The following is a 72,089-nucleotide window of genomic DNA, read 5'->3' on the forward strand; positions in this document are numbered from 1 at the left end:
CTGATGCAATGTGAATGAACTCGTCTACATTAGATGCCATACTCACAAAGAAATACTAAAAAGAATCTCGCTCTTCCCTTCTGCTGAGCACACCAGACCGGACCACAACAAGAGAAAAGCCAATCACACTGGACACCACAGGAGAGAGATATATATGAGAGATATATAAGGAGCTTCCCCAAATCCTACAATAACTCAACCCTAGTCTTCATGCGGATTCGCGGTGGGTAATTACGCACTGTAGCCCACTGGCATGGGGGAAAATAAAACAGCACGCTGGCGGATTCCACCCAAGCCATGGATGTGCACCCCGAGTCAATTGCTCCGTCCACGGACACCACACAAAAATAACAAACAAAATAACCATGCCCAACGTATTCCAAAGTGGAACACATTGCTAAGCCTAACAGGGGAAAGAAAGGCTAAAGCTCCGGGTAGCAAATAGCACTACCCTACCCAAATCTCCCACTGAGGTACACAGCCGATTGTACTCACCTCCTCGGACCAATGTCCCAACAGCGAGTAGAGCAAGAGTTTCCAGCCTGGGCAGGGGCCTGGAAACTAACCAATGTACTCTCTCCAATGCAGCACACAAAACTATCCACCACAGTGGCTAGTTTAACAAACAAAAGGCAACCAACACTGGGCCTACCAAACATCACAACTCAAAAGTTGTACCAAAATATGCAAACAAAGCACCTAAAGAGTTTATCGAACACTAACTCCACATTTTCTCTCAAACAAAATACTCTAACCAGTTAGCCAAACATGCCTACTGGCATACTTTACCAAGCAATGCACCGTTTGATAACGTCACTGGACAACCAAAATCCCTCTAAGGCACTATACCAAACACTTATAAGACTATGCAGTGAATACCAACCAAAGTGCATCCCAAGTAACATTAACCCATCATAATACAACAAAATACTATACACCAAAATGTCTAGGAACCAACCTTATGATGATGATCCCAGACGAGCCTCCACTTGTCACGAACTGGCTCGCAGCCCTTATCAAATAGGGAGACAACATGGAGATAAGGAATAACAAAATATATCTATTAACTAAAGCAAACTATATAAAATTAACAATGGTGTGTGTAGTCAGTAATCAGTAGTGTGAGTGGATGCGTGCATAGATGTGATAATGAGTGTTGAAAGGTGCCAAAGCAAGCAAGCAAACAAACAATGCAGCCACAACCAAAAACCAACAGTGTCTGCATGGAGAGAGTCTCCACAATGAAAGGGGGAAAGGTATATTTATCCCGGGACACACCCGAGCCCAGGTGTGTTCCATTTCTCTGACGACACTCCCAGCTCCGCCCACCGACATCATATTAAGGAAAACAAGAACAAAGAGAGAATTCGGCAGACAGAGTGGGAGGGTCGTCACACCCGGGCCTTACTGAATACCTCCCGGATGTCCTGGTACTCCGTGGGAATGGGGAGAGGTCCGAGGCAACTTCCAAGCCCCAGGAAGATGTCCCGGGGCAGGCTGCGCTGACTTCAGGCAATGAGCGTGGCATAACGGGCTCCAGCCCATGATGCACCAGTAGACCAGTCAATAAAGGGGTTGTGTCGCTGGAGCCAAGAGAAACCCAATACCACAAGAACCTGAGGAGACTTAATTTGCAGGAATTGGATTGTCTCACTGTGGTTCCCTGATACTTGTAGGTTGATGGGGGTGGTATTGTGGGTGACCCGGCCTACAGAGCGCCCGTCCAGCACTCTAACGTCCATGGGAATGGAGAGGGGCTGAGTGGGGATGCCCAGCTCGGACGCCAGGGTATCGTCCATAAAGCTCTCATCGGCCCCAGAGTCGATGAGTACCCGGAGAGATTGACTGGTTCCCCCACAGCAAGATGGCATGAAAAGGGGTGCGAGTAAGGGGAGAGGAAAAGTTCAACATATGGCCCACCAGAGTACTCGTTCCTACCGGTGAGCCTGGTCTTTTAGTGGACAGGTGGACCCAAAATGACCAATATTCCCGCAATACAGGCAACTCTTCATGTGAAGCCTGTTTTGCCGTTTGGCTGGAGACAGCCTAGCTCTGCCTAGTTGCATCAGCTCGTGAAGAGGTGGATCGGCAGACTTCTGAGACTCTCGTGGGAACTCGAGTAGCCTTGGGTTCTCTCGGCAATGGAGCCGTCGGGGTCTTCCGAGATGCCTCGGAGGTGAGGTGGAATCTGACTTCCTCTCCTTCCTACATTCCCGTAGTCGCCTATCGATCCCAATGGTCAAGGCGATGAGCGAGTTGAGATCCGTCGGTAGTTCCCGGGCTGCAAGCTCGTCCTTTACTTCCTCCGAAACTCCATGCAGGAACGTGTCGAACAGCGCTTCCGTGTTCCAGACACACTCAGCTGCCAACGTGCGGAAATCCACTGCATAGTCTGCCTCACTGCAGGATTCTTGCCAAAGCTGGAGTAACTTCCGGGCAGCCTCTCTCCCGGACAATAGAGCATCGAAAACCTTTACCTCCTGCATGAACTCCTCCAGACTGAAGCATACGGCCGACTGTTGTTCCCACACTGCCATAGCCCAGGCGAGAGCCCTCTCGGACATCAGCGTGATGAGGTACTCTATCTTAGAGCGGTTCGAGGGGAAGGAGGAGGGCTGCAGCTCAATAATGAGCGAACACTGAGCGAGAAATGCCGGACAGGTTCCTGACTCTCCAGCGAAGCGTTCCGGGGAGGTAAGCGGGGTTCTCGGGAAACCGGGGTTGCCGCACTGCTAACAGCCATTACTGAGGGGCTGGGTGGTTATCGTCGTGGTAGGCTGCCTAACAGACAACCCGCGGAATTGCTCCAGCAATGTGTTAAACGCTTGGTCATGGCTTTCGGCCTAGGTTTGGAACCCTTCAATGAGACCACGAAGCAACTCCTCATGCCTTCCAATGGTGGCTCCTTGGGAGGAGATGGCTTTGTGGAGCTGGCCCAAGTCTGCTGTGTCAGTCATGGCCAGTTCGTACGCTCACGTTTCAGGAGAAGACCCAGATGCAGACAGTGTCGAAGTAACAAAAGTTTATTACAAAAACAGGGGGAAGGCAAACAACAGGTCAAGGGTAGGCAGAGGTCAGTAATCCAGGGTGGTGTGACAAGGTACAGAACGACAAGCAGGCTCAGGGTCAGGGCAGGCAGAATGGTCATAACCGGGAAAACAGGAACTTGAAAAAGACAGGCGCAAGGGGAAAAATGCTGGTAGGCTTGATCAAACAAAATGAACTGGCAACAGACAAACAGAGAACACAGGTATAAATACACTGGGGATAATTGGGAAGATGGGCGACACCTGGAAGGGGGTGGAGACAATCACAAAGACAGGTGAAACAGATCAGGGTGTGAGAGCATCCAGACAAACAACAACACTGCCTGTTAAATCTGAAAGAAACAAATTAGAATAACAAATCAAAATAGAATTACAACTCTTGATAACTCCATAAGGAAATAATTGTATCCCATTGGTAATGCTAAAATAGGCTAGAGACAGGTGTCCCTCATTCAGGGGCAGCGCTCTCTCTGTCCTTCTTGTGGTCCAAATCACACATAGGACTATTGATAAATGATAAACTTCTTCTAATTATTAGTGTTTACATAGCCAATTTAAATCTCACCAAATGTCTCCAGTCTTTCTAGTGAGGATGATCAGGCCAGAACAGAAGTCAGAGGTCAGTCAGCCCTATTAAGTGAGTGTTTGTTTTCCTGTACATCAGACATTATTTAAAGATATTTTGTGTATCGGGTTTACATTGGGTTTTTCAGTACATTTCTTCTAATCAAGAGAATTTACGTGTGCACCCAAAACTCTGAAAATAGAAACTTTCATTTTTGTACAGAAAACCCCCCACAAAAAAACACTAACAAATATTCATTCATGAGTGTATTCAAACAAAATGGCCAGGACTTACTTAATTTGGGAACTCCCTTGACAGCTGGATCCAGGTACCTTTAACTGCTCTCCTAAGGCACTTGCCTTAGGAAGCCTTTCAAAGGAAGAGATACAGAATAATTGATAAACATTTAAAAAACTTGGTAGCGGACATTCCGTCAGTCGTACACAGTATTATACTTCAGACACATCAGATGATACAGTATCTCGTCAAGATGAATAGGCACCTTCCAAAGTAAACATTCCCAGAGCTCCTCTCTTGTAATCATTGTCATTTTGACCTGTTACATGTTCTGTACAAACTGTCCCTGGGCTATAAACTAGTCAAAATATGAAACCTGTTGTTTAACAAATCTGTTAAGACCTTCAAAAAGTTGGTGCTGGCTTATCAGCTCAATATTCGGTACTTAAAACATTTACTTGGATCTACTTCATTCTGGACACAATTCCACGTAATGGAAACTTATTGTTGTTTTAGATGACATTACCTTCTTACTTAAATCCCTGGTGCTACCCAAACTATAGAATTGAGAAATAGTAATTGGAAATGGTCAAAAACGTGTCTTATTCAATTATTCATACCTCTGTCCCAAATTTCCCCACTGTCTCTCTTACAGCCTGTTTGAGTTCAGTGCGTACTGGCAGCTGTCTATTTTTCCACAGTTAGCTTATCTCTTAACCCAAACACCAGATGGCTTAAACACGAGAGCAGTGGACCAGGCCTTGAAGAGTGAGCGGCCTCTAATTTAAGTCGCAATGCTCAATCCCTCTGTCTTATTTCTTGAAATTACTAAGATATTGCATTATTGGGCTATCTGAAAGCCAATTACCAGTCAATTGTTACTTTCACTAGTCTCCATATAGGTTTCCCTCAACTTGGACTTCCTTCCCAATAGCAAGACATCAATCACTACTGCTTAAACACATGGATCACTCTCAAACAACATTCTGCTTTTCACCCTATTGCAAGGTTTAAAACAAAACAAACATGGTAACTTTCTCCATATTGGAAGGCATTGTCTTCATCTTGGTATACCTTTAAAGGTTACTCTATAGTTATTTCAAATGGCTGTTGGATATTCACTTTCTGCTTCAAAATTTATTAAATTTTTATTATTTTAAGATTAATATTTCATGCTTTGGAGGGATCAACATGCATTAACTGGGTTGCACTGTCTATCAGTCCCCTGTAGATGGCATGCTCTGTCCATAATAAGTATCTATACTCTCAACAGTATCTATAGTCTCCGTGTCATACTGGCCCTCCTGTAGCTCAGTTGGTAGAGCATGGTGCTTGCAACGCCAGGGTTTTGGGTTTGATTCCCACGCGGGGCCAGTTTGAAAAATGTATGCACTCACTAATTGTAAGTCGCTCTGGATAAGAGCGTCTGCTAAACGACCCAAAAAAAAATAGTCTCAGTAGTATATGTTACGTTCCCCAGTTTCTGTGTTGTAGGTTGTGTATTTTCATGTATGTATTTCAGGAAATGGGTTCCTGAAATTCCCCAACAAGCAGCTGATTGGTCAAAACATTGATGATTGGAGAGCTGACACCGCATCCTCGTCAGGACGCAGCTGTCTCCAATTTACCAACTCCTCCTGAAGCTATATAAGCCCCAGTTGCTCAGAAAAGGCAGGAAAGAGGGGAACCAGAATTGCTGAGAGTTATAGCATGTTGGTTATTGCTAAGACATTTGGTATGTACTGTGTAGTTGTTGCTGTGAGAGCTGATTGAAATGTTTTGTGTTAGTTTGTTGCTCAGAGAGTATCTTTAATGTCCTGAGTTAGTTTTTTTTCTCAGGTTTTGTTGTGAACCAGTTTGTATTATTCTGTTTCATTTGTTCCCAAGGGGGGAAGGGGAATGCACCTAGGGAGTGCTTAGGCAAGAGGCCCGCGGGCATACATTACCTGTAGAAGTTGACTGTCTATGCACACTAGGAAAGACCTGGGCGGACCATCCCTTGTATTTTGGTTAGTGCACCAGGTGGTGCTAGTTAAGTAAGTAGTGGGTAGGCAGGTAAGGTAGGAGAGGGGGCTTTGATATTTACTTTCTTTGCTTTGGTTCCGTCCAGCCCCTTTTCCCCAAACTTACCGTGCGAAGGAATAAATTCCCTGTTAACGGTATTCTCTGCCTTTTGTCATCCTTACTCACACCTATAGTCCCATACCTCTTTCACACCACGGAGAGTTGAGTTGTAGCAGGGTGTTGCGTTCCCTCTTCCGAGAGGCGTGCGTAACATAATTGGAGCTCGTCCGGGATTTCATTAAACCCACCGGACCCTGCTGCACTGAGCTCTCTGAGTTGTGATTGAGGTGTGATGGTAGGTTGTGAGTTTGGGTGACTTGTTTAGTTTGTGTCTATTCAGGAGGCTGCTGTATACAAGATGGCTGCCTCAGCCATCTCCAAGTTCATTGAAGCGCCCTCTGTTGATAGTTTGGTGAGGTTTCGGAAAACAGATATTTTCGCTATTGCTCACCATTATGGAATTGTTGTCCCTGAGAAAGCCCTAAAGGCGGAGCTTTTGGTGCTAGTCAGGGAGGGTTTAATGAGAGAGCGAATTCTCTCATTTCAAGATGAGGAGCGGGAGGCTTCAGGAGAGGAGACGGGTAGACCTTCCGATGCCAAGTCGGAGGACAGGACGGAGGAAGGGGTTGCTCGTACCCCCTTTACATTGCCCCGATTCGATCCTTTATCTTCTGCTTCAGGTCGTTCAAGCGGGACCGCTAGGCTTAAGGTGAGGCTGGCCCGGTTAGAAATGGAGCAAAAAGATAAAGAGAGACAAATGCAGTTTGAACTTGAAATAAGGAAAATGGAAATTGAAAAGGAAAAGGAGGTGAGAATCAGACTGTCTTTGGTGCGCCTCATTTTGAAGACCGAACGATTAAATCATCAGTGCCTCGTTCAGGTCACTTTTCCTCTGACAACCCTAAGCCTTTTCATGAAAACCGTGAATGTTTTTACTGTCACCAAAAGGGTCATGTGATTGCGGACTGCCCGGTTTTGAAAAATAAACCGAAACAGTCCCGGTCACCGACCCCCAAAAATGAAAAGTATGGGTTTAGTCAAGTCTTTGGCTCGTCCGTTGGACCGAGTTATTGATTCAGCATTTGAGAAACCGGATCCTGTCTATGCTCTGTTTATATTTGCCGGTTGTGTTTCCTTAACTGGAGAACAAGCTGATCAAAAGCCCATTCAAATCTTGCGAGACACCGGGGCGGCACAGTCAGTAATGGTTACTGATGCTTTACCCTGGTCTCATGAAACATATTGTGGCTCGCATGTCATATTACAGGGGATCGAGACAAAAACAGTACATGTACCATTACACTGGGTCCACTTAGTGTCAGACTTGGTATCAGGATGTTTCCGAGTTGGTGTAGTGTCTACACTGCCAGTAAAAGGAGTTACATTGTTACTAGGGAATTATATTGCTGGTGGTAACGTCACTCCTGTGTTAGAGGTAGTAGACAACCCAGAAATCAGAATTGCAGATGATAAGCTGGTTCAAGCATTTCCACATGTTTTTCCAGCTTGTGTGTTAACGAGGGCACAATCTCGCATGCTAGGAGATGTGGTGGATTTGGCTAGTTCCATTTTTGAGAAGGTTGAGGTAGAAGACAATGCACTGAGTATTCCTTCTGCTATGCTGACAGTTTCTACTCCCGTAAAAACTAAGGCAGGGGAAAGTGAAATCGTGCCCCAATTACATGACATTCTTTTGTCTGCCACCCCTGAGAAGGTGATTGAATGTCAAAAGAGAGACACCAGTCTTCGCAAGTGTTTTACTTCGGTAATGTCCATTAAGGAAGCTAAAACTAAGGAGACTGCCTACTTTATGGAAGCAGGAGTTTTGATACGTAAATGGGCAGCTCATGACACCGTTAGTGACTGGAGTGAAGTGTGTCAAGTGGTTGTTCCTACACCATTCCGACCGCAGGTGCTGTCACTCGCCCATGACCAGGCTTGGTCCGGACACTTGGGGATCACGAAGACTTATAACCGAGTCCTTCAAAAAAATGTTTGGCCAGGTTTGAAGTCTGACGTTGTCCAATATTGTAAAACATGTCACGTATGTCAACTCACTGGGAAAGCGAATCAAACAGTTCCTCGTGCGTCACTCTGCCCGATTCCTGTGGTGGGGGAACCGTTTGAAAAAGTGATAATTGATTGTGTAGGTCCGTTGCCGACAACCAGGTCAGGTAACCAGTTCTTACTAACAATAATGTGCAGTGCTACTCGATACCCAGAGGCTATTCCTCTCCGTACAATAACGGCTAAGACTGTTGTGAAGGCACTGGTAAAGTTCTTCTCTACGTTTGTACTCCCTAAAGTAATCCAAACTGATCAGGGATCCAATTTTATGTCAAAGCTGTTCTCAAATGTGTTGAAGATGCTGTGTATTTCCCATCAGGTCTCCAGTCCGTATCATCCGGAGAGTCAAGGGGCTCTCGAACGCTGGCATCAGACGCTGAAGGCAATGCTACGCAAGTATTGCATGGATACCAGTACCGATTGGGATGAGGGGGTGCCCTTTGTCCTATTTGCTAGTAGGGAAGCAATACAAGAGTCCTTAGGGTTCAGCCCTGCTGACCTTGTGTTTGGACACACCCCACGGGGTCCGCTGAAAGTGTTGAAGGAGCATATCTTATCTCCTACACCCAGTAGTGCCCCTAGAAATGTGTTGGATTATGTCAGTAAGATGCGGGAGAGACTGCACACTGCATGTGCGTTAGCCCAAAAGTCTCTCTCCTCTACTCAAAAACGCATGAAGTTGCATTATGACAAAAAGGCTGTTGGCCGTTCTTTTGCACCAGGGGATCAAGTTTTAGTTTTGTTGCCAATCCCTGGATCATCTCTGTCAGCACATTTTTCTGGACCATATCTAGTGGAAAAGAAACTGAGTGACACCAATGATGTAATAAAGACCCCAGATCGGAGGCGTTCTTCCCGAGTGTGTCATGTTAACATGCTGAAAGCATATTATGTGCGTGATTTTCCCAACAGTTCCTCAGGTAAGCCGGTCCAGGCCACCGTCTCCAGTGTGGCTGCGGTTGTGCTAAAGCCTGGCTTGGACCTAGAGGAGGATAAAGAGGATGGGTTGGAGTTGCGCCATACGTTACAGCAGTGTGAACGCTTATGTAATTCAGAGATCTTGAAAAAGTTACCCTCTCAAATGGAACATTTTGATAACGAGCAAACTAAGCATCTTATCCTATTGATAAACAGTTTTCTCAATGTGTTTCAGGACGTTCCAAGTCGCACGTCTATCTTGGAACATGACGTGGATGTGGGGAACGCAGCTCCCATAAGACAGCATCCGTACTGAGTTAATGCAAAGAAAAGGGAGGTAATGAAAAGTGAAGTAGCTTATTTATTACAGAATGACATGGCAAAACCCAGTTACAGCTCCTGGAGTTCTCCGTGTATTCTTGTTCCTAAGCCTGACGGTATGTCTCGCTTATGTACGGACTATCGTCGAGTAAATGCCGTTACAAAGTCTGATTATTTTCCTCTACCTCGCTTAGAAGACTGCATTGATAGAATTGGCTCTGCTGCTTATGTTAGCAAGTTAGATTTGCTAAAAGGTTATTGGCAGGTGCCTCTGACCTCTCGAGCTTCTGACATCTCGGCTTTCATTACGCCAGATAACTTCGTACAATACATTGTGATGCCCTTTGGAATGTGTAATGCACCTGCTACCTTTCAGCGGCTAGTTAACATTGTGTTCGCCGATGTGCCAAATTGTACTGCTTACCTTGATGATGTGGTGATTCATTCGTCTACTTGGTCTGATCATCTCGCCACCTTGAAAAGTGTGTTTCAGCGGTTGGAGAATGCTTCTTTAACCCTCAATTTGGCCAAGTGTGAGTTTGGGAAGGCTACTGTGACTTACTTAGGGAAACAACTCGGACGAGGTCAAGTGCGCCCAGTAACTGGCAAAGTGGAAGCAATTGTTGCTTTTCCTGCTCCCACCAATCGCCGCCAGTTGCGCAGATTCCTGGGGATGGTAGGGTACTATCGTACATTCTGTAAGAATTTCTCGACGGTAGTAGCTCCCCTTACATCTCTGCTTAGTCCTAAGGTACCATTTATGTGGTCCCAGGACTATAACTATGCTTTTGAGTCCGCTAAAGCGCTACTTTGTAGTGCCCCAGTGCTTGCCGCCCCCAACTTTGACAAACCTTTTAAGTTGGAGGTAGACGCTAGTATAGTGGGGGTGGGTGCGGTTCTCTTGCAGGAAGATGAAGATGGAGTGGATCGACCCGTCAGTTTCTTCTCCCGTAAGTTCAACTCGTGTCAGTCAAGGTACTCCACAATTGAACAGGAGACGCTGGCTTTATTGCTAGCCTTACAGATCTTTGAGGTATATGTGGGCTCCAGTGCCTTGCCTGTTATGGTCTTCACGGACCATAATCCGTTAGTGTTCTTAAAGCAAATGTACAATCAGAACCGCCGCCTTATGCGGTGGGCTCTGATTGTACAAGGATATAATGTACAGATAGCCTATGTGAAGGGCTCGGCAAATGTGGTTGCCGACGCCCTATCACGGGTTTAATAACTGGGGATGCGTTGGTTTTTGTTATTACAAACTGTCTATTTGCATTTTTTTGTGGTGGGCGTGTTACGTTACCCAGTTTCTGTGTTGTAGGTTGTGTATTTTCATGTATGTATTTCAGGAAATGGGTTCCTGAAATTCCCCAACAAGCAGCTGATTGGTCAAAACATTGATGATTGGAGAGCTGACACCGCGCCCTCGTCAGGACGCAGCTGTCTCCAATTTACCAACTCCTCCTGAAGCTATATAAGCCCCAGTTGCTCAGAAAAGAGGGGAGCCAGAATTGCTGAGAGTTATAGCATGTTGGTTGTTGCTAAGACATTTGGTATGTACTGTGTAGTTGTTGCTGTGAGAGCTGATTGAAATGTTTTGTTAGTCTGTTGCTCAGAGAGTATCTTTAATGTCCTGAGTTAGTTTTTTTTCTCAGGTTTTGTTGTGAACCAGTTTGTATTATTCTGTTTAATTTGTTCCCAAGGGGGGAAGGGGAAGGCACCTAGGGAGTGCTTAGGCAAGAGGCCCGCGGGCATACATTACCCGTAGAAGTTGACTGTCTATGCACACTAGGAAAGACCTGGGCGGACCATCCCTTGTATTTTGGTTAGTGCACCAGGTGGTGCTAGTTAAGTAAGTAGTGGGTAGGCAGGTAAGGTAGGAGAGGGGGCTTTGGTTCCGTCCAGCCCCTTTTCCCCAAACTTACTGTGCGAAGGAATAAATTCCCTGTTAACGGTATTCTCTGCCTTTTGTCATCCTTACTCACACCTACAGTCCCATACCTCTTTCACACCACGGAGAGTTGAGTTGTAGCAGGGTGTTGCGTTCCCTCTTCCGAGAGGCGTGCGTAACAGTATATATAATCATAAATGCTATGGTCTCTATAGTCTTGCCGCTTCCCATACATGTAAATAACACCCTGTCGTAATGTGACTTTCCTTAATATGATGACTGTTATTTATCGAATCAACTAAATATGTTTAATTGTCACTCAATTAAATTAATAATGTAACAATTAACTCATTAGGATTTTGGGGCACCACGGAATAAGTTGTTTAACGAGTTCCCATCTCCCGAATTAAACTCTTAGAAGATATATAGACATACACTACTGGTCAAAAGTTTTAGAACATCTACTCATTCAAGGATTTTTCTTTATTTTTTACTATTTTCTACATTGTAGAATAATAGTGAAGACATCAAAACTATGAAATAACACATATCTAATCATGTAGTAACCATGTGTTAAACAAATCAAAATATATTTGAGATTCTTCAAAGTAGCCAGCCTTTGCCTTGATGACAGCCTTGGACACTCTTTGCATTCTCTCAGCCAGATTCACCTGGAATGCTTTTCCAACAGTTTTGAAGGAGTTCCCACATATGCTGAGCACTTGTTGGCTGCTTTTCCTTCACTCTGCGGTTCTACAAAGGGAATACTTGCATATGGTGTGTTTGAGTGTGCAGTGAGGTGTTTGGAGTCGAATTTCACTTGGCGGTGTGCACTAGCATTCAATCGGTCACATCATGTCACAGCAAGCTTCTGCCTCCAAAATGGACCCAGCAGAGATTGACCATATCAAGAACGCTATAACCCGCAATGGAGCACTGCTGGGGCGGCAGCAAGAACAACTCTCCCAAATATCAGACACTCTCCGGGCACTTACCGACTCCCTCCAACCACTGCACACCCCCAACCCAGGAGGAGCCACTGCCCAAGTCTCAGCGCCCAGTGCTCAAGTTGTCGCTGTAGATCCCCCAGGAACCTGTACCGTGAATCCAAGATCCCAGCCCCCGAGCGGTTTGACGGCCACTTGGGAAGATGTAAAGGGTTCCACAATCAGTGCTCTCAGGTGTTCGAGCTACAGCCCTCCTCGTTCCACACCAATAAGGCCAAGATCGCCTACATCATCTCTCTACTCTCGGGCAAAGCCCTGGCGTGAGCAACGGCGGTGTGAGAACAGCAGCCACCATCCTGCAGTTCCATATCGGCCTTCACTTCTGAGTTGCAACGAGTCTTCGACCACCAAGTCGAAGGACGAGAAGCGTCGAGCCAGCTATTCTACCTCCGCCAAGGGACAAGACCAGTGGTCGACTTTGCCATTGAGTTCAGCACCCTTGCCACCGAGAGTGGGTGGAATACTGAGGTACTGGTCACCGCCTTCCACCAGGGTCTGTCTAACTCTGTCAAGGATTAATTGGCCTCTCGGGAACTGGGAGAGGACCTCGAGTCCCTGATAACGCTGGAAATCAAGATCGACAACCGCATCCGAGAACGAGTGAGACAGCACCCCTTTGACACCACCCCAGTATCCCGGATCCCCGAGCACCCCAAGCCCCCAGAGCCCAGCACTCAGGAGCCCATGCAGCTGTGACGCACACGTCTTAGCTCACAGGAACGCGAAGGCTGCTGCCTCTACTGCGGAGGTCTCGGCCATCTCCGTTCTACATGCCCAGAGCTGACGGGAAACGCTGGGGCTCGCCAGGACAAGGAGAGGCCCTGATGAGCTGTGCAGTGACCCCCAGGCTACTCAGTCACCGTCTGTCACTACCCACAACCCTCCACTGGGACAACTGTCAGCACCATATTCAAGCCTTTGTGGACTCTGGGGCCGCGGATAATTTCATCGATCAGGACCTCGCCAGAGAATTACAAATCCCCTGCGTGAAATGCCCCATCCCTCTGCAGATTCAAGCCCTCAGTGAACGCTCCATCAGCTCCTGCCAGGTGGAATACCAGACCAAGCCCATTCTACAGCAGATCGGGGGGGACCACTCAGAGACTCTTAGCTTTCTTTTGATCACTGCCCCCGAATCACATAACCGAATACGAGTACAGACCAGAGGGTGTAATAAAGGCAGCGATTTCATGTGCCCTACTCATCAGTGGCACCTGCCAATAGCCCTTTAACAGGTCAACCTTGCTCACAAACTTAGCTGCTCCGACCTGATCAACGCAGTCCTCCATCCGAGGAAGAGGAAATGAATCTGGCTTAGTGACACTGTTTACCTTACGGTAATCCGTACAAAATCTGGTTGTCCTATCCGGTTTACTGACCAAGATACAGGGAGAAGCCCAGCTTGAGAAAGAAGGTTATGCAAAATCACTCTCCAGCATGTACCTTATCTCAGCATCCAGACAACGCCGTTTCTCTGAAGAAACTCTATAGAATCGCTGACGGATGGGGTCAGCATCCCCAACGTCAATATCGTGTTCTATTAAGTTTGTACGAGTAGGTGTATCAGAAAACAAAACTGGAAAACGCTGAATCAGACCAACCAACTCGTCTCTCCTATCAGCAGGTAGATGAGTGAGAAGGCTATCCCCCCCAAAAATGTCTATCTACCCTGCAGTACATAATCGTTGGGACCAGGGACATCCTCCTCACCATGCATGGACTTAGCATGACAAAAAGAAGAACCCAGCGATGTAACAATACTGGCCAAAAGAACAGGTTTACCGTCCTCTGCGTACTCACTCTTCGGCCCCAGAGGAACATGTGTAATTGGGTTTTAGCAGATTTACATGGCACAGTTGATGCGCTTTCCGCCATTACGGAGTGGCAATTAGATCGTTTTGCTCAGTGCACTGGTGCACAACCGTATATGGACCTTGAAACTTGCCGTGAAAAGGAGAACCAACAATTGGCAGCAGAGCAAGAACCTGGACTAAAGTGACGAGGCTCAGCTCGCCGATCAAATATGCCTTTCATCTCTTTAGCCATCTCACCAGCAGCGTACAGGCGTCACCGGAAATCAAATACATAAGATAAGAGACTGAGGTGGCTCAGGATACTTCCAGTCATCCTGGAGCACCGCTAGAAGTCCACGAACACTATGTCTGAACACTAGGTCATTTGGACTGAAACCTGTGCTCTCCTGTGAAACCTCCCTGGCGGCTAACAGTAACTAAAGCAGCCCCTCCTCCCAATCCTTATCCATCTCTGTACATTAAGCTCTCAACAAAAACTTAAGTGTTTGATGGAAATGTTCCAGTTCTCCTTGACTCTGCGCGTGATAGGCGCTAGCCAAATTATGTTTAATATGGACCTGTTCCAGAACCTGACCAAAGAGATTAGAGGTGAAATTAGAACCTTGATCACTCTGAATGACCCGTTAATTGACAGGTGTGACAGGTTTTGATGAACGCAGAAACATCCCTCTTTAACCTAGGCCAAAAGAAATGTCTCAGTATGCGATTGTAGGTGTTCTTCACACCCAATGTCCAGCAACATTGTTGTGGGAAGTTTTCTGCACCAACTCACAAAGCTTAACTGGTACCACAACCTGACTAATTGCCTCCCCCACAAAACTACTACCATGAGGCACCCATTTTCTCATCAGGCCATCATCCTGGAGAAAATAGCCATGGACGACATCTCCCAACTGTTCCACAGGCACGATTTTGTCACGCAACTCTTCTAATGTAGGGTCAGCCCGTTGATCTTTGATTAGATCAGAGCGAGGCACACATAATGGGAAAACAGGGAAAGTAATGACAGATTTCTTTGTACCATCATCATTAGCCGGCGCTGTGACCAGGTCACCACGGCTCATGGAACACGTCACTACACACGCAGAGAACACCTCTGGGAAACTCTGCGCGCAAACATCAGGAATCCCTACAAATGACGGCTTACAGGAAACCACTAGAGATAGACACGACAGGCCATGCACGTTCACCAGCCAAGTTATTCCCAAGGATAACGTCGATACCCTCAATAGGCAACGAAGGATGCACCTCTACAACAACCTCACCTTTCACCAGTTCAGAATCCAGCATCAGTTTATGCAATGGAACGGACAGTGTTCAAACCGATTCCCCTAATTAAAACACTATTCCCTGAATCAGTCTCAGCAGAGAAGGCACCTATGTCCCTTATGATCTTCACTGGCACTAGGTCATTACTTCCTAACATAGACACAAAACCGTCCATAATGAAAGGTAAATAATCTGGGTCAATTGGGACTTTCACATGCACCTGGGCATGAGACGGAGTGACAGGAGTGAACTGATGTGGGACAGGTGCTGCTAACGCCTTAGGCCTAGGTTTAACGTTAGCACGATTATTAAATGTACTCTTATCCTTAAGAACAGGACATTCATTTTTCCAATGACCTGAACCCTGACAGTAGTGACACATTTGACCGAAGTCAGCTTTACCACGGGAGCCAGGCTCAACTCTAGAATAATGAAACTCTGCCCATGAACCAGAGTATCTCGGTGGGCGAGATCCAAATCTTTCCGAACATCCCCACACACTCTGAATACAGGAATCTGCAAAGCCAGTTTTGTGAGTCAAAACATACTCGTCCGCCAAAACCACAGCTTCAGAGACAGTCTTCACTTTTCGTTCATTAATGTACGTGGCTATTCGATCAGGGATTGTGTCCTTAAATTTCTCTAGCATAATCAGATCACACAGCCCTGGAAAGTTGTAACCGCAGAGGCAGAACACCAGTGATTAAACTGTGAAGATAACTCTCGCGCAAACTCAACATGAGTCTGTCGGCCCTTTTTAAAGTTCTATATCATTGGCGGTAAGCCTCAGGAACCAATTCGTAAATCTGTAACACAGCCATTTTAACCTTATCATAGCTGACACTGTCGGCTACAGCAAGAGATGAATATGCTTCCTGCGCTTTACCAATCAACACACAGTGCCACATTAAAGTGCGATCAGAGTCAGGCTAATTCCAAGCATCAGCAACATGCTCAAACAACGAAAATAACATCTCAGGGTCCTTCTCATTCAAGTTTGGCAACAGCCGTAAGTTTCCAACAATATCAAATGTGTCCGGGGTACGACCGAGGGAGGAGCGACCCCTAGGTAAATCAGGGTCACCTTCCCAGAGCAAACTCTCCCCCAAGAGCATTCCTTCCCTAACCAATTCTAACCGCTCTTGTTGCAGCTTGATTTTAGCACGCTCCAAATCCTGTTTAAATTCCAATTCCTTTTCATACTTAACACGATCATGCTCTAGCTTAACACGATCATGCTCTAGCTGTAACAGAAGCAGTTATTTCTGCTGTTCAAAATAAACACAACTAGGGCTAACAGACGGAGCGGCCATTGTAAAAAAACGGGGAGACGACGAGTCCTCGCCAGAGGCTGCCCCAGTGGTAACTTCCAGTATACCACTCTCCATCAGATTGGCCTTCAATATCAACTTAACAGAATTTTAGACGTTTATCACCCATTTCAACCCTGTAGTGTTCAGCGATCTTCAACAGCTGTTCTTTAGTACATAATTCTAACAGTTCCTCTGATGCAATGTGAATGATCTCGTCTACATTAGATGCCATAGTCACAAAGAAATACTAAAAAGAATCTCGCTCTTCCCTTCTGCTTAGCACACCAGACCGGACCACAACAAGAGAAAAGCCAATCACACTGGACACCACAGGAGAGAGATATATATGAGAGATATATAAGGAGCTTCCCCAAATCCTACAATAACTCAACCCTAGTCTTCATGCGGATTCGCGGTGGGTAATTACGCACTGTAGCCCGCTGGTATGGGAGAAAAAAAAACAGCACACTGGCGGATTCCACCCAAGCCATGGATGTGCCCCCGAGACAATTGCTCCGTCCACGGACACCACACAAAAATAACAAACAAAATAACCATGCCCAACGTATTCCAAAGTGGAACACATTGCTAAGCCTAACAGGGGAAAGAAAGGCTAAAGCTCCGGGTAGCAAATAGCACTACCCTACCCAAATCTCCCACTGAGGTACACAGCCGATTGTACTCACCTCCTCGGACCAATGTCCCAACAGCGAGTAGAGCAAGAGTTTCCAGCCTGGGCAGGGGCCTGGAAACTAACCAATGTACTCTCTCCAATGCAGCACACAAAACTATCCACCACAGTGGCTAGTTTAACAAACAAAAGGCAACCAACACTGGGCCTACCAAACATCACAACTCAAAAGTTGTACCAAAATATGCAAACAAAGCACCTAAAGAGTTTATCGAACACTAACTCCACATTTTCTCTCAAACAAAATACTAGTAGCCAAACATTAGTATTAGGCCTACTGGCATACTTTACCAAGCAATGCACCGTTTGATAACGTCACCGGACAACCAAAATCCCTCTAAGGCACTATACCAAACACTTATAAGACTATGCAGTGAATAGCAACCAAAGTGCATCCCAAGTAACATTAACCCATCATAATACAACAAAATACTATACACCAAAATGTCTAGGAACCAACCTTATGATGATGATCCCAGACGAGCCTCCACTTGTCACGAACTGGCTCGCAGCCCTTATCAAATAGGGAGACAACATGGAGATAAGGAATAACAAAATATATCTATTAACTAAAGCAAACTATATAAAATTAACAATGGTGTGTGTAGTCAGTAATCAGTAGTGTGAGTGGATGCGTGCATAGATGTGATAATGACTGTTGAAAGGTACCAAAGCAAGCAAACAAACAATGCAGCCACAACCAAAATCCAACAGTGTCTGCATGGAGAGAGTCTCCACAATGAAAGGGGGAAAGGTATATTTATCCCGGGACACACCCGAGCCCAGGTGTGTCCCATTTCTCTGATGACACTCCCAGCTCCGCCCACCGACATCCTATTAAGGAAAACAAGAACAAAGAGAGAATTTGGCAGACAGAGTGGGAGGGTCGTCACACCCGGGCCTTACTGAATACCTCCCGGATGTCCTGGTACTCCGTGGGAATGGCGGAGAGGTCCGAGGCAACTTCCGAGCCCCACGAAAATGTCCCGGGGCAGGCTGCGCTGACTTCAGGCAATGAGCGTGGCATAACGGGCTCCAGCCCATGATGCACCAGTAGACCAGTCAATAAAGGGGTTGTGTCGCTGGAGCCAAGAGAAACCCAATACCAAGGGAACCTGACGAGACTTAATTTGCAGGGATTGGATTGTCTCACTGTGGTTCCCTGATACTTGTAGGTTGATGGGGGTGGTATTGTGGGTGACCCGGCCTACAGAGCGCCCGTCCAGCACTCTAACGTCCATGGGAATGGAGAGGGGCTGAGTGGGGATGCCCAGCTCGGACGCCAGGGTATCGTCCATAAAGCTCTCATCGGCCCCAGAGTCGATGAGTACCCGGAGAAATTGCCTGGTTCCCCCACAGCAAGATGGCATGAAAAGGGGTGCGAGTAAGGGGAGAGGGAAAGTTCACCATATGGCCCACCAGAGTACTCGTTCCTACCGGTGAGCCTGGTCTTTTAGTGGACAGGTGGACCCAAAATGACCAATATTCCCGCAATACAGGCAACTCTTCGTGTGAAGCCTGTATTGCCGTTTGGCTGGAGACAGCCTAGCTCTGCCTAGTTGCATCAGCTCGTGAAGAGGTGGATCGTCAGACTTCTGAGACTCTCGGGGGAACTCGAGTAGCCTTGGGTTCTCTCGGCAATGGAGCCGTCGGGGTCTTCCGGGATGCCTCGGAGGTGAGGTGGAATCGGACTTCCTCTCCTTCCTACATTCCCGTAGTTGCCTATCGATCCGAATGTTCAAGGCGATGAGCGAGTTGAGATCCGTCGGTAGTTCCCGGGCTGCAAGCTCGTCCTTTACTTCCTCCGAAACTCCATGTAGGAACGTGTCGAACAGCGCTTCCGGGTTCCAGACACACTCAGCTGCCAACGTGCGGAAATCCAATGCATAGTCTGCCTCACTGCGGTATTCTTGCCAAAGCTGGAGTAACATCTGGGCAGCCTCTCTCCCGGACAATGGAGCATCGAAAACCTTTACCTCCTGCATGAACTCCTCCAGACTGAAGCATACGGCCGACTGTTGTTCCCACACTGCCATAGCCCAGGCGAGAGCCCTCTCGGACATCAGCGTAATGAGGTACTCTATCTTAGAGCGGTTCGAGGGGAAGGAGGAGGGCTGCAGCTCGATAATGAGCGAACACTGAGCAAGAAATGCCAGACAGGTTCCTGACTCTCCAGCGAAGCGTTCCGGGGAGGTAAGCGGGGTTCTCGGGAAACCGGGGTTGCCGCGCTGCTAACAGCCATTACTGAGGGGCTGGGTGGTTATCGTCGTGGTAGGCTGCCTAACAGACAACCCACGGAATTGCTCCAGCAATGTGTTAAACACTTGGTCATGGCTTTCGGCCTAGGTCTGGAACCCTTCAATGAGACCACGAAGCAACTCCTCATGCCTTCCAATGGTGGCTCCTTGGGAGGAGATGGCTTTGTGGAATGGCCCAAGTCTGCTGGGTCAATCATGGCCAGTTCGTACGCTAACGTTTCAGGAGAAGACCCAGATGCAGACAGTGTCGAAGTAACAAAAGTTTATTACAAAAACAGGGGGAAGGCAAACAACAGGTCAAGGGCAGGCAGAGGTCAGTAATCCAGATCAGAGTCCAAAAGGTACAGAATGGCAGGCAGACTCGGGGTCAGGGCAGGCAGAGGTCAATAATCCAGGGTGGTGTGACAAGGTACAGAACGACAAGCAGGCTCAGGGTCAGGGCAGGCAGAATGGTCATAACCGGGAAAACAGGAACTTGAAAAAGACAGGAGCAAGGGGAAAAATGCTGGTAGGCTTGATGAAACAAAATGAACTGGCAACAGACAAACAGAGAACACAGGTATAAATACACTGGGGATAATGGGGAAGATGGGCGACACCTGGTAGGGGGTGGAGACAATCACAAAGACAGGTGAAACAGATCAGGGTGTGACAGCATCCAGACAAACAACAACACTGCCTGTTCAATCTGAAAGAAACTAATTAGAATAACAAATCAAAATAGAATTACAACTCTTGATAACTGAATAACTCCATATGGAAATAATTGTATCCCATAGGTAATGCTAAAATAGGCTAGAGACAGGTGTCCCTCATTCAGGGGCAGCGATGTCTCTGTCCTTCTCTTGGTCCGAATCACACATAGGACTATTGATAAATGATAAACTTCTTCTAATTATTAGTGTTTACATAGCCAATTTAAATCTCACCCAATGTCTCCAGTCTTTCTAGTGAGGATGATCAGGCCAGAACAGAAGTCAGAGGTCAGTCAGCCCTATTAAGTGAGTGTTTGTTTTCCTGTACATCAGACATTATTTAAAGATATTTTGTGTATCGGGTTTACATTGGGTTTTTCAGTACATTTCTTCTAATCAAGAGAATTTACGTGTGCACCCAAAACTCTGAAAATAGAAACTTTCATTTTTGTACAGCATCCTTTCTAACGTGAAAAACCCACAAAAAAACACTAACAAATATTCATTCATGTGTGTATTCAAACAAAATGGCCAGGACTTACTTGATTTGGGAACTCCCTTGACAGCTGGATCCAGGTACCTTTAACTGCTCTCCTAAGGCACTTGCCTTAGGAAGCCTTTCAAAGGAAGAGATACAGAATAATTGATATACATAAAAAAAAAACTTGGTAGCGGACATTCCATCAGTCGTACACAGAATTATACTTCAAACACACCAGATGATACAGTATCTCGTCAAGATGAATAGGCACCTTCCAAAGTAAACATTCCCAGAGCTCCTCTCTTGTAATCATTGTCATTTTGACCTGTTGCATGTTCTGTACAAACTGTCCCTGGGCTATAAACTAGTCAAAATATGAAACCTGTTGTTTAACAAATCTGTTAGGACCTTCAAAAAGTTGGTGCTGGCTTATCAGCTCAATATTCGGTACTTAAAACATTTACTTGGATCTACTTCATTCTGGACACAATTCCACATAATGGAAACATATTATTGTTTTAGATTACATTACCTTCTTACTTAAATCCCTGGTGCTACCCAAACTATAGAATTGAGAAATAGTAATTGGAAATTGTCAAAAACGTGTCTTATTCAATTATTCATACCTCTGGCCCAAATTTCCCCACTGTCTCTCTTACAGCCTGTTTGAGTTCAGTGTGTACTGGCAGCTGTCTATTTTTACACAGTTAGCTTATCTCTTAACCCAAACACCAGATGGCTTAAACACGAGAGCAGTGGACCAGGCCTTGAAGAGTGAGCGGCCTCTAATTTAAGTCGCAATGCTCAATCCCTCTGTCTTATTTCTTGAAATTACTAAGATATTGCATTATTGGGCTATCTGAAAGCCAATTACCACTCAATTTGTTACTTTCACTAGTCTCCATATCTGTTTCCCTCAACTTGGACTTCCTTCCCAATAGCAAGACATCAATCACTACTGCTTAAACACATGGATCACTCTCAAACAACATTCTGCTTTTCCCCATATTGCAAGGTTTAAAACAAAACAAACATGGTAACTTTCTCCATATTGGAAGGCATTGTCTTCATCTTGGTATACCTTTAAAGGTTACTCTATAGTTATTTCAAATTTTCACTTTCTGCTTCAAAATTTAGTAAATTTTTATTATTTTAAGATTCATATTTAATGCTTTGGAGGGATCAACATGCATTAACTGGGTTGCACTGTCTATCAGTCCCCTGTAGATGGCATGCTCTGTCCATAATAAGTATCTATACTCTCTACAGTATCTATAGTCTCCGTGTCATACTGGCCCTCCTGTAGCTCAGTTGGTAGAGCATGGTGCTTGCAACGCCAGGGTTTTGGGTTTGATTCCCACGGGGGGCCAGTTTGAAAAATGTAGGTTGAACGCTCGCCAGGCTAGGTGGGCTCTGCTTTTTAACAGGTTAAACTTCACACTAGCCTATCGCCCGGGATCCAAGAACCAGAAAGCAGACACCCTGCTCCGACAACACAATGTCTCTAATGAGGACAAGGACCCCGAGCCCATCATCCCCAGTTCCCGCATTGTTCCCACGTTCCGACAAGCCCAGACCTGAGAACCTGACCCCAGTGGGGGTCCCACTAAGACTTTATGTTCCACACTCAGCCTGTTCTCAAGTACTACAATGGGGAAACTCCTCTAAATTAACTGGGCATCCAGGGGTTAATCAGACACTGGAGTTCCTGATGCGGAAATTCTAGTGGCCCAACATGATTCAGGATGTGAGATCCTTCATAACGGCCTGCTCCACCTGTGCCCAAAGCAAGTCCTCATGACAGCAACCGGCTGGGTTGCTCCAACCTCTGTCCATCCCCAGCCGGCCTTGGTCCCACCTGTCCCTGGACTTTATCACAGGGTTACCTCCATCCCAAGGGCTTACCACTATCCTGGTGGTCGTCGATTGGTTCTCGAAGGCAACCCATTTCATCGCCCTACCCAAGTTCCCTTGGCCAAGGAAACAGCCGATCTCATGATTAACCATGTCTTCAAGTATACGGACTCCCCCAGGACATTGTCTCGGACCGTGGCCCCCAGTTCGTCGCGCGATATTGAAAGCCTTCTGATCCCTGTTGGGGGCATAGGTGAGTCTCTCCTCTGGGTTCCACCCACAGTTGAATGGGCGGGTCAACCAGGAGCTGGAGAAGGTCCTCCGCTGTTTTGCCTGCCCTCAGGCTACTAACAGGAGCAAGTTCCTCGTCTGGGCCGAATATGCTCACAACACACTGCCGAACTCGTCCACTGGACTGTCACCGTTCAAGTGTCAGTTCGGGAGACGGAAGCAAAGCTGTTACAGTACACATGGTCAGAGGGACATTCTTAAATAAAGAGAGTAGTTTGGTAGGATAGTGCAGCACATTAGAAGAATACATATCTTTAATGTTATGTTGACCATCTAGCCTGGTAGTCTACACTGTAGAAAAGGTATGCGACATCACCAATGGGCTGGGCAGGCAACGTTATCAGATCTCTCAATAACATTTTAGCAGGAATTTGTGTGCTATGTATCGTGCACCATGTACAATAAAGCATTAGTTCAGTCAAACCAATCCAAAGCCTCTGACAAAGGGACGCTTGCCTGGACCCATATTGAGTCTACTTCTGGACATTTTAGTCCAGAAATAGACTCAATCTGGGTTCCAGGCAACCATCCCTTTGACAGGGAATGGAGATTCTCCATTGAGAATATTTTTTTTCTAGGACCAGTCTTCATCTGGGTCCTGTAATCCTTCCCTTAGTCCTTGTTCCCGACAACTGTAGGCAGGTATCTGAGGACTGTTGAGGGGCTACCTTGCTAGCTTCAGTCTGAATGAGGGTGCAACACAACAGTCTGAGGAGAGGTCATCGTTGGTAGCCTGGCCCCAGATCTGTTTGTGCTATCATTCTAACTCCTTGTCATGTTTGGCATGACAAGGTGTGGAATAATAGCACAAACAGACTGGTACCCATGCTACATAGTTAGGGCACTGTAGTTTTTCCTGACCATATGATCTAACCAGGGAAAACAGATAATAACTCTGGACCCTGAGTCCTAGCTATAGTCTAAAACTAGGCCCAGAGCTTTTCCTGCTCAGGTAAAAGTGAGGACCCTTATTATCACTCTGGGCTTCCCTGGGCCTACTGTACACTTTCAGGGCCTACCCTCCCAGAGGGGATAACAGGAGGTGTGTGTCCCAAATGGCACCCTACAACTTGTTTTCATACTTTTTACAGGATGGATGGAATACATTGACCAATGTGTCTTATACATACATCATGACCCTTACTGGATTATTTGGGTCAAACATATCTCACACAGTGACCCTGGACAAACAAGATGCCTTATCTCAAGAAAGGAATCTGTCAGATAGCTGGCACACAGATATCATGTTACATTGAACAGTTGACCCTCAGAAAAACATGACATGCATCCAGATTCTAGACAGATTGTGGGAGCTGATTTGCTGGACTTCAGTGCGGCTTTTGACATTATCGATCATAGTATGCTGCTGGAAAAACGTACATGTTATGGCTTTACATCACTTGCTATATTGTGGATTGAGAGTTAACTGTCTAACAGAACACAGAGGGTGTTCTTTAATGGTAGCCTCTCCAACATAATCCAGGTAGAATCAGGCATTCCCCAGGCCCCTTCCTTTTTACAATCTTTACTAATGACCTGCCACTAACTCTGTATGCGGATGACTCAACACTATACACGTCAGCTACTACAGCGAGTGAAATCACTGCAACACTTAACAAAGAGATGCAGTCAGTTTCAGAATGGGTGGCAAGAAATAAGTTAGTCCTAAATATTTCAAAAACTAAAATCATTGTATTTCGGACAAATCACTCACTAAACCCTAAACATAAACTAAATATTCTAATGAATCATGTGGAAATTGAGCAAGTTGATGAGACTAAACTGCTTGGAGTAACCCTGGATTGTAAACTATTATGGTCAAAACATATTGATGCAACAGTAGCTAAGATCAGGAGAGGTCTGTCCATCATAAAGCGCTGTTCTGCATTCTTAACAACAATATCAACAAAGCAGGTCCTACAGGCCATAGTTTTGTCGCTCCTGGACTACTGCCCAGTCGTGTGGTCAGGTATCACAAAGAGGGACTTGGGAAAATTACAACTGGTCCTGAACACAGCAGCACGGCTGGCCCTTAAATGTACATGTAGAGCTAACATTAATAATATACATGCCAATCTCTCATGGCTCAAAGTAGAGGAGAGATTGACTTCATCACTACTTGCTTTTGTAAGAAGTATTGACATGTTGAATGAACCGAGCTGTCTGTTTAAACGACTAGCACACAGCTCGGACACCCATGCATACCCCACAAGTCATGCCACCCGAGGTAAAAATACACCTTATGGAAGAGCGAGGACTGTGAAGAGTCATACACACAGGTACAAACACACACACAAACACACATAACATACACACTATACAAACACGTACACCTGGATTGTGTGTTGTAGTAGAGTAGTGGCTGGAGGGCACACACTTAATGTATTGTGAAATCTGTTGTAAAATATATTTTAATGTTTAAAAATTGTATTATAATGCATATTACTGCCTTAATTTTTGCTTGACCCCAGGAAGAGTAGCTGCTGTCTTGGCAGCAGCTAATGGGGATCCATAATAAATACAAATACAAAACTGTAGAGTCCATAGATGTTATTAACTGTCATGTCTGAAGGTGAACAGGCAAGTTTCACTACCAGGTAGTTGTCACAATACACCTTTGTCTATTACATTTCCACACAATTGCAAACTAATACTTAAAGACAGCATTATGAGGAATTTTGCAAAAGAGTAAAACCATATTACACAAATACACACCCTGTTAGGTGTCATGATGACGTTATACTGTAGTGGATAACATAAAGCAAGGTACCTGTTGTAGGACATGGCTGCTAAATTACTGAATTCAAGAGATCCATATGTGTATATGGAAAAGATCTGTAGGTAACAGTATACAGTGGAAACTGCATAGACATCTGAAACCAAATGAGTCATAAGAGCAGGAAACAAAGCAGTGCTACCATACAACTCATTCACAAACAAACTGCACAGAAACAGATACACTACATGGCCAACAGTATGTGGACACCTGCTCATCAAACATCTTATTCCAAAATCATGGACATTAATATGGAATTGGTCCTTTTCTGCTATAACAGCCTCCACTTTTCTGGAAAGGCTTTCCACTAGATGTTGGAACATTTCTTCAGGGACTTGCTTCCATTCAGCCACAAATGCATTTGTAAGGTTGGGCACTGATGTTGGGCGATTAGGCCTGGCTAGCAGTAGGCATTCCAATTCATCCCAAAGGTGTTCATTCGATGGGGTTGAGACCAGTGCTCTGTGCAGGCCAGTCAAGTTCTTTCACACTGATTTCGACAAACCATTTCTGTATTGACCTCGCTTTGTGCACTGGGGCTTTGTCATGCTGAAACATGAAAGGGCCTTCCCCAAACTGTTGCCACAAAGTTGGAAGCACAGAATCATCTAGAATGTCATTGTATGCTGTAACGTTAAGATTTCCTTTCACTGGAACTTGCCTGAACCATGAAAAACAGCCCCTGACCATTATTCCTCCTCCAGCAAACTTTACAGTTGGCACTATGCATTCGGGAAGGTAGTGTTCTCCTGGCATCCGCCAGACTGCCAGACGGTGAAGCGTGATTCATCACTCCAGAGAACACGTTTCCATTGCTCCAGATTCCAATGGCGGCAAGCTTTACACCACTCCAGCCAACGCTTGGCATTGCACATGGTGATCTTAGGGTTGCTCATTTCATGAAGCTTCGGTGACGAACAGTTGTGTGCGGCTGCTCGGTGACGTTGCTTACAGAGGCAGTTTGGAACTCGGTAGTGAGTGTTGCAACAGAGGACCGCCAAATTTTATGCGCTACGCGCTTCAGCACTCGGCGGCCCCATTCTGTGAGCTTGTGTGGCCTACCACTTCGCAGCTGAGCCGTTGTTGCTCATAGACGTTTCCACTTCACAATAACAGCACTTACAGTTGACTGGGCCAGCTCTAGCAGGGCAGAAATTTGATGAACTGACTTGTTGGAAAGGTGGCATCCTACGACGGTGCCACATTGAAAGTCACTGAGCTCTTCAGTAAGGCCATTCTACTGCCAATGTTTGTCTATGGAGCAGTTGCCATACCAGGCAGTGATGCAACCATTCAGGATGCTCTCAATGGTGCAGCTGTAGAACCTTTTTAGGATATGACCCATGCCAAATCTTTTCAGTGTCCTTATGGGGAATATGTTTTGTCGTGCCCTCTTCATGACTGTCTTGGTGTGCTTGGACCATGTTAGTTTGTTGGTGATGTGGACACCAAGGAAATTGAAGCTCTCAACCTGCTCCACTACAGCCCCGTCAATGAGAATGGGGGCGTGCTCGGTCCTCTTCTTTTTCCTGTAGTCCACAATCATCTCCTTTGTTTTGATCACGTTGAGGGAGAGGTGGTTATCCTGGCACCACACGGCCAGGTCTCTGTCCTCCTCCCTATAGGCTGTCCCGTCGAGCTTTGTACGCGTGTCTGTGTGTGGAGTAAAGGTACTCTAGAGTTTTCTTCCCTCTAGTTGCACATTTAAGATGCTGGTAGAAATGAGGTAAAACGGATTTAAGTTTCCCTGCATTAAAGTCCCCGGCCACTAGGAGCGCCGCCTCTGGATGAGCGTTTTCCTGTTTGCTTGTGGCCGTATACAGTTCATTGAGTGCGGTCTTAGTGCCAGCATCGGTTTGTGGTGGTAAATAGCCAGCTACGAAGAATATAGATGAAAACTCTCTTGGTAGATAGTGTGGTCTACAGCTTATCATGAGACTTCCTTAGATATCGTGCACCAGCTATTATTTACAAATATACAGTTGACGTCGGAAGTTTACATACACCTTAGCCAAATACATTTAAATTCAGTTTTTCACAATTCCTGACATTTAATCCTAGTAAAAATTCCCTGTCTTAGGTCACTTTATTTTAAGAATGTGAAATATAAGAATAATAGGAGAGAGAATGATTTATTTAAGCTTTTATTTCATTCATCACATTCCCAGTGGGTCAGAAGTTTACATACACTCAATTAGTATTTGGTAGCATTGCCTTTAAATTGTTTAACTTGGGTCAAACGTTTCGGGTAGCCTTCCACAAGCTTCCCACAATAATTTGGGTGTATTTTGGCTCATTCCTTCTGACAGAGCTGGTGTAACTGAGTCAGGTTTGTAGGCCTCCTTGCTCGCACACGCCTTTTCAGTTCTGCCCACAAATTTTCTATAGGATTGAGGTCAGGGCTTTGTGATGGCCACTCCAATACCTTGACTTTGTTGTCCTTAAGCCATTTGCCACAACTTTGGAAGTATGCTTGGGGTCATTGTCCATTTGGAAGATCCATTTGCGACCAAGCTTTAACTTCCTGACTGATGTCTTGAGATGTTGCTTCAATATATCCACACCATTTTCCTTCTTCATGATGCCATCTATTTTGTGAAGTGCACCAGTCCCTCCTTCAGCAAAGCACCCCCACAGCATGATGCTGCCACCCCTGTGCTTCACGGATGGGATGGTGTTCTTGGGCTTGCAAGAACCCCCTTTTTCCTCCAAACATAACGATGGTCATTATGGCCAAACAGTTCTATTTTGTTTCATCAGACTAAAAAGTATGATCTTTGTCCCCATGTGCGAACCGTAGTCTGGCTTTTTATGGCGGTTTTGGAGTAGTGGCTTCTTCCTTGCTGAGCGGCCTTTCAGGTTATGTCGATATAGGACTCGTTTTACTGTGGATATAGATACTTTTGTACCTGTTTCCTCCAGCATCTTCACAAGATCCTTTGCTGTTGTTCTGGGATTGATTTGCACTTTTCGGACCAATGTATGTTCATCTGTAGGAGACAGAACGTGTCTCCTTCCTGAGCGATATGATGGCTGCGTGATTCCATGGTGTTTATACTTGTGTACTATTGTTTGTACAGATGAACATGGTACCTTCAGGCGTTTGGAAATTGCTCCTAAGGATGAACCAGACTTGTGGAGGTCTACAATTATTTTGGCTGATTTCTTTTGATTTTCCCTTGTTGTCAAGCAAAGAGGCACTAAGTTTGAAGGTAGGCCTTGAAATACATCCACAGGTACACTTCCAACTGACTCAAATGATGTCAATTAGCCTTTCAGAAGCTTCTAAAGCTATGAAATCATTTTCTGGAACTTTCCAATGTCACGCCCTGGCTCTGGGGACTCTGAAATGTTGAGCCAGGGTGTGTAGTTTTTGTGTTATATTTTCTATGTTGATGTTCTAGATCATTTAGTTCTATGTTGGCCAGGGTGGTTCCCAATCAGAGGCAGCTGTATCTCGTTGTCTCTGATTGGGGATCATACTTAGGCAGCCTGTTTGGCACTAGTCGGTGTGGGATCTTGTTCCGTTAAGGTTTGTTTTGTGTAACCTAGGACTTCACGTTTCGTTTGTTTGTTGTTTTGTCTTGAGTTAAGTACTAAATAAAATGTACGCTTATCACGCTGTGCCTTGGTTCCACGAGTCATTAAACGATCGTGACAGAAGATCCCACCAAAAGAGGACCAAGCAGCGTGTCCAGGAACAGACAGCCTGGACCTGGGAGGAGATCCTGGACGGGAAGGGATCCTGGACTTGGGAGGAGATTCAGGCCGGAATGGATCGCCGTCCTTGGGAGGAGACTGTGGAGGCGCGCTATAGAGAGGAGCAGCGGCAACGCAGAGGGTACCGGCCGAGGAGGAAGCCCGAGAGACAGCCCCAAGAAAGTTTTGGGGGGGGGCTAAAAGGGTGGTTGGCGGAGCCTAGGGTTAGAGCAGAGCCAACTCCCCGTACTCAGGCTAGGAAGCGTGTGACTGGGCAGGCTCCGTGTTATGCGGAGCCACGAACTGTGCCGCGAGTGTTCCGGCACAGTCCTGTACGTCCTGTGCTAGCACCACGCACGTGTCATGCAAAGATGGGCATTCAGCCAGTACGGGGTGTGCCGGCTCAACGCTCGTGGTCTCCACTACGCCTCCTCGGTCCCGTATATCCTGCCCCAGTGCCACGTGCTGTAGCACCAGTACGAGTGCACAGCCCCGTACGTCCTGTGCTGATGCCTCACACGTATTGTGTGGAAGTAGGCATTCAGCCAGGATGGGTTGTGTCAGCTCTTCGCTCCAGACCTCCAGTCCGCCTCCACAGTCCGGCCCGGCCCGTTGCGGCTCCTCGCACCAAGCCAGTGGTGCGTGTTCCCAGTCCAGCCCGGCCTGTTCCTGCTCCCCGCACCAAGCCAGTGGTGCGTGTTACCAGTCCAGCCCGGCCTGTTCCTGTCCCTCGCACCAAGCCAGTGGTGCGCATCGTCAGCCCGGTGCGGCCCGTTCCTGCTCCACGCACCAAGCCAGTGGTGCGCGTCGCCAGCCCGGTCCGGCCTGTTCCTGCCCCTCGCACCAAGCCAGTGGTGCGCGTCGCCAGCCCGGTCTGGCCCGTTCCTGCCCCTCGCACCAAGCCAGTGGTGCGCGTCGCCAGCCCGGTCCGGCCCGTTCCTGTACCTCGCACCAAGCCAGTGGTTCGCGTCGCCAGCCCGGTCCGGCCCGTTCCTGCCCCTCGCACCAAGCCAGTGGTGCGCGTCGCCAGCCCGGTCCGGCCCGTTCCTGCTCCCCGCACCAAGCCAGTGGTGCGCGTCGTCAGCCCGGTCCGGCCCTTACCTGCTCCCCGTACCAAGCCAGTGGTGCGCGTCGTCAGCCCGGTCCGGCCCGTTCCTGCTCCCCGCACCAAGCCAGTGGTGCGCGTCGACAGCCCGGTCCGGCCCGTTCCTGCTCCCCGCACCAAGCCAGTGGTGCACGTCGCCAGCCCAGTCCGGCCCGTTCCTGCTCCCCGCACCAAGCCAGTGGTGCGCGTCGTCAGCCCGGTCCGGCCCGTTCCTGCTCCCCACACCAAGCCAGTGGTGCGCGTCATCAGCCCGGTCCGGCCCGTTCCTGCTCCCCGCACCAAGCCAGTGGTGCGCGTCGACAGCCCGGTCCGGCCCGTTCCTGCTCCCCGCACCAAGCCAGTGGTGCACGTCGCCAGCCCAGTCCGGCCCGTTCCTGCTCCCCGCACCAAGCCAGTGGTGCGCGTCGTCAGCCCGGTCCGGCCCGTTCCTGCTCCCCACACCAAGCCAGTGGTGCGCGTCGTCAGCCCGGTCCGGCCCGTTCCTGCTCCCCGCACCAAGCCAGTGGTGCGTGTGTCCAGTCCGGCACGGCCCGTGCCTGTTCCGGCACCGGTCAGCTGCTCCACTCCGGAGCCAGAGCAATCCGCTCCACCGGGATCCGGTCCAACTCCAGTCAGCGGATCCACTCCGGAGCCAGAGTAATCCGCTCCACCGGTGTCCAGTCCAGCTCCGGCCAGCGGCTCCAGTCCGGAGCCTGTACGGTTTGATCCACCGTCGTCGGGTCCAGCTCCAGTCAGCGGTGCCAGACCAGATCAGGGGCGCAACGGGGAGGTGGAGAGAAAGTGATGGTCACGCCCGGAGCCGGATCCGCCTCTGAGGCGGAATGCCCACCCGGCCCCTACCCTGTTGTGTTTGTGTGGCGCGGTCACAGTCCGCGCCTTTGGGGGGACAGCTGACACTCATTGCCTCTGATTGAGAACCACCCCGGCCAACATAGAAACACATGAGCTAGATAAAGAACCTAGAACACAAACACATAGAAACTACACACCCTGGCTCAACATAACAGAGTCCCAGAGCCAGGGCGTGACAGTACCCCCCTCCCCCCAAAGGCGCGGACTGCGACCGCGCCAAACATAAACCGAACAGGGGAGGGCCGGGTGGGCATTCCTCCTCGGAGGCGGTTCCGGCTCCGGGCTTGACCCCCACTCTCCAACAATCCCCCCGTAGCGCCCCTGCTCCGGTCTGGCCTCACTGGCTGGAGCTGGACTGGACATCGGTGGAGCGGATTGCTTAGGCTCCGTTGTGGAGCAGCTGACCGGTACCTGACCAGGCACCGGTGACCCAGGCACGGGCTGTGCCGGACTGACGACGCGCACCACAGGCTTGGTGCGGGGAGCAGGAACGGGCCGGACCGGGCTGACGACGCGCACCACAGGCTTGGTGCGGGGAGCAGGGACGGGCCGAACCGGGCTGACAAAGCGCACCACAGGCTTGGTGCGAGGGACAGGAACAGGCCGGACCGCACTGGGAACACACACCACTGGCCTTACCCGGGGATCAGGAACGGGCCGGACCGGACTGGCAACACACCTCAGTACCTCTCGCCATGCCTCTACATTTTCCTTCCCTCTACTCGCCAATGGCTCCCGTAACCCGGTGGCCTTCTCTCCTCGTCCACTAACTCGCCCCTTATCTGCCTCCAGCAGCCCCGTCGTCCACGGTGTGAGCCCCCCCCCTAAAAATGTATTGGGTTTGTCTCTCCCCCGTGGATATGGCCTCCATGGCTCTCGCCAGACTCTCCATCCTCTGCTCCCAGGTCCAACAAGTGCTTCCTCTATGTCTCTCCAAGAAGCTGCAATAGAATCATTCTCAAGGATTTTATTTGGAAAGACCAGTAATAGAATTTGTAATCTGGAAGAACCGTTCCCTTTAACCGTGTAAGAGTATCATATCGAATGCATGGCTTTTTATCATTCCAAATAAACTTTGAGGTCATTGACTTTAATTCCTCAAAGTATTTTGGCGGAGGAGGTATAGGCAGCATAGAGAAAATAAAATGTAGTCGACCGAGTGCGTTCATTTTTACTATAGCAATCCTACCTTGTAATGGGATTTTAAGAGAGGACCTTCTCTGAAATTCAGAGGTGATCTCCTCTTTTAGTTTGACATAGTTTCTTCTGCAAACTTGGGAAAATTTGGTGGGTATGCATATGCCCAAATAAATAAAGTCTGACTCATGCCACTGCACTGGAGATGCAGAAGGCAAAGTAAGCAATTTCACAGGGCTTTTTGGGGGCACCAGTATAGATTTTTCCAGTTTATTTTATATCCAGAGAATGAAACGAAAAGAGTAAAACATTTCAGAATCTGTGTAAGGGAAATTGAGATGTCTGAGAAATACAATAAGATGTAATCAGAGTATACTTTATGCTGCATACCTTTAATATTGATGGGTGAAATAAGTGGGTCCAATCTAATCGCTTGAGCAAGGGGCTCCAAAGACAGGGAGTTTTTAAACTTTGTTTCCATTGAACATCCCATACAAAATAAAGGCATTTTAATTAATTATATGAAGAGTGCCTTGGTCCTCCTTTCTTTTTGATTTACAGGGCAAAGAGCGTTGGTGATAATGGACATCCTTGTTCTGTGGAATATTGTAAACAGAAAGTCTTGGATAGAATGTTTCCCGTCTGCACAACTGCTTGGGATGCAGAATACAATGTTTTTAACATGGAGATAAATCCTTTACCAAAACCAAAGGACTCCAAAACACACCATAAATAGTTCCATTCTAGCCTATCAAAGGCTTTTTCTGCATCCAAACTAAAAAAGTGCAGTAGGGACTAGGTCGTTTTCGGACTCATTTATGACATGGAAAGTCGTCTAATATTGTCTGAGGCTAAACAACCCTTTATAAACCCAGTTTGATCATCGCTAATTAGATTTCCTACAAGCAGTTCCAATCTGATGGCAAGTATATTTGCAAACAGCTTGAACTCTGTTGTAATAAGGTTTAAGGGCCTATAACTTTTACAGTCTAGGGGAGATTTGCCCTTTTTTAACAAAGCTATAATTAGTAAGGTGTTTTGGTCTCTATGGAATTCTCCATGTTTTAATGCATGATTGATAGAACCAATAATTAATTAGTGGCCCGACAATATCCCATATTTCAAGAAACAGCTCAGGAGGGAAACCATCAAGTCATGGTGATTTGCCTCTTTTCATAGATGTTAATGCACTCCTGAGTTCTTCAAGAGTAAGTGGGGAGTCAAGGAACCCAGATTGCTCTCTGTCAAGTTTGGGAAGGTCCAATGATGATAAGAAGTGTGTCATCTTATTATGATCAGGGTCCGCCTCTGACGTATATAATTGGGAATAATAAAACTGTGGGGGGGGTTCATCGACAAAACAGGGGAAATGAGAGTAAGAGAGAGCGAGGGGTTTTTAGCTGTTGACGTCAGGCTTGCAGCTGCACTCTCTGTCCGTCTGATGGTTTGTTGGTTTGTATGTCAAAGTTTCGCAACAATGTTGCTACTAATCCATGTGATCAATGACCGGTGCAGTCCCAAAAATGTACAACCACGACCTAGAGCGGTAACGGCGATCGAGTTAATCACTTTACAAACTAAGTACGCTTGAAAATAAACAAGACTTCTGCAGAATTGCACACACCATCAAACTGCCGCGCCAACCGAGAGCTCTCCACAGAGAGCCGGAAGAGCTATCTTTATCACCTCCTCCCTGATTGCTGATGCGCTCTTAAAATGGCAGCATACGTTGAAGGCTCCGTGCAGGATTTCACCATACTCCTCCCCCCATGAAAAAACAAAGCCTGTAGAAACAGAGATGATGTAGGCTTTGGCAGGTTCATGTTACTGCTACACAAAACCAGGGATGTCCTCATCATCCGAGTCCTCCAAGAAGAGTTCCTGCAGGTGTTGCTTTTGCCTGCGATCCAGCTCTTCTGCCGTAGGGTAGCAGGGCTTTAGGTCAACAACATGCCTGACATCTTCCTCAGTGTCCTCCAAACAGACCAAGTAGTTAACTGCTGCACCACACAGTATGGACCTTTCCATCTCGAAGCTAGCTTGGCAGTGAACTGCTTGGACGCCTTTGACAGATGATGAGAACATACCCAGACCCGAGACAGGGGTGGGAAACACACGTCTCGTCTATTTTTGTCATAGTTTCTGAGCTGCCATTGTTTGGCTTTGATTCTGCTGGTATCCACTCTAGCAAGGTGTTGGACTGCATCAAACGCTGGGCAGTCAGGTGAAACATTGGTACTTTGCAAGACTCTGTCCATCTGACCTTTTAGTGGTCTTCCCAGGTGGAGTTCGGCGGGAGTGACCCCAGAAGTCTCCTGGACTGCAGAGTTCAGTGCAAAGTGAAACTCAGGAAGATGCTGATCCCACCTTGTGTGCAGATCCCCCACGAATAAAGCAATCATCCCCTTCAGGTTGAGGTTTACCCTCTCGGTCAAGTTGGTCTGAGGATGGTAGGCCAGTAGGTACAGAGCTCTTTGTAGATTCCTGAGATGAACTGCAGACCTCTGTCAGAGAGAATTTGGTCTGGAATCCCGAATCTGGTAAAGACCTCCCTTCACAGAAGTAGAGCAATGGCGGATGCAGTGGCTTTGCGGAGGGGAAACAACTCCACCCAGTGTGTGTAATGGTCCACTACCACCAATAAAAATTCATTCCGGGTCCCCCGGCTGGGTGGAAAAGGACCCATGAGGTCAATTCCCAGCATTTCATTAGGATGGTTCACCACGGTCTGCTGCAGTTTCCCGGCAGGTCTGCCAATGTCTGGTTTGTATTTCTGGCAGACTTCACACTGCTGTACAAACTTCTTAATATCAATCCACATGCCTGGCCAGTACGCCACCTCCTGTAATCTTCGGTAGGTCTCCAAGATGGCCACTCATGGAGTTGGCATGATAAGCTTGGATCATCTGGTCAATCAATGTAGAGGGAATGAAGACACAGTAATGAATGCTGTGTGTTCCATCTTCTCTTGGAGTTTTTCGATACACTTTATCCTGAATTATGCTGAATTTCTCATTGAAGCGGCTCTTCGAGTCATGTGGATCGCCATGATGGTAGCATCATTCTGCTGTGCTCTCCACACACTCTCATCATTCAGAGGGAAATAATCATCCAGAAACTTAGCGGTAGTGTAAGTGCTGCACAATGGAGGACAGACATTGGCGGTCTCTGTAATCAGAGAAAGGGCATCCAGTACAATATTCAGTTTTCCTTTGCAATACTCAATGATGAAGTCAATCCTCTGAATTCTGATACACCAGCGAATAAGTCTTGCCTGATGCCAGAACCCACTGCTGTCACGATCGTCATAAACAGGAGTGGACCAATGCGCAGCGTGATGAGTGAACATACTTATTTATTAAAGAACAAAACAACAACACGATAACGTGACATCCTTGGTTACAAACACTAACCATACATGGAACAAGATCCCACAACACACTGTGGAAAACAGGCTGCCTAAGTATGGTTCCCAATCAGAGACAACAAGCAACGTTGCCTCTGATTGAGAACCACACCGGCCAACATAGAAACAAATGAACTAGATAAACAACCTAGAACACAAAACACATAGAAACAACACACCCTGGCTCAACATAACAGAGTCCCAGAGCCAGGGCGTGACAGTACCCCCCCCCCCCCCCCCCCCCCAAAGGCGCGGACTGCGACCGCGGCAAACATAAACCGAACAGGGGAGGGCCGGGTGGGAATTCCTCCTCGGAGGCGGTTCCGGCTCCGGGCTTGACCCCCACCCTCCAACAAACCCCCCATAGCGCCCCTGGTCCGGTCTGGCCCTGCTGGCTGGATCTGGACTGGACATCGGTGGAGCGGATCGCTCAGGCTCCGATGTGGAGCAGCTAACCGGTACCTGACCAGGCACCGGTGACCCAGGCACGGGCTGTGCCGGACTGACGACGCGCACCACAGACTTGGTGCGGGGAGCAGGGATGGGCCGAACCGGGCTGACGAAGCGCACCACAGGCTTGGTGCGGGGAGCAGGGACGGGCCGAATTGGGCTGACGACGCGCACCACAGGCTTGGTGCGGGGAGCAGGAACGGGCCGGACCGGGCTGACGACATGCACCACAGGCTTGGTGCGGGGAGCAGGGACGGGCCGAACCGGGCTGACGAAGCGCAACACAGGCTTGGTGCGGGGAGCAGGGACGGGCCGGACTGGGCTGACAATGCGCACCACAGGCTTGGTGCGGGGAGCAGGAACAGGCCGAGCCGGGCTGGCGACGCGCACCGTAGGCTTGGTGCGAGTGGCAGGAACAGGCCGGGCCGAGCTGGCGACGCGCACCACAGGCTTGGTGCGAGGGACAGGAACAGGCCGGACCGCACTGGGAACACACACCACTGGCCTTACATGGGGATCAGGAACGGGCCGGACCGGACTGGCAACACACCTCAGTACCTCTCGCCGTGCCTCTACATTTTCCTTCCCTCTACTCGCCAATGGCTCCCGTAACCCGGTGGCCTTCTCTCCTCGTCCACTGACTCGCCCCTTATCTGCCTCCAGCAGCCCCGTCGTCCATGGTGTGAGCCCCCCCCTAAAAATGTCTTGGGTTTGTCTCTCCCCTGTGGCTATGGCCTCCATGGCTCTCGCCAGACTCTCCCTCTTCTGCTCCCAAGTCCAACCTCTCTCCTCCTCCCGCGGCTTGACCCAGTCGAGGTTGATATCCTTTAGAGCCCTCTCTGGCGTTGGCTCCTGGACACGCTGCTTGGTCCAGTTATGGTGGGATCTTCTGTCACGATCGTCATAAACAGGAGTGGACCAATGCGCAGCGTGATGAGTGAACATACTTATTTATTAAAGAACAAAACAACAACACGATAACGTGACGTCCTTGGTTACAAACACTAACCATACACGGAACAAGATCCCACAACACACTGTGGAAAACAGGCTGCCTAAGTATGGTTCCCAATCAGAGACAACAAGCAACAGCTGATTCACGTTGCCTCTTATTGAGAACCACACCGGCCAACATAGAAACAAATGAACTAGATAAACAACCTAGAACACAAAACACATAGAAACAACACACCCTGGCTCAACATTACAGAGTCCCAGAGCCAGGGCGTGACAACTGCAGAGCAGGGTGGTCTGTGTAATAGCTCAATTTCTCCAAAACCCAGACCACAGCGAGGAACTCCCGTTAAGTCGTTGAATAATTCCTCTCTGCGGAATTAAGAGTGCGACTTGCATAGGCAAGAACATCTTCTGATCCAGGTCGTGTTTTAATGCTGTTTAACTCTTCCCCTTTTGCTCTGTAAATGTTTGTTTCTGCTCATTTTCAACAAGATGAATCTGTTTTTCTAGGTTTACTACTTTTTTACTGCGAGTTGAATTAAGATGTGAGGCAAACGAGGTACAGTTTCCCCTCAAAAAACATTTGTCACCTCCCAAAGTGACTCAGGGGATGTGGCTGTATCAGTATTCAACAATACAAATTATTTCAACTTTGTTGAAAGATGTGTAAAAAAGCCTTATTCTGCAGCAAAGTTGTGTTAAAGTGCCATCTTCTGGCACCTTTCTGTTTGGAGCTGTCAAGTAAGATACTATACAGGACAGCTCCATGGTCAGAAATTACTATGGGGAGCAGCTCGGTTGTCTGAATACATCTGTTTATATAGGGAGATACAAATATGTAGTCTATCCGTGAAAATGTATTATGTTTTGAAGAAAATAAAGTATAATCTTTGACAGTCAAATTCCTTAGACGCCAAGCATCTAAAATATTAAGCTCTGCAGCAAATGAGATGAGATCACCAGAGGCCTGATCAGTTTGAGAGTGAGATGAAACATGAGACCTATCTGAGAATTACATACCTGATTAAAATCACCTCCAACAACAAGTTTGTATTCTGAAAGATCTAATAGTATTTTAGAGATAGAACTAAGGAAATTAGAATCAGGAATGTTTGGACAGTAGATTGAGATGAAACACATCTTAGTGTGATTAATAACTGTAGTTACAAATACAAAACGTCCTGAATCATCATTATCATAACCATTAACCTGAACACGTGGTTTTCTATCAAATAATATGAAAACACCTTTCGTTTTGTTAGTGGCTGAGGAGTGAGCAAAACATTTATAGTATCTGTTTTGGAATCTATAGACATCATAGTGTTTTAGGTGGGTTTCTTGTATGAAGGCGATATCAACCTTTTTTGCGTCTGATGTATTCTAAGCATTTGGTACGCTTGATAGCGGAATTCAAACCATGGGAATTTTACGACATTACGATGAGCTCACGGTTCATTTAAAACCTTTGTCATATAGAATGTATTGATAAGTGTATGACAAAAATGAACAAGAAATTAAATAAAAAACACCTACTTCAATATAAACAGGAATAAATGTTGTGCACCATTATACCTATTTGTGAACAAACTCTGACCGCTGGGTTTTAACAATAATAAAAACAAAAACAGTAACCACCTGCAAGAGAGGAAGTCTATAGCTTAAACCCCTCTCTTTGGCTGGTACATCAGGAGGCTCCCAAACAGCGACGCACGTCCCAAGTCCAGTCTGCATTCCAAACACTTAAAAGACACACCGGCTGCAGTCCAAACACGCTATTTTTACCCCCTCAGCCCTTGTGCTAGCCACTTTCCCTCGGGGGAATTCTGGTCGAAGCCGGATGCAGTTTGATTGCCATCTTAAGCAGAGGTCCAATTCACTTAAGTTGCCCCCTCGGCCCTCGATGTAGCTCGAGGGAGCGAGTGAACAACTTTGGTCACTTGCGGGGTTGATATGACCCATAATTCAATGCAAACTGTAGTCACATGTCAAACTCTGGTGGCCGTGAAGTGTCAAATTTAATCAACAAGGCTGCATTTTTGGCATGTCAGAGAAAAGTATGTTAGCTTGTTAAAAAATGTATATAGATATTGATTTTAGCGTTGGCACATTGGCTTAGTTTCGTAGATAGGAACCTATAAAACATAGTTAGATTCATAAACATATTTTTGAGAATTCTGAAATGTATTTGAATAAATGAACAAGCTATAAAACTAGCTAGCCAGCTATGGGTAATTGTAGCTAGCTACCTGACAGGAGTGTTAGCTAGATACGTTAGCTTACTAGGTACAGTACCAGTCAAAACTTTGGACACACCTACTCATTCAAGGGTTTTTCGTTATTTTTACTATTTTCTACATTGTAGAATAATAGTGAACACATAAAAACCATGAAATAACACAAAAAAGCAACCAAAAAAGTGTTAAACAAATCAAAATATATTTTATATTTTAGACTCTTCAAAGTAGCCACCCTTTGCCTTGATGACAGCTTTGCATACGCTTGGCATTCTCTCAACCAGCTTCACCTGGAATGCTTTTTCAACAGTTTTGAAGGAGTTCCCACATATGCTGAGCGGTCCAACTCATCCCAAACCATCTCAATTGGGTTGAGGTCGGGTGATTGTGGAGGCCAGATCATCTGATGCAGTACTACATCACTCTCCTTCTTGGTCAAATAGCCCTTACACAGCCTGGAGGTTTGTTGGGTCATCTTGTTGAAAAACAAATGATAGTCCCACTAAGCGCAAACCAGATGGGATGGCTGCAGAATGCTGTGGTAGCCATGCTGATTAAGTGTGCCTTGAATTCAAAATAAATCACTGACAGTGTCACCAGCAAAGCACCCCCACACCATCACACCTCCTCCTCCATGCTTCACGGTGGGAACCACACATGCGGAGATAATCTGTTCACCTACTCTGCGTCTCACAAAGACATAGTTGTTGGAACCAAAAAGGACAGATTTCCACCAGTCTAATGTCCATTGCTCGTGTTTCTTGGCCCAATCAAGTCTCTTGTTCTTATTGGTGTCCTTTAGTAGTGGTTTCTTTGCAGCAATTCAACCATGAAGGCCTGATTCACGCAGTCTCCTCTGAACAGTTGATGTTGAGATGTGTCTGTTACTTGAACTCTGTGAAGCATTTATTTGGGCTGCAATTTCTGAGGCTGGTAACTCTAATGAACTCTAGGTCTTCCTTTCCTGTGGCGGACCTCATGAGAGCCAGTTTCATCATAGCGCTTGATGGTTATTGCGACTGCACTTGAAGAAACTTTCAAAGTTCTTGAAATGTTCCATATTGACTGACCTTCATGTCTTAAAGTAATGATGGACTGTCCTTTCTCTTTGCTTATTTGAGCTGTCTTGCCATAATATGGACTTGGTCTTTTACCAAATAGGGCTATCTTCTATATAACTTGTCCCAACACAACTGATTGGCTCAAATGCATTAAGAAGGAAAGAAATTCCACAAATTAATTTTTAACAAGGCACACCTGTTAATTGAAATGCATTCCAGGTGACTACCTCATGAAGCTGGTTGAGAGAATGTCAAGAGTGTGCAAAGCTGGCATCAAGGCAATGGGTGGCTACTTTTAAGAATCTCAAATATAACATACAGTGAGGGAAAAAAGTATTTGATCCCCTGCTGATTTTGTACGTTTGCCCACTGACAAAGAAATGATCAGTCTATAATTTTAATGGTAGGTTTATTTGAACAGTGAGAGACAGAATAACAACAAAAAAATCCAGAAAAACAGATGTCAAAAATGTTATAAATTGATTTGCATTTTAATGAGGGAAATAAGTATTTGACCCCTCTGCAAAACATGATTTAGTACTTGGTGGCAAAACCCTTGTTGGCAATCACAGAGGTCAGATGTTTCTTGTAGTTTGCCACCAGGTTTGCACACATCTCAGGAGGGATTTTGTCCCACTCCTCTTTGCAGATCTTCTCCAAGTCATTAAGGTTTCGAGGCTGACGTTTGGCAACTCGAACCTTCAGCTCCCTCCACAGATTTTCTATGGGATTAAGGTCTGGAGACTGGCTAGGCCAATCCAGGACCTTAATGTGCTTCTTCTTGAGCCACTCCTTTGTTGCCTTGGCCGTGTGTTTTGGGTCATTGTCATGCTGGAATACCCATCCACGACCCATTTTCAATGCCCTGGCTGAGGGAAGGAGGTTCTCACCCAAGTTTTGACGGTACATGGCCCCGTCCATTGTCCCTTTGATGCGGTGAAGTTGTCCTGTCCCCTTAGCAGCAAAACACCCCCAAAGCATAATGTTTCCACCTCCATGTTTGACGGTGGGGATGGTGTTCTTGGGGTCATAGGCAGCATTCCTCCTCCTCCATACACGGCAAGTTGAGTTGATGCCAAAGAGCTTGATTTTGGTCTCATCTGACCACAACACTTTCACCCAGTTCTCCTCTGAATCATTCAGATGTTCATTGGCAAACTTCAGACGGCCCTGTATATGTGCTTTCTTGAGCAGGGGGACCTTGCGGGCGTTGCAGGATTTCAGTCCTTCACGGCGCAGTGTTTTACCAATTGTTTTCTTGGTGACTATGGTCCCAGCTGTCTTGAGATCATTGACAAGATCCTCCCGTGTAGTTCTGGGCTGATTCCTCACCGTTCTCATGATCATTGCAACTCCACGAGGTGAGATCTTGCATGGAGCCCCAGGCCGAGGGAGATTGACAGTTCTTATGTGTTTCTTCCATTTGCTAATAATCGCACCAACTGTTGTCACCTTCTCACCAAGCTGCTTGGCGATGGTCTTGTAGCCCATTCCAGCCTTGTGTAGGTCTATAATCTTGTCCCTGACATCCTGGGAGAGCTCTTTGGTCTTGGCCATGGTGGAGAGTTTGGAATCTGAATGATTGATTGCTTCTGTGGACAGGTGTCTTTTATACAGGTAACAAGCTGAGATTAGGAGCACTCCCTTTAAGAGTGTGCTCCTAATCTCAGCTCGTTACCTGTATAAAAGACACCTGGGAGCCAGAAATCTTTCTGATCGAGAGGGGGTCAAATACATATTTCCCTCATTAAAATGCAAATAAATTTATAACATTTTTGACATGCGTTTATCTGGATGTTTTTGTTGTTATTCTGTCTCTCAGTGTTCAAATAAACCTACCATTAAAATTATAGACTGATAATTTCTTTGTCAGTGGGCAAACGTACAAAATCAGTAGGGGATCAAATACTTTATTCCCTCACTGTATATTTTGATTTGTTTAACACTTTTTGGTTACTACCTGATTCCATATGTGTTATTTCATAGTTTTATTTCATAGTTTTTTATTCTACAATGTAGAAAATAATAAAAATAAAGAAAAACCCTTGAATGAGTAGGTGTGTCCAATCTTTTGACTGGTATTGTACATTAACAGCTTTAGGTTGGTTGTTTTTAAACTCACCTTCCAGATTTCCACCAAGGACGTTGCCTCTCCGATTATCACTCTCCCTCGCTTGGGCAAGGGACATTTAACGTACCCTCGGATATGACGATGTAAAACGTAATTCAAGGGCTGAGGGTTTAGGGCAGAGGGCTGTCTACTTTGAGTTTGAAACGCAGCCCCTCTCTCCCCTCAACCGTCAAATTAAGTGGACACTTCTAATGACGTATCATGACGTCTGACGAGTTGACACTTGCAGGGCAAGGGGTGAGGGGAAAAATTAATGAATTTTAAATGGACCGCTCTTGCCCGGAAATGTGTCACTCATTCCTCCCACGGTAGTGTTTTCAGTCATCATGGAACCACCAGTAGCTGTTGTGTGTGCATTATATGCGCTACAGTCAATTATGATTGCATTTCGTATCTTGGCTAGAAGACAATGCATCCGCAGACATCGAATGTTAGCCATCCGACTATATCATGTTAAATCGAAAATTACAATGCGTAACATTTTAGTCATTTAGCAGACACTCTTATCCAGAGCGACTTACAGTTAATGAGTGCATACATTATTATTTTTCATATTTTTTATACTGGCCCCCCGTGGGAATCGAACCCACAACCCTGGCGTTGCAAACGCCATGCTCTACCAACTGAGCTACATCCCTGCCAGACATTCCCTCCCCTACCCTGGATGACGCTGGGCCAATTGTGCACCGCCCCATGGGTATCCTGGTCGCGGCCGGCTATGAAAGAGCCTGGATTCGAACAAGAATCTCTAGTGGCACAGCTAGCACTGCGATGCAGTGCCTTAGACCACTGCGCCACTCAGGAGGTTATAAGTGTGATGTAACGGTAAATTGTATGCGCAAGCTAACGTTTCCAAAAGCTAACCAAACAAAAACATAATTACTTTCATGATTTGTTTTGAGCCATCATGTACATTAGTAGCACAATTTCTAACTTATTTACATTCATTTTTACTTACACTTGTATGATGACTTCTCCATATTAATGTTGGTTTTAGGTTTTGGCTTACTTTCTTAGCGGATGTACAATCATAGCGAATTGAATGATGGGGCGTTTCAGGCCCCGGAGTGAACATAATTGTACACTCGCAAACTTGATATAAAATTAGGGCTGAGGGGCTTACCTTGCCAACTTCCCTTGCTTGGCTAATAATTTGGACCGACGACAAAGATGGCCACAGGGATTCTCCCAAGGACATAAGGCGAGGGTAAGTGGAGGAGGGTGTGTATTTTATGTGTTTGAAAATCAGCCCCAGACTGCGTTTCAAACTCAAAGTAGATAGCCCTCGGCCCTATCCCTCAGCCCTTGAATGACGTTTTACATCGTCACATTCGAGTGTACCTTAAACGCCCCTTGCCCAAGCTAGGGAGAGTGATGATCGGAGAGGCAACGGTGGAAATCTGGAAGTTGAGCTTAAAACAACCAACCTAAAGATATGTACCTAGTAAGCTAACGTATCTAGCTAGCACTCCTTTCAGATAGGTAGCTACAGTTACCCATAGCTGGCTAGCAAGTTTTATAGTTTGTTCATTTATTCCAATACATTTCAGAATTCTCAAAAATATGTTGCAGTTTTGAAGCATTTTATTTTTGCAATTCTACACATTTTGCCATGTCTTATGTGTATTCATGTGATATTTGAGTGACAAAAAAATAACAACAATATCTATGGGCTAAAAAACTTAAATACAAAAAGATTAGCTGACGGGCTAGTTGATCTGGACATTTCTGACATGTTATAAATAGCTCTCTAAGGTACGCAATGACTAACATGACAAGAGGAACTGATGATGCACTACCCAATTTCAAAATTGCACCTTGTGTATTCTACAATTACAACTTTCAAGAGTAAATGGGGAGGGCAATGAATTCCGCCAATGAATTCTACTCATGAGCAAACATTCCATAACTGCAGGTGGCAGTAAATCACCAACCTTGGTTTTATACCTGTTCAAACAACACTCTCCAGGTGGCAGTATGCACCCTTCCAGTTTGTTTGCCAGCTCATAGAAGTAGTAGAAAAAAATGGACTACTTCAAAATGGAGATGGCCTCAATGGCGCGTCCAGTGCTCTCAAAAATGTCATAATGGGGTAGATACACTGATGCAATGTTTATCTAAGTCTACGTTTGTAACACAAACTGAGGTGTCTTTAGGTGAAGTGTAGTTGAGTGGGGAATTGGGCTGATCTTCGCCATTGTACATGAAGCTCCAAAATGCATTGGAATGATTTGAATTTACATATACAATAAATAATGCAATGTTTTATTTATTGTTGCATGACTAAATAAATAAACAGCTGTTTGATCAACCAAATGGATTCATCCCTTTTATTTTACAGGAAATTATTTGTGTATTTTACTAGGACAAGACACAAAATCCAACAGTTTTCTAATTGACATTTCCTCAGTATTTCTAAAAGATCTGCTAGATCCTTCACTACTAGAGGAATAGTTTATTGCCCATTTGTGGAAACAGAATTTAATGGATCCTTACATCCTTTTGCTCTTTCCCCAACCCCCCTGAAACAGAAATACATGTCCATTGACATGCTTGAAGAACATAGGGTCAGTGACACAGCAGCATCCCTGATTTGACTTTACTACAGTGCTTTACAGTAGTATGACAGTAAAATACATTTAACGGAAATGCATAAGAATTTGCAGAAATAAAATGCAATACAAACGATCAGGTTGATGATTAAAACAAATGTACAGTATTAGCATTCAGTTCTGCCAGCATAGGGTGCAACAGTGGTGGGAACTGAACATAACCAGGGAAGTAGGGGAGCTGAGGGTGATGCAGCACCCCCTGAAAAGTCAGAATTAATCAAAATATCAATATTTTTGGAAGACTTTTTTTCTCACAAAAGTAGTGCACTGGGCCTTTACTAGTCCTGCATTAGTGGACCGATATAGCCTTCTGTAGTGCGGGCATAGTGTTTTTTTCCCCGCGGCTCTGGATTAGAATGAACTGCACTGATATGAATACATTAACCTCTCTGGTTGCTGTGCTGTGCCTGTTGTAAATAACAGAAAAAATGGTGGCTGCAGAGAAGTTGATGAAAGTGATCAAGTGGGGAGCACACGTATTAAAAGCCTTCTTTTGTGACTCCTTATAGGCTTTTAAGCAAACAAGTAATATGTTGACATATGAGAGCACAACTAACACAAAAGGTAAAACCACTAGACTTGCTATAATACATATACCATACAGGTTGCTCAGTGCACTTTCAACACAGGAGAGTTTAACAACTGCTAAGTGAGAGAAAATGGTTATGGGAATAAAATACAAATGGCTTACAAATGGAGACAAACCTGTCATAAGCCATCACTGCTAGAATAACGTAAGCACACGTTACATATACATTGCAGAAAAAACCTGCAATATACAACCTTCGTGAGAGATTCCCTTTATTTCTGACTCATGGCAAAATGTGTAGAACTGCAGGAAATTAAATTGAAAACGGCAACAACATAAACAAATATTCAAGACGACAGACATTTTAGGAAGATGGGCAGGGACACAGCTGTCCTAACGTTAGGTGGGCCAATAGACCAGAGGTGGCAGAATGGGTTGGGGTGTAGTACGGTCGTCCCAAAGATCCCACTTAGCATCTGTTTGAGCATAGCCTGAATGTAGGGAGAGCAGTTCCCTTTGATGCTCCGTAGTTATGCAGTTAATTAGCTAACATGACACAAAACATTATCAGTTACAATACATAATAAACTTGCTGCAATTTATTAAATAATCTTTGGGCTACAGAGAAATTATGCCAAAATGACACTTATTTGTACAGTCAATTATAGCAACTATTAGTAACAAAACACATCATTCAATATTACAAAAATAAACAATCAGGTAATTTTTTAGGGTTAAGGCCTAGTACCTTTATACAAGCCTGTCTGATTTTAACCATCCTTACTCCATACATAAAAGGATTGAAAAGTGGTGGACATATGAGAAAATAAACTAATAAAATAGTTTGAAGTATAGGTGGAAGATGTGCAGAATCATATCTGCCTTGTATAATCACAAATAAACAGCCAAAGAAGAAGTTCAGTAAAGAGGCTATATGTGGCGTACAAGTATTAAATGCTTTCTGTTTCGTCTCTTTTGAAGACTTTAAACATATTTGTAGAATTCTTACATATGAGTATATGGTAGGAAATGTAGTACAAGAAAATTGAAGCACAGTGACAAGAAGACCCAATATGTTATTCAGTGTAGTATTTGAACATGCAAGCCTGACTACGGAGTAGTTGTCACAATACACTCTGTCTAGAACGTTACCACAAAATTGCAGTCGCAAACTGAGGGAGATAATGATGGCGTTGGTGAAAAAAGAATACACCCAGGGCAGTAGAATTAAGCCACAAATTATTTTAGGTGTCATAATATTGTTATACTCTAGAGGATAACAAATAGAAATGTACCTGTCATAGGACATAACTGCTATATTAGTAAATTCTGTTAAACCGTATGTGTACAATACATAAATCTGGAGACAACAATAAAGAAGGGAAATATCACGTGTGTCAGAGAGCAAGTAAAACATGAGAGCAGGAAACAAACCAGTGCTCCCATACAACTGATTAACAAACAAAGCACATAGAAACAGATACATGGGTTCATGAAGGCTTCTTTCAATGCAGATAACTCCATTAAGGAAAGCATTGGCAAGAATTATGACAAAATATAATACAGTTACTACAGCAAAGTAGAAATACTTCAATTGTCCGATATCACCGTATGCAGCAAGCCTAAAGATCTTGAAGTGAGTAGAGTTCTCCATGGTCCTGGGAGTTAGTAAAGATGTGCTGTCAATGTTTGAAGAAGAGGAGAAAATCCACCTTCTGTAGCTTACATATAAGTTAAAACAATGAAATCACAAAGAACAGAAAACCTAAATGGATAATTCCTTGACTTGTTGATTCATTGATAGTTTTGCCCACATCAACAGTATACTCACCAATATAGACAGCTTTACATTGTCCTGATAACAAAATTCATAGCCTAAATCAAACAATATTACAATTTGTATCCTGCACGCATTAAAATTATTACATTAAAATTCAAAATAATACATTGATTACATGTATTCTAAATCCAAAATGAAGACAGATCATTTGCAATCCACGATGACCTCCTAAACTCAGCTCCTCACTTGATTCTTATACTTGTGAGATTTACAAAAAAAAATCGCCTGCCATGGTGTGACATGAAAATGGTCACCAACACCTAGGGAAAATTAGATATTTTCAGCGTCAAGGAAACCGTATAGAGAAAAACAGATACCATTTTGTAACATAGGCCCTCCAGGGTGTTCAAAGCCTTTCTTAGAAAATCCACCCAAAACCACTCATTCCTATAATTTACAGTGTTAAATAACACTAATATGTGAGAACAATAGTTTTTTTTAAACTAATGTTTCATTTTGGCATTATTATAAGGTTGGTAGCATCATGTGAAAATTGTTGTGGAAATCTGTTTCAGCTCAAGTCGACTACAAAATCCACAATGCAATGCTCTCTCTATGGGCTGGGTGTAAAATTGCCTAAACAAACTGCACTATTTTAGGAGTCTACAATCTCACTATGTTCAACCTTTAGATCGATTTGCCTCACATTAGAGTCTGACATTCGCAACGGCACCATGCAATGCACCCTGGACTGAAGAGGCAGAAAAATAGGAGACATGTGGTAGACCCTCTGTTAAAATACAAATGTATTTAGGTAGGAATATCGGTCTCGCTTTAAATGACAAATGCAGCTTATAAAGACTTCATAAAGCCTTCATAAACACTACATAAGTGTTACAAATCATCTATAATGTCATGCTTTATAACGGGTTCATAAATGTGGCATAACTGTGTGACATAGCCCAATATGTCAAATATGACATAAACCTGTGCTTTATAAAGGGTGGCATAAGCACCGATTACTAAAGGCCTTACATCATATTCAATTGAGGCATCACAAATGTACAACCCTGCCATGCATCTTGGTAGAGCATTGCAACACCAGGATAGTAGGTTCAATTCCCAGGGCCACCCACACGTAAAAATGTATTCACACGTGACTAAGTTGCTTTAGATAAAAGTGTCTGATAAATTTGATATATTATATTACTCTAAAACGTATTTCCCTCTTGGGTGCATATTGGACCTGACCTCAACTTTCTCCAAAATGCTGTGCTGCAGCCTTCCCTCCGTAAGGCAATCAAACAGGCAAAACGTCAGTACAGAGACAAAGTGGAGTCACAATTCAACGGCTCAGACACGTGGCAGGGTCTACAGACAATCACGGATTACAAAGGGAAAACCAGCCACGTCGCGGACACCGACGTCTTGCTCCGGGTTTAGCAGAACACCTTCTTCACCCGCTTTGAGGATAACACAGTGCCACCGACGTGGCCCGCTCTCAAGGACTGTGGGCTCTCGTTCTCTGTGGCCGACGTGAGCAAGACATTTAAGCGTGTTAACCCTCGCAAGGCTGCCGGCCCAGAAGGCATTCCTAGCCGCGTCCTAAGAGCATGCGCAGACCAGCTGGCTGGAGTGTTTAAGGACATATTCAATCTCTCCCTATCCTAGTCTGCTGTCCCCACTTGCTTCAAGATGTCAACCATTGTTCCTGTACCCCAAGAAAGCAAAGGTTACTGAACTAAATGACTATCACCCCGTAGCACTCCCTTCTGTCCTCATGAAGTGCTTTGAGAGGCTAGTTATTGATCATATCACCTCTACCTTACCTGTCACCCTAGACCCACTTCAATTTGCATACCGCCCCAATAGATCCACAGACGATGCAATCGCCATCACACTGCACACTGTCCTATCCCATCTGGACAAGAGGAATACCTATGTAAGAATGCTGTTCATTAACCATAGATCAGCCTTCAACACCATAGTACCCTCCAAGCTCATCATTAAGCTCCGGGCCCTGGATCTAAACCCCGCCCTGTGCAACTGGGTCCTGGACTTCTTGACGGGCCACCCCCAGGTGGTGAAGGTAGGAAACAACACCTCCACTTTGCTGATCCTCAACACAGGGGACCCACAAGGGTGCGAGCTCAGCCCCCTCCAGTACTCCCTGTTCACCCATGACTGCGTGGCCACGCACGCCTCCAACTCAATCATCAAGTTTGCAGACGACACAACAGTAGTAGGCCTGATTACCAACAATGACGAGACAGCCTACAGGGAGGAGGTGAGGGCCCTGGCGGAGTGGTGCCAGGAAAATAACCTTGTGGACTTCAGGAAACAGCAGAGGGAGCACGCCTCTATCCACATCAACGGCTACGCAGTGGAGAAGGTGGAAAGCTTCAAGTTCCTCGGATTACACATCACTGACAATCTGAAATGGTCCACCCACACAGACTGTGTGGTGAAGAAGGCGCAACAGCGCCTTTTCAACCTTAGGAGGCTGAAGAAATTTGTCTTGGCCCCTAAGACAGTCACAAACTTTTACAGATAGACAATTGAGAGCATCCTCTCGGGCTGTATCACTGTCTGGTACGGCAAGACAAAGGAGCTGATCGGGGACTACAGGAAAAGGCGGGCCAAACAGGCCCCCATTAACATCGATGGGGCTGTAGTGGAGTGGGTCGACGGTTTCAAGTTCCTTGGTGTCCATATCACCAACAAACTATCATGGTACAAACACACCAAGACAGTCGTGAAGATGGCTCCCCTCAGGAGACTGAAAAGATTTGGCATGGGTCCCCAGATCCTCAAACGGTTCTACAGCTGCACCATCGAGAGCATCCTGACCGGTTGCATAATAACCTGGTATGGCAACTGCTCGGCATCTGACCGTAAGGCGCTACAGAGGGTAGTGCATACGGTCCAGTATATCACTGGGGCCAAGCTTCCTGCCATCCAGGACAAATATACTTGGCGGTGTCAGAGGTAAGCCCAAAAAATTGTCAAAGACTCCAGTCACCCAAGTCATAGACTGTTCTCTCTGCTACCGCACTGCAAACGGTACCGGAGCGCCAACTCTAGGACCAAAAGGCTCCTTAACAGCTTCTACCTCCTAGCCATAAGACTGCTGAACAATTAATAAAATGGCACCCGGACTATTTACATTGACAACCCCCCCCCCCCACACACATTTGTTTTTACACTGCTGCTACCCGCTGTCTATTATCTATGTACAGTCACTTTACCCCTGCCTACGTGTACAAATTATCTCGACGAACCTGTACCCCCGCACATTGACTCGGTACCGGTACCCCCTGTATATAGCCTCGTTATTGTTATTTTTATTATTTTTGGTAAATATTTTCTTAACTCTTTATTGAACTGTATTGTTGGTTAAGGGCTTGTAAGTAAGCATTTCACGGTAAGGTCTACACCTGTTGTATTCGGCGCATGTGACAAATAAAGTTTGATTTGATTTGATTTGAACTGCACCGCTCGCAACCGCAGGGTTCTCCAGAGGGCTCTCCAGAGGGTGTTGTAGTCTGCCCAACGCATCACCGGGGGCACACTGCCTGCCCTCCAGGACATCAACCATCCGAACCACGGCCTGTTCACCCCGCTACCATCCAGAAGGCGAGGTCAGTACAGGTGCATCAAAGCTGGGACCGAGAGACTGAAAAACTGCTTCTATCTCAAGGCCATCAGACTGTTAAATAGCCATCACTAGCCGGCTACCACCCTGTTACTCAACCCTGCACCATAGAGGCTGCTTTGTCATTATGGGCTATTGTGTGTAGATTGATGCGGGGAAAAAAACCAATGTAATCAATTTTAGAATAAGGCTGTAACCTAACAAAATGTCGAAAAGTCAATGGGTCTGAATACTTCCCGAAGGTACTTTACATAGACATGGAATCACTGGTCACTTTAATAATGGAACACTAGTCACTTTAATAATGTTTACATACTGCTTTACTCATTTCATATGTATATACTGTATTCTATTCTACTGTATTTTAGTCAATGCCACTCCGACATGGCTCGTCCCAATATTTATATATTTCTTAATTTCATTATTTTAGATTTCAAATCAAATCAAATTTTATTTGCCACATGCACCGAATACAACAGGTGTAGACATTACCGTGAAATGCTTACTTACAGCCCTTAACCAACAATGTATTTTTTTCTTAATAAAAAAGTAAAATAAAACAACATCAACAAAAAAGTGTTGAGAAAAAAAGAGCAGAAGTAAAATAAAATAACAGTAGGGAGGCTATATACAGGGGGGTACCGGTGCAGAGTCAATGTGCGGGGGCACCGGCTAGTTGAGGTAGTTGAGGTAATATATACATGTGGGTAGAGTTAAAGTGACTATGCATAAATAATTAACAGAGTAGCAGCAGCGTAAAAAAATGGGGTGGGGGTGCAAATAGTCCAGGTAGCCATGATTAGCTGTTCAGGAGTCTTATGGCTTGGGGGTAGAAGCTGTTGAGAAGCCTTTTGGACCTAGACTTGGCGCTCCGGTACCGCTTGCCATGCGGTAGCAGAGAGAACAGTCTATGTAAGGGTGGCTGGAGTCTTTGACAATTTTGAGGGCCTTCCTCTGACACCGCCTGGTATAGAGGTCCTAGATTTGTGTGTATTGTTGTGAATTGTTAGATACTACTGCACTGTTGGAGCTAGGAACACAAGCATTTCGCTACATTCGCAATAACATCTGCTAAATATGTGTATGTGACCAATAAAATTTGATTTGATTTGAGTTGCTGACGAGATGCTGATAATGTGATGAGTTCGCAAATCAAATGCCCAATTGTGGTGCCATCTCGACAGCGAAAAACAAGTAAGTTAACCTTTATTTATTGGAATTTAAATTAGTTTGTAGTAGTTAAGTGTTGAGTTAGATTACATACTGTAGCTACCTCAGTCGTTATTTCAAATAATTTCGGTGACTTTACAACAATTGCTAACTAGCCGAAATGTAGCTAGCTATCTAGCAGGCTCAGCTAAATAAAAATCCCCTTAGATACATCCATGTCTTATAGTCAAATCACGAGATTTGTAAATTAAAAAGGAATATAATAATACAAATCGAAGGGAGTTTCCCATCTCCCCATTTAGAGTTTCTGGCGCAGCACAGAAATGCCCTTATCCAGATGGTGTGACAAAGGCATTTCGTAACAGACCTGCTAACTTTCTTTGTTGTTACTTTGAAGGTTGGAACCAACATGCAGTACCTCCTGCAGGCAGAGAGGCAAGCACCATTCGTCCGCCAGCTCAGGGACAAGCTACACTAATCACACTCCTGTCTGACTTTAAATTAATTACGGCTTCATGCAATATAGAGTCTTTATGGATGTGTTATGAATGACCGAAGGTGTCTCACTTCAAACTAAGTATTACAGGACACTACATAAAGTGTCAATAAATAGGTTATTAACATTATGCTGATTTATGAAGGTTCTCTCTTGATCCACAGGTTAGTGTAGGGTATGTGAGAGGTATTTAAATGGGTTGATGGACCTGCAAAGCTTGTGTGTGTTTCAGAGCCAAGATGATTTGGAGTAGTCCAACCTTAGACCACCATACCAGTAATTCCTCTTCTGGAGACCAGTGCTTGATTACAACCTGTTACAATGGTGGCAACATTTGTGGCTGATCTTTCAGCAGGGGAGTGGGTGAATGTGTCAAAGACCTGATGTGCCCAACACTGCAAGGTATGGCTCGTTTCTGTTGTGTGCATTTTTGTGTACTGAGGAACATGTAACTTGGTTCCAGAAGAAAGCCACATTCAATTTCTTTAGGTTGGGGGCTTTTATCAAGGTAAGTGTTTCTTGGTGTAATGTCGTCTCCAGGCTATTGCACACACAGCACATATAAGCCTGGTATATATCTACCATTCAAAGTAGGCTTTAGTGGGAGTAACCAAAGAATTCTATAGGAGTGACCTTACTGAGTAAAGTATTTGTCATCGTCACTAGTTAACACAGTAAAAAGGTCATAATTATGGCTAAATTTGTCCATTTCCACAATTTATCTTCTTAAAATTTTATTTGAAACCTAACCCTAACTAATGATGACCAAGTTTGATGCATTGGTCCACTAGACCTTCCACACATTTGGGCGGAAGTGTCTGGGAACGAGATTAGGTGTAATGTGACTAACATGACTTCACTTTAGAGCGTATTCCAATCTATTGACCCAATATGTCACCCTTTATTAAGCACATGGTTATATCATATTCGACATAGTGGGTTATGTCACATTTGACATTGGTGATTGTCACATAGGTGTAATGCCACATTTATGAACCCTTTATAAAGCATGATACGGTTATCGATACTAACACATTTATGTAGTTAGCCTTTATAAGCTGAACATCATTTAAAGCGGGTCTGGAATGTTGCAAAAATATGAACAATGGCTCATTCGAGAGAAGTCAACCTCCTGCGTTATGACATCGGCCAGTATCGAAATCTGACATTTATGATAGATGTTTTTACGATCTAAAAGTCTTATTCCTATTAACGTCCACATGCTCTTAAGGAAATTGTGAATGTCATGGATACATTAGAACTAGTAGATATATGGAGGCTTAAATGTGCTGATCTAGTGAGATATACATGGCGGAGACTGAATCAAGCTAGTCGTCTTGACTTCTTTCTTATCTCATTCTCGTTGGCACCAAAAGTAAAAAAAGTGTTGATAGGGGACAGAATGCGGTCGGACCATCATATAATAGGCATATACATTACTCTGACTGAATTTCCACGTGGGCGAGGATATTGGAAATTTAATCAAAGCCTATTAGATGATAATTTATTTATAATTAGAACAAAGGAATTTATAACTGACTTTTTCCAACATAACATAGGTACAGCGAATCCCCTTATTGTATGGGACACCTTTAAATGTGCCTTTAGAGGCCATGCAATTCAGTACTCATCTCGAAAACAAAAGCAATTTAGGTCAAAAGAGTTTATACTAAGAAAGGAAATAGAAAGTCTAACAGAACAGATAGATGGCAATAAAAACTGTAACATAGAGGCTCAGAATAAATTAGAGGAAAAACAAAAAGAAATGGAAAAACTTATTCAAGAAAGATCAAGTGTAATATATTATAAAAATAAAGCAAACTGGATGGAATATGGGGAAAAATGCACAAAATTATTTTTTAATCTTCAACATAGGAATGCTACCAAAAAGAACTTAATGAAACTGGTTACAATTGACGGAGTCACCCATAATTCACCTAATTATATTTTGAAGGAAGAAACAAAGTATTTTAAGCATATATTTTCTTTTCAGTCGCCTCCATCTCCTCTAACTGAAGCTAATTGTAGAGATTTTTTTTCTATTGATAATGTCAAATTAACAGCCACACAGAAAGACTCATGTGAAGGTGAAATTACAGAGGAGGAACTTCTGGATGCAATTAACGACTTTAAGTCCGGGAAAACTCCAGGGTTGGATGGCATACCAATCGAGGTATACCAAACCTTTTTTGATATACTAAGAGGACCGTTATTAGCATGTTTTAACCACTCTTATGTAAATGGTAGATTATCTGACACTCAAGAAGAAGGTCTGATCTCATTATTACTGAAACAGGATACAAGTGGAAAATATAAAGATCCAGTCCATTTACAAAATTGGAGGCCCCTTACACTTCAGTGTTGTGATGCAAAAATCCTAGCAAAATGTATAGCGCATAGAATTAAAAAGGTATTGTCGGATATTATTCATTCTAATCAGACAGGTTTTTTACATGGAAGATACATTGGAGATAATATAAGGCAATTATTGGAAACAATAGAACACTATGGAAAATATGGGAAACCAGGCCTGCTATTCATAGCAGACTTCGAAAAGGCATTTGATAAAGTTCGACTGGAATTTATATATAAATGCCTGGAGCATTTCAATTTTGGAGAATCTCTTATAAAATGGGTCAAAATCATGTATAGTAACCCTAGGTGTAAAATAGTAAATAATGGCTATTTCTCAGAAAGTTTTAAACTGTCAAGAGGAGTGAAACAAGGTTGTCCACTATCGGCATATCTATTTATTGTGGCCATCGAGATGTTAGCTATTAAAATCAGATCCAATAATAATATCAGAGGATTAGAAATACAGGGCTTAAAAACAAAGGTGTCATTGTACGCAGATGATTCATGTTTTCTTTTAGATCCACAACTAGAATCCCTCCACAGCCTCATAGATGATCTAGATACATTTTCTAACCTCTCTGGATTAAAACCAAATTATGACAAATGTACTATATTACGTATTGGATCACTAAAAAATACAATTTTTACATTACCATGTAGTTTACCAATAAAATGGTCTGATGGTGATGTGGATATACTCGGAATACATATCCCAAAGGAAATAAATGATCTCACTTCAATAAATTTTAATAGAAAGTTAGCAAAAATAGATAAGATCTTACTACCATGGAAAGGAAAATACCTGTCAATTTGTGGAAAAATCACCCTGATTAACTCTTTAGTATTATCCCAGTTTACCTATTTGCTTATGGTCTTGCCTACGCCTAGCAAACAGTTTTTTAAATTATATGAGAAAAAAATATTCAATTTTATTTGGAACGGCAAGCCAGACAAAATTAAAATAGCATATTTATATAATGAATATGAATTCGGAGGACAGAAATTATTAAATATTAAAGCATTAGACCTATCACTAAAATCTTCAGTCATCCAAAAGTTATACTTAAATCCGAACTGGTTCTCAAGCAAATTAGTAAGATTGTCTCACCCACTGTTCAAGAAAGGCCTTTTTCCCTTTATTCAGATTACAACCTCTCACTTTCAGTTATTTGAAAAGGAAATAATCTCCCAAATGTCACTATTTCTAAAACAAGCCATAGAAAGTTGGTTGCAATTTCAATTTAATCCTCCAGAAACGACAGAACAAATAATGCAACAAATATTGTGGTTAAATTCAAATATACTAATTGACAAAAAACCTTTATTTTTTGACAGAATGTTTAAAAAAGGTATAATCTTCGTAAATGATATCATCTGTAGGACTGGTGGAGTTATGTCGCACATGCAGCTAACAAAAACATATGGAAATGTCTGCTCTACCCAAAATTACAACCAAATATTTGCAGCCTTACCGCAAAAGTGGAAGAGGAAAGTTGAAGGGGGAGAAAGTAAGGAACTTGTCTGTCGGCCTTGCATTAAAGAACATAATTGGTTAAGGAAAACTGTGATAAATAAAAAAGTATATCAGTTTCACTTAAGGACCAAAGGATTGACAGCCGTCCCATATAGATTGCAAAATAGTTGGGAAGAGATCTTTGACGTACCGATCCCATGGCATAGTGTTTATGAACTGACACGCAAAACGACACCGGATTCAAAAATTAGAATCTTTCAATTTAAATTATTATATAAAATTCTTGCTACCAATAGAATGTTATTTATATGGGGGATACAATCTTCCCAGCTCTGCAGATTTTGCTGTGAAGAGATAGAATCATTAGATCATTTGTTTTGGTTCTATCCATTTGTAGGAGAATATAACACATTAGATCTGGAAAAAGATAATACAAGCAAAAAAACATGCGTTTTTTGTGTTTTCTTTTTTGCATCATCTTTGGAATGCAAGAGAAAGGCCAGAGAGTGATGTAGGAATCTAGTTGTAATTTAGATTTTGTCCACAAGATGGAGCATTGTGTGTGCAAAGTTTCAGACTCAACCAGTGAATAATTACTTTACTACTCAATATTTTGTATCAAGTCTGCCAGGAGTTTCCCAAATGTTCAGAATTGCTCAATTTAAGCTTTCTGCCCATATAAGACATGTATATGTCCCGGAAAGTTGTCGTTGTTTACAACGCCATTCTAGTCACATATTGCATATTGAGCAGCAAACGTCCCTGTATAGGGACACTGATCCCGTAGAGGTTAAATCTAGAATCTGCAGTTGAAACAATTAAAAAGCTGAAGGATGGGCCTAGAGAAATGTAAACACTTTGAAATTCATAGACCGAGCTATGGATGCAAGGACTGAACATCCATGATATCACAATTGTAGTTTTAAGCATGTTTTGAGGCTATACAATGTTTGTTTACATTTACGTTGTTCGACAGTTCAATGACGGGGTACATCAGTTGAATCAAGCTCATGACGCATTTGTAAGTCCTATTCTTCAAGAATCAATGTGTATATATGAGAGAGCAGCGCCGGAGAAGATGGCTGCCGTTTTACAGCCCTCTAACCAATTGTACTATTATGTGTGTTTTTCCGCGTTATTTGTAATTTATTTTGTACATAATGTTTCTGCCATCGTCTCTTATAACCAAAAAGAGCTTCTGTGTCGAGTTGCTGTAGGTAGGTGTGGTGTGGAATCAGGCGCAGGACGCAGAAGTTAAGTCCAACAAAGACTTTAGTAGATCACACAAAATATAATCCAAAAACAGCCCGGAGGCGAGAAAAGCGCGCACAGGCGTAAACAAACGGGCGCACTAAACATGTGCGTAATCTTCTCCTTAAAACAAACAAGGAGGTAAGCTACAAAATAGCGCACCAAAACAGGTAGCGCAGCAACACGACAAGGAACAATTACACACAACACCTAAACTAACAACAAGGAACTAAATAGGGTGCTTAATTAGACATAACACAAAACAGGTGTGACAAACAGACAAAACCAATCAAACAAGAAACATAGAACGGTGGCAGCTATCACTCCGGAGACGACGACCGCCGAAACCTGCCCGAACAAGGAGGAGGGGCCGCCTCGGCCGAAACCGTGACAGTACCCCCCCCTTGACGCGCGGCTCCAGCCGTGCGCCGCCCCCGGCCTCGGGGACGACCAGGAGGACGCGGAGCAGGGTGCGTAGGATGACCACGATGGAATTCGGTCAGCAGGGGCGGATCCAGAATGTCCCTCCTCGGCACCCAGCACCGCTCCTCCGGACCGTACCCCTCCCACTCCACGAGATATTGGAGACCCCCCATCCGGCGTCTCGAATCCAGGATGGTCCGAACAGTGTACGCCGGAGCCCCCTCGATGTCCAACGGGGGCGGAGGAGTCTCCTCTATCTCAAAATCCTGGAGTGGACCAGCTACCACCGGCCTGAGGAGAGACACATGGAACGAGGGGTTAATATTCTTGTAATCAATGGGCAGTTGTAACCTGTAACACACCTCGTTCAATCTCCTCAGGACTTTAAAAGGCCCCACAAACCGCCGACCCAGCTTCCGGCAGGGCAGGCGGAGTGGCAGGTTTCTGGTTGAGAGCCAGACTCGATCTCCAGGTGCGTACACTGGCCCCTCACTGCGGTGTAGGTCGGCGCTCGTCTTCTGTCGACGGATGGCTCGCTGCAGATGGACGTGTGCAGCGTTCCACGTCTCCTCTGAGCGCCGCACCCACTCATCCACAGCAGGGGCCTCGATCTGGCTCTCATGCCAAGGTGCCAGAACCGGCTGGTACCCTAACACACACTGGAAAGGGGTTAGTCTAGTGGAGGAGTGGCGGAGAGAGTTCTGTGCCATCTCGGCCCAGGGCACATATCTCGCCCACTCCTCCGGCCGGCCCTGACAATATGACCTCAGAAACCTACCCACATCCTGGTTGACTCGTTCGACCTGCCCATTACTCTCCGGGTGGTAACCCGAGGTAAGGCTCACCGAGACCCCCAACCGTTCCATAAAGGCTCTCCAGACTCTGGAGGTAAACTGGGGGCCTCGATCGGACACTATATCCTCGGGTACCCCGTAATGCCGGAAGACGTGAGTAAATAGAGCCTCAGTGGTCTGTAGGGCAGTAGGAAGACCCGGCATGGGAAGGAGACGACAGGCCTTCGAGAACCGATCCACAACGACCAGGATGGTGGTATTCCCTTGTGAGGAGGGAAGGTCGGTAACAAAATCCACCGAGAGGTGAGACCAGGGTCGTTGTGGAACGGGCAGGGGTTGTAATTTACCCCTGGGCAAGTGTCTGGGCACCTTACACTGGGCACACACTGAGCAGGAGGAGACATAAACCCTCACATCCCTGGCTAACGTTGGCCACCAGTATTTTGTACTAAGGCAGTGCACTGTCCGGCCAATACCTGGATGTCCAGAGGAGGGTGACGTGTGAGCCCAATAAATCAGCCGATCCCGGACCTCGAGCGGGACGTACGTCCGACCGACCGGACACTGTGGAGGGCTAGGGTCGGTGCGTAATGCCCGCTCGATCTCCGCATCGACCTCCCACACCACCGGTGCCACCAGACAAGACTCCGGTAGTATGGGAATGGGCTCCACGCACCTCTCCTCCGTGTCATACCGCCGAGACAGGGCATCTGCCTTCCCGTTCTGGGACCCAGGGATGTAAGTGATCTTGAACACAAACCGGGCGAGAAACATAGTCCATCGAGCCTGGCGAGGATTCAGTCTCCTAGCTGCCCGAATGTATTCCAGGTTACGGTGGTCGGTCAGAATGAGGAAAGGGTGTTGAGCCCCCTCAAGCCAATGCCTCCACACCTTTAGGGCCTGTACTACGGCTAATAGCTCCCTGTCCCCTACGTCATAATTCCGCTCCGCCGGACTGAGCTTTTTAGAATAAAAAGCACAGGGGCGGAGCTTAGGTGGTGTGCCGGACCGTTGTGAAAGAACTGCCCCGATACCGGCCTCAGACGCGTCTACCTCTACTTGGAAGGGTAAAGTGGGATCCGGGTGCGCCAGCACTGGAGCCGAGGTAAACAGGTCCTTCAGTCTCCCAAAAGCCCTGTCCGCCTCAGCCGACCACCGCAAGCGCACCGGACCCCCTTCAGAAGAGACGTTATGGGAGCTGCCACCTGTCCAAAACCCCGGATAAACCTCCGGTAGTAATTCGCAAAACCCAAGAACCGCTGCACCTCTTTAACCGTAGTTGGGGTTTGCCAATTACGCACGGCAGACACCCGGTCAACCTCCATTCTCACCCCTGACGCAGACAACTGGTAACCCAAAAAGGAGACTGACTCCTGGAAGAACAGACATTTCTCGGCTTTGACATACAGGTCATGCTCCAACAGTCTCCTCAATACCCTGCGCACCAGGGCTACATGCTCGGCCCGAGTAGAACTGTACACAAGAATATCATCTATGTACACCACTACTCCCTGCGCCTGCATGTCCCGGAAAATCTCATCTACAAAAGATTGGAAGACTGATGGAGCATTCATTAAACCATATGGCATGACGAGATACTCGTAATGGCCGGAGGTAGTACTAAATGCTGTCTTCCACTCATCGCCCTCCCTAATGCGCACCAAGTTATATGCGCTCCTGAGGTCCAATTTTGTGAAGAACCGTGCCCCGTGTAAGGACTCCGTCATGGTCGCAATCAGCGGGAGTGGATAACTATATTTCACAGTCACCTGATTGAGACCGCGGTAATCAATACACGGACGCAAACCTCCATCCTTTTTCTTCACAAAAAAGAAGCTCGAGGACGCGGGAGAAGTGGAGGACCGTATGTATCCTTGTCTCAGAGACTCGGCAATGTATGTCTCCATTGCCCTTTTCTCCTCCTGTGACAAAGGATACACATGGCTCCGCGGGAGCGCAGCTCCTGCCTGGAGGTCTATCGCACAATCCCCCTGTCTATGAGGCGGCAACCGTGCCGCTCTTGTTTTACTAAACACGAGTGCCAAATCCTCATACTCAGGCGGAATGTGCAGTGCTGGCATCTGGTTCGGACTCTCCACCGAAGGTCGCCCCTACGGAAACACCCAGACATAGCCCCTCACACTGAGCAGACCACCCTTTAAGAGCCTTCTCTCGCCACGAAATCGTAGGATCATGGGTAATCAACCAGGGAAGCCCCAGTACCACCGGATACGCAGGAGAGTCGATCAGATAGAGTTGAATCGTCTCCTCATGACCCTCCTGCGTCATCATCCTAAGTGGCGCCGTGACCTCCCTAATCAACCCAGATCCTAACGGACGACTATCTAGGGCATGTACAGGGAAAGGCTTATCGACCGGAAGGAGGGGAATCCCTAACTCAACACAGAATTTACGATCTACAAAATTCCCAGCTGCGCCTGAATCGACTAGCGCCTTATGCTGGGAACGAGGTGCAACCTGTGGGAAACAAACAGGTAATGTTAAGTGTACGACAGAAAGCTCTGGGTAAGTAGGGCGCCTACTCACCTGGGAGGACTCCCCAATGTGTGACCTGCCATCTCCCTCACCAGGGGACCCTCCCCAGCACCTAGCCGCGGTGTGCCCTCCGCGGCCACAGTTGGTGCAGGAGACTGCCCCCCTCGGGCTCCTTCTACTCCTCCCTCTAGCGCCAGCACCTCCGAGCTCCATCGGGCTCGGCTCGGAGGCGCTGGAGGGTGGAATGGGCGGCCCCCACCTGGGACGTCCGCGGGTCGCGAGCAGGGTGTCCAGCCGAATGGCCATGTCCACCAACTGGTCAAATGTTAGTGTAGTATCCCTGCACGCTAACTCTCTGCGGACGTCCTCCCGAAGGCTGCATCTAAAGTGGTCTATGAGGGCCCGCTCATTCCACCCTGCATCTGCCGCTAGAGTCCGGATCTCCAGCGCAAACTCTTGAGCGCTCCTCATCCCCTGTCGGAGGTAGAATAGACGCTCCCCCGCCGCCTTCCCTTCTGGTGGATGGTCGAAGACCGCACGGAAGCGGCGGGAGAACTCCGCATAGGTGACTGTGGCGGCGTCTATTCCCCTCCATTCGGCGTTGGCCCACTCCAACGCCTTGCCGGTGAGACAGGAGATGAGGGCGGAAACGCTCTCGTATCCCGAGGGCGCCGGGTGTATGGTGGCAAGGTAGAGCTCCACCTGTAACAGGAACCCCTGACACCCGGCAGCGGTGCCGTCGTACGCCCTCGGGAGCGAGAGCCGAATCCCACTGGGTTCCGGTTGTTGGACGGGCGGGTTGACCGAAGGTGATGGTGCGGTAGGTGGAGGTGTGGGTACATCGCTGGTCTCCCAACGATGGAGAATGTTCATCACCCGGTCCAAAGCGTGCCCGATCTGATTAATCCGATCATCTTGACCTCGGAGACGCTCCTCCATGATGTCGGTGGGTGCTCCTGCTGATTCCATTCGATGGTGTGTAATTCTGTCAAGAGTTGCTGTAGGTAGGTGTGGTGTGGAATCAGGCGCAGGACGCAGAAGTTAAGTCCAACAAAGACTTTAGTAGATCACACAAAATATAATCCAAAAACAGCCCGGAGGCGAGAAAAGCGCGCACAGGCGTAAACAAACGGGCACACTAAACATGTGCGTAATCTTCTCCTTAAAACAAACAAGGAGGTAAGCTACAAAATAGCGCACCAAAACAGGTAGCGCAGCAACACGACAAGGAACAATTACACACAACACCTAAACTAACAACAAGGAACTAAATAGGGTGCTTAATTAGACATAACACAAAACAGGTGTGACAAACAGACAAAACCAATCAAACAAGAAACATAGAACGGTGGCAGCTAGTACTCCGGAGACGACGACCGCCGAAACCTGCCCGAACAAGGAGGAGGGGCCGCCTCGGCCGAAACCGTGACATTCTGGATATCAGGACAGCGATTACTCACCTCGTATTGGACGAAGATTTTTTCTTCAACGAGGCGGCCGCGAAGGATATCATACAGACACCCGACAAGGCCCAAATCCCCGTCATTCGCGTGAAGAAGAGACGGATATATCGTGGACGCAGATCAGGGTGCCTTGTAAGGATCCGACGGCGAGCGAGTAAACTGCCTCTTCCATCAATCCTATTATCCAACGTTCAATCTTTTGAAAATAAAGTGGACGACTTAAGATTACGGTTATCCTACCAACGGGACATTAAAAACTGTAATATATTATGTTTCACCGAGTCGTGGCTGAACGACGACAATGATAACATTCAGCTAGCAGGCTATACGCTACATCGGCAGGACAGAACGGCTGACTCCGGTAAGACAAGGGGTGGCGGTCTGTGTATATTTGTAAACAACAGCTGGTGCACAAAACCAAATACTAAGGAAGTCTCGAGGTTTTGCTCGCCTGAGGTAGAGTATCTTATGATAAGCTGTAGACCACACTATTTACCAAGAGAGTTTTCATCTATATTTTTCATAGCTGTCTATTTACCACCACAAACCAATGCTGGCATTAAGATTGCACTGAATGAGTTGTACAAGGCCATTAATCAACAGGAAAACGCTCATCCAGATGCAGCGCTCCTAGTGGCCGGAGACTTTAATGCAGGGAAACTTAAATCCGTTCTACCTAATTTCTACCAGCATGTTAAATGTGCAACCAGAGGGAAAAAAACTCTAGACCACCTTTACTCCACACACAGAGACGCATACAAAGCTCTCCCTCGCCCTCCATTTGGCAAATCTGACCATAACTCTATCCTCCTGATTCCTGCTTATAAGCAAAAACTAAAGCAGGAAGCACCAGTGACTCAGTTAATAAAAAAGTGGTCAGATGACGCAGATGCTAAGCTACAGGACTGTTTTGCTAGCACAGACTGGAACATGTTCCAGGATTCTTCAGACAGCATTGAGGAGTACACCACATCAGTCACTGGCTTCATCAATAAGTGCATCGATGATGTCGTCCCCACAGTGACCGTACGTACATACCCCAACCAGAAGCCATGGATTACAGGAAACATCCGCACTGAGCTAAAGGGTAGAGCTGCCGCTTTCAAGGAACGGGACTCTAACCCGGACGCTTATAAGAAATCCCGCTATGACCTCCGACGAACCATCAAATAGGCAAAGAGTCAATACAGGTCTAAGATTGAATCGTACTACACTGGCTCTGACGCTCGTCGGATGTGGCAGGGCTTGAAAACTATTACAGACTACAAAGGGAAGCACAGCCGCGAGCTGCCCAGTGACACAAGCCTACCAGACGAGCTAAACCACTTCTATGCTCGCTTCGAGGCAAGCAACACTGAAGCATGCATGAGAGCACCAGCTGTTCCGGATGACTATGTGATCACGCTCTCCGTAGCCAATGTGAGTAAGACTTTTAAGCAGGTCAACATTCACAAGGCCGCAGGGCCAGACGGATTACCAGGACGTGTACTCCGAGCATGTGCTGACCAACTGGCAAGTGTCTTCACTGACATTTTCAACATGTCCCTGACTGAGTCTGTAATACCAACATGTTTCAAGCAGACCACCATAGTCCCCGTGCCCAAGGACTCTAAGATAACCTGCCTAAATGACTACCGACCCGTAGCACTGACGTCTGTAGCCATGAAGTGCTTTGAAAGGCTGGTCATGGCTCACATCAACAGCATTATCCCAGAAACCCTAGACCCACTCCAATTTGCATACCGCCCCAACAGATCCACAGATGATGCAATCTCTATTGCACTCCACACTGCCCTTTCCCACCTGGACAAGAGGAACACCTACGTGAGAATGCTATTCATTGACTACAGCTCAGCATTCAACACCATAGTGCCCTCTAAGCTCATCACTAAGCTAAGGATCCTGGGACTAAACACCTCCCTCTGCAACTGGATCCTGGACTTCCTGACGGGCCGCCCCCAGGTGGTAAGGGTAGGTAACAACACATCTGCCACACTGATCCTCAACACGGGGGCCCCTCAGGGGTGCGTGCTCAGTCCCCTCCTGTACTCTCTGTTCACCCATGACTGCATGGCCAGGCACGACTCCAACACCATCATTAAGTTTGCCGACGACACAACAGTGGTAGGCCTGATCACCGACAACGATGAGACAGCCTATAGGGAGGAGGTCAGAGATCTGGCCGTGTGGTGCCAGGACAACAACCTCTCCCTCAACGTGACCAAGACAAAGGAGATGATTGTGGACTACAGGAAAAAAAAGAGGACTGAGCACGCCCCCATTCTCATCGACGGGGCTGTAGTGGAACAGGTTGAGAGCTTCAAGTTCCTTGGTGTCCACATCACCAACGAACTATCATGGTCCAAACACACCAAGACAGTCGTGAAGAGGGCACGACAAAGCCTATTCCCCCTCAGGAGACTAAAAAGATTTGGCATGGGTCCTCAGATCCTCAAAAAATTCTACAGCTGCACCATCGAGAGCATCCTGACTGGTTGCATCACCGCCTGGTATGGCAACTGCTTGGCCTCCGACCGCAAGGCACTACAGAGGGTAGTGCGTACGGCCCAGTACATCACTGGGGCAAAGCTTCCTGCCATCCAGGACCTCTATACCAGGCGGTGTCAGAGGAAGGCCCTCAAAATTGTCAAAGACTCCAGCCACCCTAGTCATAGACTGTTCTCTCTGCTACCGCACGGCAAGCGGTACCGGAGTGCCAAGTCTAGGTCCAAAAGACTTCTCAACAGCTTCTACCCCCAAGCCATAAGACTCCTGAACAGCTAATCATGGCTACCCGGACTATTTGCACTGCCCCCCCACCCCATCCTTTTTACGCTGCTGCTACTCTGTTAAGTATTTATGCATAGTCACTTTAACTCTACCCACATGTACATATTACCTCAACTACCTCAACTAGCCGGTGCCCCCGCACATTGACTCTGCAACGGTACCCCCCTGTATATATAGCCTCCCTACTGTCACTTTATTTTTCTTCTGCTCTTTTTTTTTCTCAACACTTTTTTTGTTGTTGGTTTATTTTTACTTTTTTTGTTTAAAATAAATGCACTGTTGGTTAAGGGCTGTAAGTAAGCATTTCACTGTAATGTCTGCACCTGTTGTATTCGGCGCATGTGACCAATAAAATTTGATTTGATTTGATTTGATTTGATATATCATTACCCAATGAGTCCCACTGTAACGCTGCCGCATTTTGGACTTCTAACACCTTTTAAACATTGTGTTTTTGAGCTACAGGCTTCTGGGTTGTACCATTGGATTTTTATATTTCTTCTGCATCCTTATATACCATTAGTCTGTGTGATTATTGGGGGCTGAGCTAGCGCAGTGTTTGGGAGATAAGGGCGGGGCCGGAAGGGGCCGGGTCTTTTTACAAAAACGTCTGTGGAGTCCGAATGGTTTGAGCTACAAACTATTAAAATCTATCTACGAAAAGCTGAGATGCACATGTATCATGTTTTGCGCTATGATGCTGACAAGCTACAGAAGAGTCATTAGAATGTAAGAGGTTCTTCTACATAGAAGAGCATAGGGAATCCCAAGACATAGTGTCTATAATACTGTAATAAGCTCACATAGTTGCTGTCACAAACGCCACACAGTTGTCACTGACAGGTTGGATATTCATTCATTTATATTCATTAATTTTTATCAGGTTTTTGCTTTGGCAGACCTTGTTTTTTTATTGTAATGTTTCCATAAAACTCATCAATGCAACTGTTTATGTCAAATTGTCTTTTGTGTTGTACAGGCCTCTCTCATCTATTTAAGTGGGAGAACTTGCACAATTGGTGGCTGATTAAATACTTTTTTTCCACACTGTACACCTTAGCCAAATACATTTCAACTCAGTTTTTCACAATTCCTGACATTTAATCCTAGTAAAACTTCCCTGTCTTAGGTCAGTTAGGATCACCACTTTATTTTAAGAATGTGAAATGTCAGAATAATAGTAGAGAGAATGATTTATTTCAGCTTTTATTTCTTTCATCACATTCCCAGTGGGTCAGAAGTTTACATACACTCAATTCGTATTTGGTAGCATTGCCTTTAAATTATTTAACTTGGGTCAAACGTTTTGGGTAGCCTTCCACAAGCTTCCCACAATAAGTTGGGTGAATTTTGGCCCATTCCTCCTGACAGAGCTGGTGTAACTGAGTCAGGTTTGTAGGCCTCCTTGCTCGCACACGCTTTTTCAGTTCTGCCCACAAATTTTCTATAGGACTTTGTGATGGCCACTCCAATACCTTGACTTTGTTGTCTTAAGCCATTTTGCCACAACTTTGGAAGTATGCTTGGGGTCATTGTCCATTTGGAAGACCCATTTGCGACCAAGCTTTAACTTCCTGACTGATGTCTTGAGATGTTGCTTCAGTATATCCACATACATTTTCCTTCCTCATGATGCCATCTATTTTGTGAAGTATACAAGTGATGCTGCCACCCCCGTGCTTCACGGTTGGGATGGTGTTCTTCGGCATGCAAGGCTTCCCCTTTTTCCTCCAAACATAACGATGGTCATTATTGCCAAACAGTTCTATTTTTGTTTCATCAGACCAGAGGACATTTCTCCAAAAAGTACGATCTTTGTCCCCATGTGCAGTTGCAAACCGTAGTCTGGCTTTTTTATGGCGGTTTTGGAGCAGTGGCTTCTTCCTTGCTGAGCGGCCTTTCAGGTTATGTCGATATAGGACTTGTTTTATTGTGGATATAGATACTTTTTTACCTGTTTCCTCCAGCATCTTCACATGGTCCTTTGCTGTTGTTCTGGGATTGATTTGCACTTTTCGCACCAAAGTACGTTCATCTCTAGGAGACAGAACGTGTCTCCTTCCTGAGCGGTATGACGGCTGCGTGGTCCCATGGTGTTTATACTTGCATACTTTTGTTTGTACAGATGAATATGATACCTTCAGGCGTTTGGAAATTGCTCCCAAGGATGAACCAGACTTGTGGAGGTCTACAATTTTTTTTCTGAGGTCTTGGCTGATTTCTTTTGATTTTCCCATGATGTCAAGCAAAGCGGCACTGAGTTTGAAGGTAGGCCTTGAAATACATCCACAGGTACACCTCCAATTGACTCAAATTATGTCAATTAGCCTATCAGAAGCTTCTAAAGCCATGACATAATATTCTGGAATTTTCCAAGCTGTTTAAAGGCACAGTCAACTTCTGATGTAAACTTCTGACCCACTGGAATTGTGATACAGTGAATTATAAGTGAAATAATCTGTCTGTAAACAATTGTTGGAAGAATTACTTGTGTCATGCACAAAGTAGATGTCCTAACCGACTTGCCAAAACTATAGTTTGTTAACAAGAAATGTGTGGAGTGGTTGAAAAACAAGTTTTAATGACTCCAACCTAAGTGTATGTAAACTTCCGACTTCAACTGTATGTGCACCATGTACAATAAAGACATGGTTCAGTGAAACCAATCCAAAGCCTCTGACAAAGGGACGGTTTCCCGGACCCAGACTAAGTATAGTCATGGACTAAAACACACTTTCAATGGAGAATCAGGTCCTTAGCCCTGTTCCCAACCACTGTAGGCAGGTATTTGAGTGCTGTTGAGGGGTTACCTTGATACACAACAGTCTGAGGAGAGGTAATCTTTGGTAGTCTGTCCCCAGATCTGTTTATGCCATCATTCCAACTCCTTGTCATGTATGAAATGACAAGGAGTGGAATGTTTACACAAACAGACTGGTACCCAGGCTACATAGTTAGAGCACTGTAGTTTTTCCTGACCATACGATCTAACCAGGAAAAACAGAGAATAACTCAGTAGCCTTAGTCCAAGCTATAGTATAAAACCTAGGCCCAGAGCTTCCCTGCTCAGGTAAAAGTGAAGACCCTTATTGTCACCCTAGGCTTCCTTAGGCCTACAGTACACTTTCAGGGTCTAACCTCCCAGAGGGGATGAGAGAAGGGGTGACTCCCAAATTGCACCCTATTGCCTTTATAGTGCACTTCTTTGACCAGAGGACTCTGGCCAATATAGGGAATAGGAAATATATATAGGGAATAAGGTTCCATTTGGGATGTAGCCAAGACCAGCCATGCCTCTCCAGGAGCCCCTCAGGTCTCTACAGGTTAATAGCTGCATAAATTGGTTCCCAGGGAATGAGGTGATAGAGTGGACTAATGACCTGGTACCTAATGACTCAATAAACATGTTTATTATGCTCTTGTTATTGGTTTCTGCTTTCCCCATGGTAAAGTATGGATGGAGTAAAACGAATTACTGGTGTTTCACACATCATTTTCATTGACAAACTTTTTACAGCTTTTTACAGGATGGATGGAGTACATGACCAATGTGTCTTATACATACAATGCATCATCATTGCCCTTACTGTATTATTTTATTCTGTGGGTCAAACATATCTCACAGTGACCCAGGAAAAACAAGATGCCTTATCTCAAGAAAGGTATCACTAACCGCTGCCCCCTCACATTGACTCTGTACCGGTACCCCCTGTATATAGCCTCCCTACTGTCATTTTATTTTACTGCTGCTCTTTAATTATTTGCTATTTTCTATTAATCTATTTTTTTACTCAACACTTGTTTTCTTTTCTTAAAAAACTGCATTGTTGGTTAAGGGCTTGTAAGTAAGCATTTCACTCTAAGGTCTACACCTGTTGTATTCGGCAGATGTGGCAAATACAATTTGATTTGATTTGATTTGGTCCTCCTATTTCTCAATAAAAACAAAATGTATACAGTCAATTTGTTATTATCAAGGAATTACCTGGACATTTTTAGGACAGAATAAGTCATCCAAATTAGGCAACAGGTTTTCAGAGGAAAACCAAAGCTAGAGGTCATCTGTCAGATAGCTGGAACACAGGTATTATGTTACATTGAACAGCTGGCCCTCAGAAAACATGACATTAATTTTGTTGCTTTTCATGGTATAGTATTTCCCTAGATTTCTCCCTCAAATTGTCACACAATCACTAAGCTTGTATGTAACTGACATTGTCTATTTTCCATTAGTGATGGATGAAATAATAGTAGTGTGGCAGGTACCTAGCGGTTGAAAATTTCATCAAGCTCTATGATGAAACTGGCTCTCATGAGGACCGCCACAGTAAAGGAAGACCCAGATTTACCTCTGATGCAGAGGATAAGTTCATTAGAGTAACCATCCTCAGAAACCACTACTAAAGGACACCAATAAGAAGAAGATAATTGCTTGGGCCAAGAAACACGAGCAACATTAGACCGGTGGAAAGCTGTCCTTTGGTCCAACCGCCGTGTCTTTGTGAGACGCAGAGTAGGTGAACGGATGATCTCTGCATGTGTGATTCCCATCGTGAAGCATGGAGGAGGAGGTATGATGTTGTCGGGGTGCTTTGCTGGTGACACTGTCTGTGATTTATTTAGAACTCAAGGCACACTTAACCAGAATGGCTAACATATCATTCTGAAGTGATACACCATCCCATCTTGTTTGCACTTAGTGGGACTATCATTTGTTTTTCAACAGGACAATGACCTAAAACACACCTCCAGGCTGTGTAAGGGCTATTTGATCAAGGAGAGTGATGGAGTGCTGCATCAGATGACCTGGCCTCCACAATCACGCGACCTCAACCCAATTGAGATGGATTGGGATGAGTTGGACCGCAGAGTGAAGGAAAAGCAGCAAACAAGTGCTCTGCATATGTGGGAAATCCTTCAAGACAGTTGGAAAAGCATTCCAGGTGAAGCTGGTTGAGAGAATGCCAAGAGTGTGCAAAGCTGTCTTCAAGGCTACTTTGAAGAATCTAAAATCTAAATTAAATTTTGATTTGTTTAACACTGTTTTGGTTACTACATTATTCCACATGTTATTTCATAGTTTTGATGTCTTCATTATTATTCTACAATGTAGAAAATTAAAAAAATAAAGAAGAACCCTGGAATGAGTAGGTGTGTCCAAACTTCAGACCCCTTTACTTTTTCCACATTTTGCTACGTTACAGCCTTATTCTAAAATGGATTAAATAACACATTTCCTCATCAATACACACACAATACCCCATAATGACGAAGTGAAAACAGGTTTTTAGAAATGTTTGCAAATTTATTAAACGATAAAACAGAAATACCTTATTTACATAAGTATTCAGACCCATTGCTATGAGACTCGAAATTGAGCTCAGGTGCATCCTGTTTCCATTGATCATCCTTGAGATGTTTCTGCAACTTGATTGGAGTCCACCTGTGGTAAATTCAATTGATTGGACATGATTTGGAAAGGCACACACCTGTCTATATAAGGTCCCACAGTTGACGGTGCATATCGGAGCAAAAACCAAGCCAGGAGGTCGAAGGAATTGTCCGAAGAGCTCCGAGTCAGGATTGTGTCGAGGCACAGATCTGTGGAAGAGTACCAAAGAATTCTGCAGCATTGAAGGTCCCCAAGAACACAGTGGCCTCCATCATCCCCCACCCCCCCCCATCATTACGCACATTATTTATTTGATTACACTCCCTTTATTTAGCCATCAGTCACTAGGTAGTATTGTTTTGATTCACGTTCTGTACGCTTCTCATGTTTTGTTTATCTGCATTTATCTTTATTAAACTCACCTTCTGCACCTGTTTCCTGACTCCCGGCGTATACGTAACAGATTACTACCTCTACATATGGAAGCAGCAGAAGATAAAACCATCTTCCAGACGGTCAACGAACAGGGTCATCTACAAGCAGCTCCTGGACCGTTTGGAGGAAAAGGTGCTGAACAATGAGGAGAACAGCGCTAACTGCAATACCTGAGTAACAATATGTACCTACACTTTTATTACACAGGGTTTTAGCACCACTTGTAAAGTGTGACCAATTGGCCCACATATTTGGATGAGTTGAATTGTTGCTAGGCTATATTACTGTTAAATAACCTTTGCACCTTCCATTGCTTTGCACTGTCTGGTCGGAAGCCCCTGGCCCTGCTCATAAAAAATGTGGATTTTGATGATAAGAACATGCTG

The 72,089-nt window shown here is 45.5% G+C and overlaps 1 protein-coding gene across 1 annotated transcript; it reads right to left on the reverse strand.

Annotated features, from left to right (window-relative positions):
* Window positions 1–18,090: 18,090 nt before the first annotated feature.
* Window positions 18,091–47,383, reverse strand: LOC311105781 (olfactory receptor 6E1-like; the record flags this gene model as incomplete). The annotated part of the gene is made up of 3 exons (XM_084147983.1): window positions 18,091–18,206; window positions 18,910–19,062; window positions 46,633–47,383. The coding sequence occupies 3 exons, from the start codon at window positions 47,381–47,383 to the stop codon at window positions 18,091–18,093; spliced, it is 1,020 nt and encodes a 339-aa protein (XP_084004109.1).
* Between the last annotated feature and the right edge of the window lie 24,706 nt (window positions 47,384–72,089).

The sequence above is a fragment of the Coregonus lavaretus genome (genome assembly GCF_964263955.1).
Source record: "Coregonus lavaretus genome assembly, chromosome: 30".
In the NCBI taxonomy this organism is placed as follows: domain Eukaryota; kingdom Metazoa; phylum Chordata; class Actinopteri; order Salmoniformes; family Salmonidae; genus Coregonus; species Coregonus lavaretus.